The sequence below is a fragment of the Chrysemys picta genome, chromosome 8 (genome assembly GCF_011386835.1).
Source record: "Chrysemys picta bellii isolate R12L10 chromosome 8, ASM1138683v2, whole genome shotgun sequence".
Taxonomy (NCBI): domain Eukaryota; kingdom Metazoa; phylum Chordata; order Testudines; family Emydidae; genus Chrysemys; species Chrysemys picta.
This window is the reverse complement of record NC_088798.1, coordinates 76,904,431-76,976,326: the sequence shown is the minus strand read 5'-3', so window position 1 is coordinate 76,976,326 and position 71,896 is coordinate 76,904,431. Positions and strand designations below refer to the sequence as shown.

Here is a 71,896-nt window from a genome sequence, read left to right as displayed (position 1 = left end):
TAATACCTGGAGCTGTTGCCCAAAGCAACACAATTGCAGAAGTAGAAGTAGAACTCAGACATCCAGCGCTCTGGTTAGGATATAGGCCTGACCATATTGCTACAGATAGGAGTTTGTCTCCCCCTGTCTGATGGGTGTGGACCACTGCATTCAGCTATTTGACCATCATTTCCCAGGCTGGTTCATCGTCAGTGTTAATCCCAGCTCCTGCAATGGTTTAATACTATTTTTAAACAGGAGTGAAGCAGTCTCTCTATATGTTAACGAAATGATTATTATACTGCTGCCCCAAGCAGCCCTGGAACAAGACACTGCAGTTTCTCTGCCTCCTGTCCTGGTTTCCTCTCTTGCTCTCCTCTCAGTCTAGCTGCTGGGTAGCCAGTTCTAGCCTGTCAGCCTCAGAGTTTTTTTGTTGCTGTTCTCTTTGCCAGTTATGGGTAGAACTGTCTTTTGGGCTGGGACTGGCTCTCCAGATTATAAATACAGTGTATGTATGTAGATTATGGAACATTTACCACAGTATAAATGTATCATCCTTGTCATCACAATACGTTTGCAGAGGGGCTTGTTTTTCACAACGAGTGCTCGGGGGTAGGCATTCTCTGCTCCCAGACCTAGCAGCTGAAGCCACCTCACCGGGATCGAGGAATGAAATGGAGACAAACGTGGACACCTGCGATATCTTGTGGTACGTGTGATGGGTTGGATCACAGAAACCCTCTTGGGAGATGCCACCCGATGTGCCCAGACTACTTCTACCCCTGCTTTCCCTGCCAGCTCAGGACTCCAGCATCCTGTCTTGCTGAGCCAGACACTCCCGTCTGCTCCAGCACAGACCCAGGGTCTGAATTACTTGCCCCAAAGCTGCAGGTTTACCTGAAAGCAGCTAACCGAAGTGTTCCTGTCTTTAACACTCAGATGCCCAACTCCCAATAGGGTCTAACCTCAAATAAATCCGTTTTATTCTGTATAAAGCTTATGCAGGGTAAACTCATAAATTGTTCGCCCTCTATAACACTGATAGAGAGATATGCACAGTTGTTTGTTCCCCCAGGTATTAATATATACTCTGAGTTAATTAATAAGTAAAAAGAGATTTTATTAAATCCAGAAAGTAGGATTTAAGTGGTTCCAAGTAGTAACAGAACAAAGTAAGTCACCAAGCAAAATAAAATAAAATGCACAAATCTATGTCTAATCAAACTGAATACAGATAAGATCCTCACCAGTTCCAGAATGTTCCCTTTTACAGACTAATCTCCTTTTAGCCTGGGTCCAGCAATCACTCACACCTCTTGCACACTGTCCTTTGTTCCAGTTTATTTCAAGTATCCTGGGGGGTGGAGAGGCTCCCTCTTTAGCCTTTAAAATGGAGGGGTTTAAATAAACTTTCTCTTGTGGGTGGAGACCCCCTCCTCACTCCTATGCAAAGTCCAGCTCCAGGATGGAGTTTAGGAGTCACCTGGGCAAGTCACATGTCCATGCATGACTCTCAGTTTTTACAGGTAGCATCCATTGTTTACATGCTACCTTGTCCTCAAGTAGACTTATGTGGATTGGAGCATTCCAAGATCCATTGTCCTTTAAGTGTTTCTTGATTAGGTACTTAACTTCAACATTCCTTTCTCCAGGAACTGACCAAATGCTCTACTAAGGTTATTTAGAAATCAAGCCAGTACACAGTCAACATTCATAAGATTCATAACTTCAAATACAAAAATGATACATGCATACAAATAGGATTAATACATTCAGTAGATCATAACCTTTGAGATACACCTCTACCTCGATATAACGCTGTCCTCGGGAGCCAAAAACTCTTTCCGCGTTATAGGTGAAACCATGTTATATTGAACTTGCTTTGATCCACCGGAGTGCGCAGCCCCGCCCTCCCCGGAGCACTGCTTTACCGCGTTATATCTGAATTCATGTTATATCGGGTCGCATTATATGGAGGTAGCGGTGTATGTTACATGGCATATGTAGCATAAAACACATTCTAAGCATATTTCCATAAAGCCTTATGGGAGCTACCGTCACACTACAGACCCGATTAACGGTGTAAGCAGAAGAATTTTCTCTAATATGCCCAGTGTTAAGATGATCACGATGTTCAGGAGGAATTTCTCTTCAGGGCTAGGGGTACTTCCCTCCCTCCGGAGCTGTGTTGGTATTATTGAGCAATGCCAATTAGATTGTGTCCAAAATTCTCATTATTCTTTGCAAAAAATTAACAAAAAAATGTTTTTATTTTTCACAGAGCAAGTCCTGGGAAATTCTCCTGGTGCGAGGAAGAGGGAAGGGCAGATTTCAGAGACATGCACCAAGAAGTGTAAGTATGGGAGAGAAGGAGTTTGCAGCATCAGCTCTATTCCTGAGACCATGAATGTGTGTAACCCATCGGTCAGTGTGTGTTATAGGCCACCCTCTGAGCCTGATCCAAAAAGCTCATGAGCCAGCCCCATCTGGAGAGCCTGACTCTTTAGCCCAAGCTGTAGCAGCGCATGCTTTTAGCGCTGGAGGTCCTTGACTGAATGCCAGGTGGTTGGCCAAAGTGACAGCAGTCACAAGTGAATGACATTGCTGATGGGGGTAGGAGAAGAGGAAGGGCACAAGAGAAAGACGCGGAGCTCCAGTTCTACCATGTAGACTGTCAGCAGGCAGTGGGACCTCCAGGATGGGAGGAGAGGAAGAGATGTGAGGCGGAGAGGAGTGATTGTGTGGTGGGTGCTCTGCTCTTGCAGGGGTGGATAGTGGCAGGCTCTAGTCCTGCCCAGCTCCTCTCCCTTTGGGATGGTGCTTCAGTGATGCTGTATCTCAAGGATTTGTTAATTGGCACTTAGCCACGACTTGTAACATTAGCACTGAGGGAATCTGACAGGCAGAAAAATATCTCCATCTGTTGGCCAGCTCTCTCTGTCCATGGGAGCCAGCAAATGTGGCATGTTCTAAGTTCAGGGGGGTAGCAAAGCTGCCAGGGTAGCTTTAGGAGCTGGCAGTGCCACACTGGCCTGCTGGGGCAAAGAGGGACACTCTCAGCTTCTTTTGTTTTCATGTATCAGCATTTAGACTTTGCAAACACAACCCAGCTCTCTGTGTGTGGAGCACCACAGAACACAAAGCATGCTGAGGCTCTCTTCTCTTGGGCTGAATCCACGGCCATGGGCTCCATCACATCTGATAGCCTGCCTGGGGCTGCGGCTACCGCAGCCGTCCCTCAGAGGCATCTTGGTGAAGAAAACTGGGTCAGCATGCAATGCTGTGCATTATGGGAAATTCCATCCTGACCCCCACTGTGATGACCATGTGAATAAGAGCCTGATCCCACATGTGCTTACTCATGTGAGTAGGGTTTTGCAGGCTCAGGCCTTAAAAGACTCGACTGGGCAAAAAAGCTATGAAACACTGTTTGGAGGGAGTGTTTATGTATTGCAATGTCCTCTATGAGGGGGGCAAATTCATCACAAGGGCAAATCCATTGACCATATTGTTCACCGTTAAACAGCTGCTATGTTCCATCCCAGAGGTGGCAGCCGTTCAGTGGCAGTTTGTTTCCTGTATAAATTTAGGCCCTGGGCTATATGTAAGGGGACTGTTGCCCCCTTACTAACATTCAGTGGGGGTGTTTTGGTTGGCTAGCTCCCAGCACTAAAAGGGGAAGGGTCGATGGGAAATCAGGAGCCTGAGACTGACAGTCCCCAGGAACAATTGGGAGAGGCCAATGCTCCAGATCAGCCTGATTGACAGGGCGGGCAGGCTAAGCAGAGAGTCAGGAGGCCAGAAGGGTCCAGTCCTCCGTGTGAACTGGAATGACCTGAGTCAGACAGAGTGGGACCGAGCTAAGGAGAGAGCAGGGGCCTGAGCTAAGCTGCTGGGAGCAGAGCTGCAGCCCCAAAGCCAGAGCACAGCCCAGAGAGAGCAGACCTGCCCTGGGAGGAGAGCTGCAGCAACCAGAGCCAGAGGGGCCAGACAAGCAGCCAGGAAGCAGGTCAGAGTTGGGAGCAGAGTCACAGAAGCAGCCTGCAGAGCAGACCTGTCCTGGGGGCAGAGCTGTAGCAACCAGAGCCAGAGGGGCCAGAGACGCAGCCCAGGGAGAGCAGATCCTGTGCTGGGAGCAGAGCTGCAGCCACAGAGCCAGGTGTGGTGAGCAAGTGGGGCCAGCGAACGGGGGACTCTGGGCAAAGGGCCCAGCACAGAAGGACACCCCTAGCCAAGGGTCCTTGCAGGCCAGACCGGGAGGGGGACCGTAACCTGATGGGGGGCTGACACTGGGAAGAAGGGTCCCACCACTCAAAGCCCGGAGGTGTGTGGCCACCACCATTGCAAGTGTCCAACCTGTAGCATACCTGCAGCACAGCTAGGGCCTGAGAAGGAAATCTGGGACCTACAAGGAACAGACTGTGAAGTGCCCTGATGTCCAGATACACTGTTTGTGATGTTCCCTGCCACAGAGTGGGGTGATGGGTTTTCCTTTAACCTTTCCCATTTTTCCTTGTTCTTTTCTTTAGATTAATTGTTAATTAAACAACTTGTATTTGCTTTAAATTGAATGGAATAATCAGTGGGTCAGGGACGTCCCCAGTGCAGAGAGGGTACCCCGGAGTGGGGGCACCCTAGCCCCTGTCCTGGGTGACCACAGCAGGGTTGGGGGTTGAGCCCCCCAGGAATCCTGGGTCCAGCCTTGTTGGGGTTACGAGGACTCTGCCAGACAGGAGAGTGGAAAGGGAAGCCCTCAAGGGCAGGGAGGCCTCTGGGTAAAGGGAGTGGGAGCGAGGACTCAGATCCTTTCGCTAGCCCATTTCACCGGGGTAGTGCAGAAGCCAGGAAAGTTCCCCACAATAGCAGGACCATTCCCCGGCTTACATATACTCTGTGCAGGACCTGAGGGGTTGTGGAGGCGGGCAAAGGTGGCTGTATGCTATTTGGGGCTCCTCTCACAGATGCTAGCTGGTCACAGCCCCCAAAGGGCCATTTTGCCAACTGGGGTTTGTCAGAGCACAGCAGCACGCCGGCCACCCCCTTCTCCTCCCAGCACAGCCCATGGCAGGGCGAGACTGAGGAGCGATGTAGAGTTAGCTGTGTGATCTCTACACCTAGCAGCGCTTCTTCTGTGCCTGGAAATCCTCAGCCCATTGTGCTACAGGACCAGGGCAAGGAGCCTAGGGCAGGCTGAGCGCTGGCATGTAGGTTGTAAGGCCCTCTGGGATGGAAGGTGGCAGAGCAATGTAAAATATTCTCATTCACAGACTGCCTGGAGGATAGGAAGGGGCTGGAGAATGGAAGGCCAAAGGCATGACAATAAATGTGTGGCACATGCAGGAGCGGCGCCAGGGTTTTTGCCGCCCTAGGCGGCAGCGCTCCTCTGAGCATTCGGCGGCGGGGGTCCTTCCGCTCTGTGTCTTCGGGGCACTTCAGAGGCGGGTCCCGGAGCAAGTGAAGGAGCCGCCACCAAAGACCTGGAGCGGAAGGACCCCCTGCTGCCGAATTTCCACCGAGGGCGGCAAAATGCCACCCCCCAAATCCTGCTGCCCTAGGCAACTGCCTAGGGTCGCCTAGTGGAAGCGCCGGCCTTGGGCACATGCAAAACAGAGCAGAGGCAAGCGGGGGCTAGAGGGAGGACACGCCATGTCAACGAATGGCTACGCAGGTGGTGTCGGAGAGAAGGCTTTGGATTCTTCGACCATGGGATGGTGTTCCAAGAAGAAGGAGTGCTAGGCAGAGACGGGCTCCACCTAACGAAGAGAGGGAAGAGCATCTTCGCCAGCAGGCTGGCTAACCTAGTGAGGAGGGCTTTAAACTAGGTTCACCGGGGGAAGGAGACCAAAGCCCTGAGGTAAGTGGGGAAATGGGATCCTGGGAGGAAGCACAAGCAGGAGAGCGCAAGAGGGGAGGACTCCTGTCTCATGCTGAGAAAGAGGGACGATCATTGAGTTATCTTAAGTGCCTATACACAAATGCAAGAAGCCTGGGAAACAAGCAGGGAGAACTGGAAGTCCTGGCACAGTCAGGGAACTATGATGTGATTGGAATAACAGAGACTTGGTGGGATAACTCACATGACTGGAGTACTGTCATGGATGGATATAAACTGTTCAGGAAGGACAGGCAGGGCAGAAAAGGTGGGGGAGTTGCGTTGTATGTAAGAGAGGAGTATGACTGCTCAGAGCTCCGGTATGATACTGCAGAAAAACCTGAGAGTCTCTGGATAAAGTTGAGAAATGGGAGCAACAAGGGTGATGTCGTGGTTGGAGTCTGCTATAGACCACCAGACCAGGGGGATGAGGTGGACGAGGCTTTCTTCTGGCAACTAGCAGAAGTTGCTAGATCGCAGGCCCTGGTTCTCATGGGAGACTTTAATCACCCTGATATCTGCTGGGAGAGCAATACAGCGGTGCACAGGCAATCCAGGAAATTTTTGGAAAGCGTAGGGGACAATTTCCTGGTGCAAGTGCTGGAGGAACCAACTAGGGGCAAAGCTTTTCTTGACCTGCTGCTCACAAACAGGGAAGAACTAGTAGGGGAAGCAAAAGTGGATGGGAACCTGGGAGGCAGTGACCATGAGATGGTCGAGTTCAGGATCCTGACACAAGGAAGAAAGGAGAGCAGCAGAATATGGACCCTGGACTTCAGAAAAGCAGACTTTGACTCCCTCAGGGAACAGATGGGCAGGATCCCCTGGGAGAATAACATGAAGGGCAAAGGGGTCCAGGAGAGCTGGCTGTATTTTAAAGAATCCTTATTGAGGTTGCAGGAACAAACCATCCCGATGTGTAGAAAGAATAGTAAATATGGCAGGCGACCAGCTTGGCTAAACAGTGAAATCCTTGCTGATCTTAAACGCAAAAAAGAGGCTTATAAGAAGTGGAAGATTGGACAAATGACCAGGGAGGAGTATAAAAATATTGCTCAGGCGTGCAGGAGTGAAATCAGGAAGGCCAAATCACACTTGGAGTTGCAGTTAGCAAGAGATGTTAAGAGTAACAAGAAGGGTTTCTTCAGGTATGTTAGCAACAAGAAGAAAATCAAGGAAAGTGTGGGCCCCTTACTGAATGAGGGAGGCAACCTAGTGACCGAGGATGTGGAAAAAACTAATGTACTCAATGATTTTTTTGCCTTTGTCTTCACGCACAAGGTCAGCTCCCAGATTGCTGCACTGGGCAGTACAGCATGGGGAGAAGGTGACCAGCCCTCTGTGGAGAAAGAAGTGGTTCGGGACTATTTAGAAAAACTGGACGTGCACAAGTCCATGGGGCCGGATGCGCTGCATCCGAGGGTGCTAAAGGAGTTGGCGGGTGAGATTGCAGAGCCATTAGCCATTATTTTTGAAAACTCATGGCGATCGGGGGAGGTCCCAGATGACTGGAAAAAGGCTAATGTAGTGCCCATCTTTAAAAAAGGGAAGAAGGAGGATCCGGGGAACTACAGGCCAGTTAGCCTCACCTCAGTCCCTGGAAAAATTATGGAGCAGGTCCTCAAGGAATCAATTATGAAACATTTAGAGGAAAGGAAAGTGATCAGGAACAGTCAGCATGGATTCACAAAGGGGAAGTCGTGCTTGACTAACCTAATTGCCTTCTATGATGAGATAACTGGCTCTGTGGATGAGGGGAAAGCAGTGGATGTGTTATTTCTTGACTTTAGCAAAGCTTTTGATACTGTCTCCCACAGTATTCTTGTCACCAAATTAAAGAAGTATGGGCTGGATGAATGGACTGTAAGGTGGATAGAAAGCTGGCTAGATCGTCGGGCTCAACGGGTAGTGATCAATGGCTCCATGTCTAGTTGGCAGCCGGTTTCAAGTGGAGTGCCCCAAGGGTCGGTCCTGGGGCCGGTTTTGTTTAATATCTTTATTAATGATCTGGAGGATGGTGTGGACTGCACTCTCAGCAAGTTTGCAGATGACACTAAACTAGGAGGCGTGGTAGATACACTAGAGGGTAGGGATCGGATACAGAGGGACCTAGACAAATTAGAGGATTGGGCAGAAAAAAACCTGATGAGGTTCAACAAGGACAAGTGCAGAGTCCTGCACTTAGGACGGAAGAATCCCATGCACTGCTACAGACTAGGGACCGAATGGCTAGGTAGCAGTTCTGCTGAAAAGGACCTAGGGGTCACAGTGGACGAGAAGCTGGATATGAGTCAACAGTGTGCTCTTGTTGCCAAGAAGGCTAACGGCATTTTGGGCTGTATAAGTAGGGGCATTGCCAGCAGATCGAGGAACGTGATCGTTCCCCTTTATTCGACATTGGTGAGGCCTCATCTGGAGTACTGTGTCCAGTTTTGGGCCCCACACTACAAGAAGGATGTGGAAAAATTGGAAAGAGTCCAGCGGAGGGCAACAAAAATGATTAGGGGTCTGGAGCATATGACTTATGAGGAGAGGCTGAGAGAACTGGGATTGTTTAGTCTCCAGAAGAGAAGAATGAGGGGGGATTTGATAGCAGCCTTCAACTACCTGAAGGGGGGTTCCAAAGAGGATGGAGCTCGGCTGTTCTCAGTGGTGGCAGATGACAGAACAAGGAGCAATGGTCTCAAGTTGCGGTGGGGGAGGTCCAGGTTGGATATCAGGAAAAACTATTTCACTAGGAGGGTGGTGAAACACTGGAATGCGTTACCTAGGGAGGTGGTGGAGTCTCCTTCCTTGGAGGTTTTTAAGGCCCGGCTTGACAAAGCCCTGGCTGGGATGATTTAGCTGGGAATTGGTCCTGCTTTGAGCAGGGGGTTGGACTAGATGACCTCTTGAGGTCCCTTCCAACTCTGATATTCTATGATTCTATGATTCTATGTGCTAGAGGCAAGTACCTTCATGCACAAGGCGCTGCAGAAAAAGAGTGTGCAGAGTGCTGCCCTATGAAAGACTTTCTCCAGTTGCGATGCCAAGGTCACTGAAAACGCTGTTAGATTGAAGCCTGCTGTCCAGGGGTTGCTGCCTGTGTCTCCTCAATGCCCGCATGCTAGAGATTAGACGGCCAGGATTCTTTGGTTCCCTGCTGCTAGTTCCGCCCAGTTTCTTGCCTACACCCTAAGCCACAGAGCGGCAGAGTTTTCCCTTGAGTGGCAACCCCTCTGAGGAGCATATGTGAGGATTTATGTGCAATTTACAAGAGGAAAGCACTAACTGTAGGCAGTTTTCATCTCGCTGATTAAATGATGTAAATCAAGTACAAACAGGAGGCCAAGGTTCTGCTCTCAGTTACAGCAGTGTAAATCCAGCCAGATTCCACTGGAGTTACTCCCCATTTACTTGAGTGAACTAAGGGCAGACTCTGGAGTGGCGTCTGGAATGATGAAGGAGGTTCTGGTCCAACAATTCCCTCTCACTGAGCTATCCTTTGTGTAGCTGAAGCTAATGGCAGCACGCTGCTCTCTGCTAAGCCTGGAATACCATGCAGGCCCAGCCCCTCGGCTGGTATAGGTCATCATAGCTCTGGCGATGTCCAACTCACGCCAGCTGAGGGAGCTGGGTCTGCCAGGTCGTTGGAGGCAGTGTGTGTTCAGATGAGAAGCAGGATGAAGTGATGTCAATGAGGTCAAGCAGGTAGAATCCTGGCTTAGGCAAGCCTGTCCCCTGTAGCATGCCAGTCACAGGGTGCATTATCAAAGACTGGGCTAAAGAGAGCTGGCACAGCGTGGCTTTGCGTGACAGCTGGAGCCCCCGCATGGTATTTTGGTGAGGCCAGTGCTGGTGAAGTGTGCCAGGCGGGGAGCCTGGAATGCGCTGTCTGGCCAGTGAATAAGTACAGCTGCATTGCCAGCTTCCTCCCATAGGCTGCCCCCCACCCTGACCTAGCAGGACCATTGCAAGAACTGAGAGAGGAGTTGAGTCATGATGATCCATTCACTTCTTGGCAACTCTACGGAGACTAGCAAGGTGCCAAGAAGCGATGGCAGTTTTTGTGGTGTAGACACCTTTATTCAAGGAGACATGAAGTGACACAACCACTGCACATCATTTGGTGTATCTATCATCTATTTATTGATCACTTATACGATCCTCATCACCACAGAGTGTGAGCAGCTGAGCAATGTGGTCACCTGAACAGAACTCAGACCATAGTAACCGCTGGTCACTGGCAAGGTGGGCTGGATTTGGAATGGTGACTTATGGGTGGAAGGCTACATTATTCAGTGTCAGCCCTAGATCCACCAGTTCCTGCTCCAGATGATGATTGTGAGGCGCAGCTCAGTAGAGTTGCCCACTATGACTACAAGAGATGAGACATGAAGCAATTCCTTACTTCTCTGATGTGCACACAAGCCTACCATCAACATGAGCAAACCTCACGGGCTCAGTGCCTCAGCTGGTGTGAATCCACGTAGTTTCCCCAAAGTTAATGGAGCTATGTCAGTTGGCACCAGCTGAGGTTTTGTCCCTCTATGTCTTGATCATTTCTGAGTGTGGAGATGTCAGTGTGAGCGGGTTGAGTAATGCGGCTTCACTCAAGCACCTGCCTATATCTAAAGTGCTGCTTCAGCCTTGGGGAAGAGGGAGTAAAAATTTTCAGCCTTCTAAGCATTTTGATTCTCCCCTCCGCCCCCCCCTCCCCCCCCCAAAAAAACAGCCTGTGGTTACATATGGCCTGTCATAATCCTCCCTCTGAACAGTAGGAAGGTGGATTACACACAGCTTTACAGTAATCGTCCAATAAGAAGTCAGTTTATGCATGAGATAACAATAACAGAATACCATTTATTTAAATATTTTTGGATGTTTTACATTTTCAAATATATTGATTTCAATTACAACATAGAATACAAAGTGTACTTTATATTTATTTTTGATTACAAGTATTTGCACTGCCATGAAAGTTGAAGTTACAAATGTATAATTATGTACAAAAAAAAACTGCATTCAAAAGTAAAACATAACATTTTAAAGCCTGCAAGTCCACTCAGTCCTACTTCCTGCTCAGCCAATCGCTCAGACAAACAAAAATGTTTACATTTTCAGGAGCAGGGCTGCCCAGAGGGGGGGGGCAAGTGGGGCAATTTGCCCCAGGCCCCACAGGGGCCCCCACGACTATGTCGGAGGCTCCCCCCGCCTCCGTCTTCCCCCATCCCCCAGAGTCTCAGCTGGTAAGGAGGTGGGGCTGCGAGCTGTGGCCGAGCGGCGGGAGCTGAGGGCCCACTGGAAACACCAAGCCGCTGCAGCGCTGGACGCGGCGTGCTGAGGCTCCGGGAGATGGAGTAAATGGCATGGTAAGGGGCCGGGGCCGGGCACCCCCCAACCCCATCCCCCGCACAGCCCAGACCCCCAGCTCCGAGCCCAGCCCCTCTGAGCCGGGCACCCTCCTGACCCCATCCCCCCACAGCCCTGACCCCCAGCTCCGAGCCCAGCCCCTCTGAGCTGGGCAACCCCCAACCCCATCTTCCCCACAGCCCTGACCCCCAGCTCTGAGCCCAGCCCCTCTGAGCCGGGCACCCCCCGACCCCATCCCCCCCACAGCCCTGAGTCCAGCCCCTGTGAGCCGGGCACCCCCCAATCCAGAGCCCAGCTCCCCACCCGGCCCTGGGCCACAGCAGCGCCACCCCCAGGCAGCGACAGCCCATTGGCACCAACCATCACCATCACCCAGCAACAGCCCATTATGTAATTGCAAATGTATACATACCATTAAAGCATTTAATGTTTTTAAATAATGTATTTAATGTATTTTCAAATTATTACAAATTAATTTTTGAATGTATTTCACTAGTTATTTTTTACATTTCCAAATACATGTTACTATAGCATTGCAACTTTTTTTATGGAAGGGGCCCCCAAAATTGCTTTGCCCCAGGCCCCCTGAATCCTCTGGGCGGCCCTGTTCAGGAGATAATGCTGCCCGCTTCTTGTTTACAATATCACCTGAAAGTAAGAACAGGCGTTCTCGTGGCACTGTTGTAGCCAGCGTCCCAAGATATTTATGTGCCAGATGCGCTAAAGATTCATATGTCCCTTCATGCTTCAGCTGCCATTCCAGAGGACATGCGTCCATGCTGATGACGGGCTCTGCTCGATAACAATCCAAAGCAGTGCGGACCGACGCATGTTCATTTTCATTATCTGAGTCAGGTGTCATCAGCAGGTTGATTTTCTTTTTTGGTGGTTTGGGTTCCGTAGTTTCCGCATCGAAGTGTTGCTCTTTTTAGACTTCTGAAAGCATGCTCTACACCTTGTCCCTCTCAGATTTTGGAAGGCGCTTCAGATTCTTAAACCTTGGGTCGAGTGCTGTACCTATCTTTAAAAATCTCAGATTGGTACCTTCTTTGCATTTTGCCAAATCTGCAGTGAAAGTATTCTTAAAATGGACAACGTGCTGGGTCATCATCTGAGACTGCTATAACAGGAAATAGATGGCAGAATGCGGGTAAAACAGAGCAGGGGACATACAATTCTCCCCCAGGGAGTTCAGTCACAAATTTAATTAACACATTACTTTTTTTAACGAGTGTCATCAGCATGGAAGCAGGTCCTCTGGAATGGGGGCCAAAGCATGAAGGGGCATACAAATGTTTAGCATATCTGGCACGTAAATACCTTGCAATACCGTCTACAAAAGTGCCATGCAAATGCCTGTTCTCACTTTCAGATGACATTGTAAATAAGAAGAGGGCAGCATTATCTCCTGTAAGTGTACACAAACTTGTTTGTCTTAGCTATTGGCTGAACAAGAAGTAGGAATGAATGGACTTGTAAGATCTGAAGTTTTACATTGTTTTGTTTTTGAGTGCAGTTATGTAACAAAAACAAATCTACATTTATAAGTTGCACTTTCATGACAAAGAGATTGCACTACAGTACTTATATGAGGTGAATTAAAAAATACTGTTTATCATTTTTACAGTGCAAATATTTGTAATAAAAAATAATATACACTTTGATTTCAATTACAAGACAGAAACCAATATATATGAAAATGTAGAAAAACATCCACAATGTTTAATAAATTTCAATTGGAATTCTATTGTTTAACAGTGCAATTAAAACTGCGATTAATTGCGATTAATTTTTTTGAGTTAATTGCGTGAGTTAACTGCGATTAATTGAGAGCCCTAGTGGGGATAGATAAATAGATAGATAACTGGACACCTTCAATTTTCTCTGGTAGTTCAGTCACATCCCTCCATCTTAGGTTAGTACTTCAAGGAATGGTTCTACTCTGAAGAGTGAATGTGCAAAAATATCATCATGGATTTCCATGTTCATCTTTCCATCACTCCAGATCAGATCTTCTCAGTTTACAATATAAAAGTAGATAGTTTGTTTCTAACTACTAGCCATAAAAAAATGACCCTGGGATCTGAGAGTCAAGCTGGGCTTTTTCTTAACTCATGCATCACAACCATCAATAAGGCCACTGCACTCAGAGCCAAATTAACAACTCGCTGATGATGCAAGAGCCAGATTACAATCCATCTCATTTTCTCAGAGTTATGTTGGGACACAGCCCCCCGGGAGAAGAGCTGTTGAATTAAAAGGCATCCTTTCACACTAGGTCATGTTTCAGCGTAGAAATGCACTTTACAAAAGGACACAGCCGTGTAACATGGATGTGCTTGCACCGCTGGAAAAAGTGGAGAGAGAGTCCCATTCCTCTCAGTTATAGTTGTAAAATATTGCTGCAGAATGTTACAAAACTGCATTTCAGCCAAGGATAGTTACAGCAGCTGTGCACACATGAATCAACCTTGAACTATGTTGGTCAATGTGCTTGCACTGCCGAAGGCAAATGAAACAATTGCTAGAAATGGGTCCAAGACAGAGAGATTTAGCTCCAGATTTTGAAGCTCCCGAAGTACAAGCACCTTTGGATCTGAGGTTTGGCTCACCCCTGTAGCCAGAGAAGGGCCAGCTGCAGAACTGACTCAGATTGGGATTCTGAGTCTTCCAGTAGCTGAGGGTTATGTGGACCTGGGGTATTGGCTCACGCCTGTCTTTAATATTTAATGAACAAAGTTGTTCGGTATCCAGAGCATTTTATTGAATGAAACCATTCCTTTCATTGCCTGTTGGTAGCTTTTTCTGCATTTTCCCTCCTTTGGTTCAAATGGCACATTCCTCGAGTTTATGATTTGAAATGTAGGAATTGCCAGACTCCATCAGCTCCCTGGTCAGTCTGGTGCAGTGTCCTTTCTACACCAGCACTCATTCTCCAGAGTAAGGTGCAAGAACCTGATAGCAGGCAGATGTGGGCTAATCTGCCCCTCACAATAGGTCTCTTTCTAAAATCTAATCATTAGAGATTGGCTTAAGCCTGGAAGCAAGTGTTTTAATAGCCCAAATCTTGTTAGCGTTATCGATTACTTAAAACAACCTGATTTTCCAAGGTTCTCTCACAGAATCTTCAGCTTCTAGTGACGTGTTTAATTTAGCTTCATGTTTTCAGTCCCTAGACTTTACATCATATGTATCACCCAGCCCTAAGCTCCGGGTGAGGAATTCTTTCATGCACCCAAATGAACGCACATGGCACAGATGTTGCCCAGTAAACTCCCCCACTGCAGTTGTGCAAAAGGTGCTGAATTATTATGCAGGGATCAGCACATATTATTCAAAAACCTTAGCATTGCACAGGACATAGGCTTTGCAAGATGAATACCAGCTTATATTAAGAATGACAGAACACAATGAATCTAAAATACCCCCTCTACTGACAGATGTCTTCACAGGAGCATGTTGCTAAAGCAGGTACTCTCTAGGACAGGAACCACTCCTTTTATGAGCGACAATAGTCATTTGTCTAGCTGCAATGCTGTATCTCTTGCCAGCTCAGCAGTTTTTTGCAGCAGGGAGCTGTTCTCACCATGAAAGAGAAATCTCCTGCTTCCACCCCTTTTTGGCTCTTTTAATAATTTAGTTTTCCAAAGAAAAGGCAGAGCTAATGATAAGCATTAAAAATAGTATCTTTCCATGCAATAGACATAAGCAGCTGGGAACCCAAGCAGTAAAAGAAAAGATTCATTCATAAGTAAAGGTCAGCTGTGATCAATAAGTAAAATCCCTGGAGGCAGTTTAGGAGCAGTCTTCTTCAGACAATGCTTTTGTCCTGATGGTCTGAGAACTGCAGACTAGATCCAAAAGCAAGAGATTGGCATTTAGGACTCCAGGATTCTGTTCCTGGCTCTGCCACTGAGACAGTGTGTAATACTGTGCATACTCCTTGCCTGTGGGTTAAGGCAGAAAGTAGCCAAAACCATCAGAGATTCTATTTAGACAATTTCCGGGAACCACCCAAAACACCCCTTAGCCAAGGAAAGTCTCTCCCTCCTCTTTTGACTTATGAGGAGAGGCTGAGGGAACTGGGATTGTCTAGTCTGCAGAAGAGAAGAACAAAGGGGGATTTGATAGCTGCTTTCAAGTACCCGAAAGAAGGTTCCAAAGAGGATGGATCTAGACTGTTCTCAGTGGTAGCAGATGACAGAACAAGGCGTAACGGTCTCAGATTGCAGTGGGGGAGGTTTAGGTTGGATATTAGGAAAAACTTTTTCACTAGGAGGGTGGTGAAGCACTGGAATGGGTTACCTAGGGAGGTGGTGGAATCTCCTTCCTTAGAGGTTTTTAGGGTCAGGCTTGACAAAGCCTGTCCTGCTTTGAGCAGGGGGTTGGACTAGATGACCTCCTGAGGTCCCTTCCAACCCTCATATTCTATGATTCTTTTCCAGACAATCAGTAACTTCAGTTGGAGTATCCCTTTTGATGAGGCCAACAAATTGTGGGGAAAACCAACTAGGTGGTCACATTGGTATGCAATCTAGGTTTGTAAAGGAGATTGTTCTCATCAGGAGATACAGTATTAAGCAGTGCCTACCATAAACAGATCTTGCATACAGGACCATGATCTAGTACCACATTGTGGAAATGTTAAGCATACAGCTGGATGTGCGAAATGCATGCACACCTGCATGTCTAAATTGCATATGCAATTACAGCAAGTGCCACTCCAAAGTGGACAATTTTGTGCACACGTTTCCACAGCCAGACATTTGCCCATGGAGTTGTGTGCTGAGTGTCTGAGAAAGTCCAACCCTTTCTTACCCACAGTCCTTTTTACACCAGGTGATTACTGATTCTAGAAGGAAACCTGGAAAAGTTGCAGCACAATAGCCCTTGAAGATCAGTCAAGGCAGATTGTGTCAAAAAGCTTATAGCCTCTGGGTTTATAAAATCCAAACCTAGCCCGTGACATGAGTTGGGGGTTTCAGTCTAGCTCTTAAGCAGAGAAGTGTCCACATTACAGAAATTTCTATCGCTGTTCGGACCGTTGGTATTGCCAATGTCTGACTGGGCCATGGAGACCAAACCTCCCCATCCCTGTGGGCTGCTTTGCCGAAGTAAAGCCTATAAGTTACAGTCCCTGAGACCCTTAAACAGAAAGGTCCTTAAGTCTCCAGTAGACTGATTACCCTCATCCCAGGATAGAAACAAATACCCAACTGAAGCCACCAGAAAAATCAGACACAAGGAGTATCACAGCAGCAACTTTCACTGCCACAAAATTCATTCAGATGAAAGAGCAGCCAGTTTGCAAGAGACACCCCTTTTGCATCACTACCAGCAGGGGTGGCTCTAGCTTTTTTGCCATCCCAAGCACAGCAGGCAGGCTGCCTTCGGTGTCGCGCCTGTGGGGTCCACCCGTCCTGCGGATTCGGTGTACCCACCACCGAATTGCCACCGAATCCGCAGGACCTCCCGCAGGCGCGCCGCTGAAAGCAGCCTGCCTGCTGCCCCCACAATGACTGGCAGGGCGCCCCTGTGGCTTGCCGCCCCAGGCACGCGCTTGGAGCCGCCGCTGCTATCAGCTACATTCCTCCACCTGTGATCACTCCCCTGCCCCATGACAATCCTGAGTCTGCTCTGGAAATTCCTGGCTCAAAGCTGTGATGCCAACTACTGTACCTCTCTTTCTGCAGTGACGCATTTCTGGCCTCTCCCCATTAACTATGTGGTTTGATTAGCTTTCTCCCAGGGCTCTCAACTTACATTTTTCCAAGTTCAAACTCATTTCATTCTTTGATGCCCATCTTTTTCCCCTCGAGGCCTCTCTCTGCCCTCCCTGGAATTTGCATCCCCTTTGATACTTCTAGAGCCCTGTTTAGCCCAACCCCCCAACACTTTTGGATCACTGATGAAGCTGTTCAACACCAGATCAACCTCTGATCAAAGGGGCACCACTGTATACCTTGATACAACATCATGTTAGCCTCTGTACCGGCCTTGTGCCAAGGGCTCCTAATCAAACCATTTATTTTCCAAGCACACTTTTGAAACAGCACAGCAAGTGCAAATTTATTTCCTTTTCACTAATTAGAACGGGGCCTTTAATATGTTCCAGCCCAGGGTGTTCAGCTCAAACATCATTAGACTATTTCAGGCAAGAGGTAGAACCTGTAGATCAGATCTATTTGGTGGGGGCTATTAATGACCCAAGAGTTTTACAAAACCCCTCTTTGAATAGATTTAACAGGAGTAGGCATGTTCTCAATTCCGCTCAAGAGGAATCTTCTAAAACCTGTATAGGCTTTTACATGAGCCCACTTGGAGATGAAAGTAAGTGGCTGACCTGACTGCTCACATTGACTCACCCAATAGTGCCAAAGCTCCCTGCTGGAAACTGGCAGCACGTGGACTTGGGAAGATAGGAGCAGCAGCTCAGAAGTGGAGTAGCTGAGTGAGCAGGCTTTGCTGTTAGTAGAGGAAAAACAATCTTGGTTTGTGGGGCAGAAGGGGGGCTAGCAGCAAGGGATGGAGGATACTTTAATCTGAAATCTACAGCTGAGAGAGCAGGAAGTTTAAGGAGTGAAAACTCAGGCTCAAATGCAGAGCAGAGAGCAATTTTAGGGGAAGATCATCAAGACAAGATGCTTGTTGGGGTCAGTATTGACAGATGTTGGAGGCAGCAGGGAATGGGAGGGTTTTGCAATTGGGATGAGAGTAGGGTTTAGATTTACCACAGAAGTGAAATCACTGCTGGGTGCTTGGAAAAGGGAAGGAAGACATTTGGGAGTGGAGAGATTGGGATGGTAATCCTTACTTTGGGTGAGTTAAAGTATTAATTTGCACAGACTGTAATAGTCAGGAGGCAGTCAATACACTGTCTTGCCTGTTCATACTTAGTGCAAAGTGAGGTAATGGAGAAGCCTTTATCTACTGACACTTGGTCAAAAGTCCAGTTTCTATGAAGTGTCCTCCATTCTTTGTACAATTCCCAGAACTGCATCTAGCCCAGACGAGGAGACATTTATATGGACAACCGGTCACATTTAATTAAGTTTGTGTTAGAAGCGTAGTAATGATGGGTATAAACCCTCATTCTTCATAGCAGTGGCCAACGGACTGCCTGGAAGAAACTTCTGTAAGTGCAAAAAGCCCCATAATGCACAATTTCTTCGGGAGCCAGTGATGCCTGGCTCCAAGCAGGACAATTCCTATGTTCCAAGAAGAGCATGCAAGCACTAAGTAAGAGAAAAGCAGGAAGAACCTTTCTGAATGTAACTAGGACTAAAGCATTAATGAAGCTAGTTTACTTCAAAAACATATGGCATTCAGGTTTCCAATTTGCTCATATTCTTTGTGCCAGAAGTGGGTCTACCAACAAATGCCACCTCACCAGGCTGCAACTAGCCAAAAACTCAAGAAAAATTGGATGCTTTTCCATTTTTATTTAAAAAAAATCCAGAATAGATCCAAGAAGAACAATTTTATTATCAGGGAAGTTGTTTTACCATACGCAGAGAACAGACATGGTATCGAGCAGAAAGCTTAGACAAGCAATGCATGTAACTTCAATGTGGCCTTATTTAAAAGGAATCAAGTTACAGCCAAATTAAAGTAACCCATTCTCCTTCAGTCCAAGAATACTAAGCTAGCTGCAGATTTAACGGTCTCTAGCAATGTAGCTGGCCCTGCAACTGCTGAACCCAGGACCTGTTACAAATCAGTTCACAGGCACTTGGCTCCACAAAGAGGATACATCAGGACTCCCATTCCCACCCCAGAATTTGTGACATGGTTTCGAACCTTTAAACAAATGTAGTATACCACTTCGTCAAATGTTAGGAGTAAATGAGGAGTGAATCCCCTGGGCGCTCAGTTGAAAATACCAAAGGGCTGAATATTTAGAACTTTGTCTAGCATGAATTAACTTTCATGAAATGATGATTCATCTAGTGGACACAACACTAAATTTATACATTAAAGAAATTATATATAGAATACTGCAAAAACACAGTAAGACTGAATTCTGCCCATTTCTGCTCAGGAAGGTCCCTTCGCTCCCAAGCTTCAGAGTTGTCACCCTCTTCCTGCTGCAGTCTCTGCGCAAGAGTGACATTCTACTGTTTCTCTTCCTTCTGGTCCCCAGAGCTTCCACCAGACCCCTCTCTCTCCGACGCCATCTGTGAAAGACACCATCTGTTAGTTACAGTACGCTACTCCCACAGAGATATCCTGATAGCTTGGAAGCAGCTGCCCAGGTTTCTTCTAGACTGATCACAAGACTCTTCTGACATTGAAAGACAAAGCCTAAAGGCCAGATTATTGAAGGTATTTAGGCGCCTAGTGGGAATTTCAAAAGCACCTAGGCGCCTAACACCCACTGAAACCAATGGGAGTTAGGCACCTCAGTGCATCCGAAAATCTCATTAGGGCCCAAATACCGTTAACAATCTGGCCCTAGCTGACCATTTTAGACAGAGCAGTCAGGAAGTCCATGATGAGTCTCTAGTAGCCAGTGATTATGCACAGAAGTTTAAACAACATTTACCATCATTTTAATTATCAGAGAGGTAGCCATGTTAGTCTGGATCTGTAAAAAGAGACAAAGAGTCCTGTGGCACCTTATAGACTAACAGACGTATTGGAGCTTAAGCTTTCGTGGGTGAATACCCACTTAGTCAGATGCATGTGGCCATCATTTTAATGGTTTTTAATAACTGCATTTGAACATCTGGACACGGTACCCTTTCTACGCTCACTGAAAGATCTACATTCATACTTCTGCTAGGAGGTTTGCCTGATGCACATTTATCTTGATGTATAAAAACAGTCTCAAGTATTGCTTGTCACCAATCAAGAACTTTGTAATGACTGTTTCTACAAGGTATTAAAAAAAGTGATATGTAATCGATGGGACACATCAGCAGCACAAACAAAATGCTGCATAATATTGAGGATCAGACTTCAGAACTTTCATGATTGGCTGGACAGCCCAAGACGTTGTGCCAGAGAAGATGTCACTAGTGCAACAGCTGCTATTTAGGGGAGTTGACCTGTGGCTTCAAGCTACCCAGGCATGGACAATCCTCTAAGGCTTCATTCAGACCAGCTCCCTCTCCCTGTACAAGCACCAGTGTAATCCACAAGCCCTGCACACCCACCTTTTTGTATGCCATTTCAAAGAGTTTGAGGGACGCCTGCTGTAGGCTGGATGCTGCCTGTCTGATGTTTTCTCCTGTTTCTGCATCTTTACGAGCCAGCAGCTCTCTCATTTTAGCAATCTCTTCCCTCAGTTTGTTGCACTGTAAACAAGTTACAAACAATAGTTACATTGCACTTAGTTCATTAAAACTGAGCCCTGCCCTTCACTTCTACAGCCCCCTCTCAGCTCTTGCCAAAAGGAGTGGACTTCAGTCTCAAATTAAACATCTGCAGTGCCTAATAGCTTGTCCAGTTCCCAATGGGTATGTATCCACATCACTGAATACACCACAGCTGGCACTAACTGGTCACCTTGTTTGCAGTCTCAGCAGAGAAGCCAAGGACTTAAAAGGGCCAGAGACCGAACTGCCCCCTTTGGCTGAGAGCTGGCCTCACTGATACCTCTAGTGACCTACTGCCACCACAGAATCAACGGGAGCAGAAAAAGCTGCTCCTCATCTACCCGTCTTTAAAACTCCACCAGAAAGAGCCACAAAGCAGAGTGTTCAACGCACGAAGCCCCAAAGAGTTTCCTCCCTTTGTTGTGTGGGGGAGGAGTGGGGATGCAAACAAAAGCAATATGGTCTCATCCCAGTCCCTGCTGCCATCTGTCAAACCCTCCACACAATCTGGCACTTCTCTGTCAGACTGGGAGTGCGCTCAAGAGGGCAGGATTGGCGATATGAGGTTACTGTGGGACAGCTGCACTGACAGAGCTGCGAGGGCGTGGGACACTCACTCAGCCAGGTCTAGAGGCAGAACGTGGGCAAGCACTGCCAGTCCTTTACTTTTAGGCCCACAGGTTGGAAGGAATACTATGTTCTTGAAGCCTTGTATAACAGATTTCCCTGCTCCAAGCAGGCCACACTTCTTCCAGGGCCCATTAACACTGCCCCTCTGGTCTCCCACAAAGCAATGATGGGGTTAGACATATTTCCCATACAACTTCCCTTCAGAGGCTAAGTATGTAGTCTCTTGTCTTCCCAGCCCCTGCTAGGCCAGAGAACAAGTTCTACCCTCTCACTGGGCTACACGAGGACCTGGTGTGCCAACACCCATGGTTTTTTTTTTTTTTAAAAAAAAGCCCAACAGTGATCTGGGTAAAGCCGCTGAATCTTTATCTAAGCTAATCTAAGGGTACTTGCCAAGAATCTCCAGCCTTGGCCCTTCCTAAACCCCAAATTACTTGTTTGAAGTGGATGCTTTAATACTTTTGCAGCTTGTGAACTGAGTTTTAAACATAGCTTTTGAAATGAAGAATAATGCAGAGATGAAGCAGTCACTGAACGGTATTAAAACCCCTCTAACACTAAGCATCTGACTCACTCCAGGTAAAGGAAGGAAACTATGTTAAAACCATTTAAGCTGCTCCCAAGTTCCTGGGTATTGTACTTGCAAATTCACCCACTGTTCTGAGATACTCAGGACAGAATGGAAGCCTTCACTTAATCTTATTAACTTACAGACAAAGAAAACTGGTTTCATACATTCAGTGTCTTTGAAGAAAAAAATTCCCTCTGAAATCAGCCATTGCAAATGTTTCTATGGAGTTAAATCAAGGGTACGGTTAACTGAAAAACCTTTCACATTAAACATCTTCATAGGCAACCTACACCTTACTAAGACTTGCGACTCAGGTTTTGAAATAAATTCTCTGCTACAATAAAATGTCCTCCCACATAGCCAATCACTTCCACCATCCAAATGGGACAAAAAGCAACCAAGGACTGTGCCTGCCTTCCACTGTTAAGAATTCTTCATGTATTCTGGAAGTTGGCTTCTCTAGCAAGTTTCAGCCACATGCTATTTTAAACAATTAAGAATCCCTGAGAGGTTACGTGCTAACCAATGCTTCACCCGAGAGGCGTAGGGAACTCTGGCTCCTTTAACAAAGGCATCAGAAAATACCCACCTCATCTGCTGGCAGCTGATCCTTAAACTCCTCCATCTTGGATTCTGTATCATGGATAATCCCTTCTGCCATGTTCACAGCTTCGACACGTTCCTGGGCAAATTGACAACTGGGTAAGGGTCTATGCAATATAACATTCAGATCTACACAACTCAGTTACAGTGTAAACAGATGTGAGTGGCACAGAACTGGATGGCTTAGCGGAATGGCAATGGAGAGAACTCAGACAAGACTTAACCAACTTCCTCCCCACACTGTAAGGAAACAAACAAGTCACTTACAGGTGAATCTGTGTTTGGAAATCCAAGTGAGCCATCTCAACCCTCATACCCCTGGGAAATTCCCAGGTGCGTTCCCAGATGGCAAGGCCAAGCACATGGCATTTACTGCACATGGATGGTGTTACTGGCACATGGGACAAACAAGGAAGGAAATATAGTTTTTGTTTCAGTATTTTGGGCAAGACACCTGGAGTCTCAGCTTTCAGACCCCGACTACGGAGTTTCTCAGCTGACAGGGTACTAGGAGCAGTGTGGAACATCGTGCATTCTGTGAATTTGGGGGTCCTTCAGATTTTTGGTATCTCCCATGCTTTCTGCAATATTTAAATTATTTTTGCAAAGAAATGCAAATCCCTAGCAGCTTTCCTGGTTGCAAAGATAACCAGCATGGGGCCTCCTGCAGTACTGCCTTACTACAGGCAGATGAACCATGTGGCCCATTGCTCAAGTGCGTTAATCCATGTGGTACCATGAACTATCGCACTGATGGCAGTCTCAAACAGAGCAGGGCTGGATGTTCCAGCCATTTGGAAGAATGCCCCACAAGAATAATGTGATCCTCAGAAGGGTGAGGTGCAGTCGAGTTGTTGGCAAAAAAACAACCCTCCTTTATTTTCTACTGATCCTTGTCAGTGGTTCAAACTTCACAGCACCTAATCTGAAACCACCACCACCCCAGGCACCTGAGCTAGTACACCCTGCAGAGGCCAAGAGTTAAAAATGGGAACCGGGGAATGAACTACCCTCATCCATGAGTGAGTCACTCCAGATCACTGTATAAGCATGTAGCAGTCAGCACAGGAAAACTTGTACTGCTGTCTGTCATGCACCCAATCTGTGGAGGGGTGTATCTCCCCCATTTCACGATGGTCATCTGGGCACTTGAAACCACCAACACTGGTTCAATGGGTTAGGAACACAAACAGTGACAAGACAAAGATGGGGTGGGAATGTTCAGAACACTCTACAAAAGACCTATATATCTACAAAGTCTGCCCAACAGACAATACATGAAAACAGACAGTTATGCAAGTAGCTAGCACCTCAAGTGTGTATTTTGCACATGTAACTTCCAAACGCCAAGGGGTCAAGAATCTCAGGGTTTCAACAGAGGTATTAAGCAGAGAAGAAAAAGCTACAACTCCTCTTAAGAAAACTCAGCTCCTTTCACAGAAAGCTACTCCAATATTCTACCCTTTGGTCTATACCAGAACTTCACCCTTCTGAGGATCAGAGATTTAAAAGTGTTGTCAAAACAAGATCACTAGTTCTGTAGAGATGAGAGCAGTGTAAAGCATCTACAGTGTCAATTTCTGCAGTCTGTAAGCATATGCTAGTGCCATATCCTACAGTAACATCTGCTTAAATCAATGTTCTATATTTAGTAGTGCAATTCATTATAGTTTACTCTCATTAAATCATTAGTCCCAACCATTAACCTTATGAATATTATAGATTGGATCACTTGAGTGCAGAAAGCATCACTCCTTTTTGACTAAGTCGATGTGGACTCTGGCCAGATATTCCCTGAGGGAATGGTGCTCTCATGCGCATGGAAGGCATAAATACCAAGACTCAGATGAGACCTGACACCCAAGATGCTGGAGACCAGGCTTTTAACATGCGCACTGCAATTGCCCATTGAAGGGGAGTGTGTCATGGGAGTTAGGACCAACATTTTGGTTTTGTAAAATTTACAAAAAACTTATTTCAATGAGTTCAGTGAAAACAGTTTAAACAGCTCCCTGCTGTATTTGCACCTAATGACACAGCATTGCACTGCTCCATGAGAAACTGGAAGTGAAAGTGGTAGGTCTAGCTTCAATATCCAAGATGAATTAAATGTAAACATTCAACAGCATCCATGGTGAAAAGTAGATTCAACCAGATTTTAAAAGTTCCATTCACATATTAGTAACAGGTAGGGAAATTTGTCTATTTATAACACAACCATGTCCCTTTAATTCTTTAGAAAAGAATTTTAAAATACTTGGTTTATAAATGTAAGGTCAGCTATTGAATAGAGGTTAACGAGCTGGGTATTTATATGCCTATATTTTCTTGCAGTTAAAGCCAACTGCATGTAGAAATCTGGTAATAGGGGAACAAGTGGTTATCTAGGCATCTAAAAACCCATTTGCACATGCAATTGCAGTCATTGCACATGCAAACATTGGCTTGAGTACAATGACCTATGATCTCTTAATCTGGCCCTTGTATGTCAAGCCAGAAGTCCTCTGAGTAGAGTGCAGTTTCAGAAAATGGAATGGAGATTTTCTGACTGGTAAACTAGTAACCCATTAGATGAGACCACAACGACCACCATCAAGTTACCTTTCTTCGCCTATCTTCCTCTGCATATTTCTCTGCATTCTTCACCATGTTCTCAATGTCATCTTTGCTGAGGCCACCAGAAGACTGGATCACGACTGTGTTAGAAAATAAAGTACAGTATTAAAAAAATCTGCTTTGCATTTTAATCTCTTCCCCTACAGCAGCGATCGAAATAATCATGCCCTTTCAAAGAGAACGCTCCTACATTAATGCTCCAGCCACACCAACTAGTTTATGTTGCCAGGGATCGTTTCCTTGTACTAATGAGCCGCTAGCACAAGGCATGTATTTGAGCCAGTGCAACAGTGACACCATAGAGCAGTGGTTTTCAAAAAAAATTTCTGGTGACCCAGTTGAAGAAAATTGTTGATGCCTGTGAGCCAAAGGAGCTGGGGGATGAGGGGTTTGGGAGGGGGCTCTGGGCTGGGGCAGGGGTGAGGGAGGGAATTAGGGCTCTGGGTGCAAACTCTGGGGCGGGACTGGGGGTAAGGGGTTTGGAGTGCAGGAGGAGGCTCTGAGTTTGGGAGGGCTCAGGGCCAGGGTAGGAGGTTGGGGTGCAGGAAGGGATCAGGGCACTGTGCTGGGGATGCAGGCTCTGGGGTGGGGCGGGGGATGAGGAGTTTGGAGTGCAGGAAGGGGCTCTGGGTTTGGGGGGGCTGAGGAAGGGGTTGGGGCGTGGCTCAAACAAGGCAGACTTTCCGCCTGTCCTGGCACCATGGACCATGCTATGCCCCGGAAGTGACCAGCAGCATGTCTTGCTCCTAGGCGGAGGCATGCGCAAGTGGCTCTTGCTCACAGCACCCCCCACCAGCTCCCATTGGCCGGTTGCTGGCCAATGGGAGAGCGGAGCCAGCGCTAGGGGCGGGGGCAGTGCTCGGAGCCCCGTGGCCCCCCTGCCTAGGAGCTAGACCTGCTGCTGGCACTTCTGGGGCACAGTGCGGTGTCGGAACAGCCTGCCTCAGCCGGGCAGCACTGCTGACAGGACTTAACAGCCCAGTCGGCGGGGCTGACCAGAACCATCGTGACCCAGTCCCTTCCATTCTGCGACGCAGTTCTGGGTTGCAACACAGTTTGAAAACCACTGCCTTAGAGAGTGCTTAGTATAAACTAAGATCTGATAAGAGAAGAGTGCCAATCCCCAATGACATTCATTCCTAGTGCCGCATTTACCACTTCTCTGCTCTCATGCGAGCATTCAACTCTTGGGCTCAGAGAACAACCCTTGTACATCTTCAAAGTAACAATGCTGAACGGCTGCAGTTTCTCACAAAGTTGCTAGTAGCCGGTCTTATTCTAGTTAGTGTACCTATCTAAGGAGACCTACTAGAAAGTACAAGTACAAGGACAGAACTGCACTTGGAGAGGCTTGGTAGAATGGCAACTCAGATAAAGGCTCTGTTCCCAGCTGTGCTAGATACTTCCTTTGTAACCATCTGCAAGTCACTTCACACTGTTCTTCAGTTACTCCACATGGAAAGTGAGCCTGTGTATAAGGCCCTCAGGCCAAGGAGGCATTTTGGCTCAGAATGCAGGAGGAGCCTTTTTATCAGGTCATGGAGTTTCCTTTCACTTTTGGAGAGCAGCCCAGAGCAATTCAGAACCTGGCTTCAAGTTTGTTTCCAGCCATGCTCTCCCTCCATTTCCTTCAGTGATAGAGCTGTAACTAGCTTTCAAATAAAGGCAACTTATTTTTTCCTATGCTGCCCTGTGAAAACTGCCTTGTTTGAGCCAATATCGCAATCTACATTTCAAGTGGGGTAGCGTAATGCAATTTCATTGGAAAGCAAGGGACAGATGTCATTGGACATCTTACAATACTTCAGGAAGGGAACCAATTTTAGGTCATCTCAGTAAGCACTTAATTTTTCACAGAGTATTCTAGGTGACAGTGAGCCTAAACCCTAAAAACCTAATAGCACGAGTCTATTTCAAACTTAGACAGGGGATAAACAAGCCAGAGGTTTACAATGGGATCATGGTTGCAACCTTTGTTATTCGCTACAGATCACTAAGGGCTGGGACGAGAACCGTGGTCCCCCATATCCAAGGGGAGGTATCTATACTAATCTAAGGTTTCAGAGTAGCAGCCGTGTTAGTCTGTATCCGCAAAAAGAAGAACAGGAGGACTTGTGGCACCTTAGAGACTAACAAATTTATTAGAGCATAAGCTTTCGTGGACTACAGCCCACTTCTTCGGATGCATATAGAATGGAACATATATTGAGGAGATATATATACACACACATACAGAGAGCATAAACAGGTGGGAGTTGTCTTACCACCTGAGAGGCCAATTAATTAAGAGAAAAAAAAACTTTTGAAGTGATAATCAAGCTAGCCTAGTACAGACAGACAGTTATCTAACTGTCTGTCTGTACTAGGCTAGCTTGATTATCACTTCAAAAGTTTTTTTCCTCTTAATTAATTGGCCTCTCAGAGGTGGTAAGACAACTCCCACCTGTTTATGCTCTCTGTATGTGTGTGTATATATATCTCCTCAATATATGTTCCATTCTATATGCATCCGAAGAAGTGGGCTGTAGTCCACGAAAGCTTATGCTCTAATAAATTTGTTAGTCTCTAAGGTGCCACAAGTCCTCCTGTTCTTCTTTTTGCCTATACTAATCTAGAAGAATATCTGTTGAACACCTGCAACCAGCTAATACAAGGCGACAAACAGTGCATGCTTCTGCTCCAAATTAATTTGGTGTTGATAAGGTGTTTTTTGTGTCGTCAACAGCAGCAACAGGACTGAACCCAAAAATATTCACCAAGATCATTAAACCAAGTTTCTAATTATGTTTTCTTCAGCTATAACCCACCATTTTTGAATGAAGCAGAAAAAAATTGGAAGTCAACAAATTATCATGATAGGAAAATAAGTGTCAAATAATGACAATTTTTCTTCAAGCTTTGTAGAAATCCAGCAATCCAGGCTAAAGAAGAAGTTTTCCAAGCCAAAGTTATAGGGCTCTAAACAGTGCTTCATGGTTACAACAGTAATTGTGGAGGCAATATTGCCTCTAATATTTGATTGTGTTATTAAGTAAACATAGTGACAACAACTTCAGCTCCCCAAACTCCCTGCAGTTAAAAGATGATGTTTCTAGGCTACCAGAATCAGCTGGTTATCAGGGGAATCTGCCTTAAGCACCTGGGTTTTAAAATTCTCGTGGCAGAGTAGCTAGGAATAAAGTACATTCTTAGTACTGTGCTTGTCTGATCAGATGCACTCTTCATGCCAGGGTGCTTGGTATTGGCCAGGTGTCTTGCTAATTAACCTCCTCCCCCTAATAGGGCTTGGCACACCGATGCTGTCCCATGACTAGACAATAAGCTGCTAGGACTATTGGCATATGACACTAGTTTCTCAGATGGACAGTGTGCCAAGGAGCACAGCACAGCAGACAAGTGAAAATGAGCTCCTACCTAGTCCAGGGTTCCCAGTCACCTACCTCCCTGCTCAGCCCCCTCCCTTCTCCCCAACCAAAGGAAGAACAGAACAGTCGCTGCCCCAAGTGCCACTGTGGGTAGGTAGCTCTGCTTCTTGGAGGTACATGGGGGCATGACCTACAGCTGCTCATTTATCACTATGAGGGGACTTCTCTTCTGCCTACATCACTGCATTTCACAGAGTGAAAGACAGTCAGGCTGCTTTCAATGCAACTTCATCTGCTGAAGTGAGGATTTAAAAGCTGGTCCTATTTCCCACCAGCGATGAGTCTCAACAAGGGCTGCTCATGTACAGGGCTCATTTTAAATGTAAGCTGGGCAACTGTAAGGTAGTAGCTGAGGGTCACAACAGCCACTAAAACCCTTTGGTGGTCCATGCAGAAATAAAAGTTAATGAACGAGCCAGGTTACTGAAGGGTGCAGTTTTTTACTGAAGCCACCACCGCTGCTTCATACTGCTCCGCTCCCCAATCACAACATGCTCCGACTGTGCCCAATGCCACCCAGTTCATTACTGCCTCCCACTGGCTGGCTGTTTGAGAGTTGAGAGCCAACAGCAGCAGGGGCAGGGCACACCTCTGCCAGTACGGAAAACGCAACCAGAGCTGGAGACCAGAGCTGGAGACCAGAGCCTGGCACATGGGTGGAGTCTGTGTCCCTGGGGGAGGCAGAGTCTGGGGGGAGAACCAGTCCAGGTCCCAATGCCCCTCACAGCAGCCGGGAAGGGCTCTACCATTACAACCCCAGCTCTAGATATGCCTCCCCACTGGTGGTAAGGGGTGGAGCCCCACCCCTGCTTCTGTGATGGAGAGGTGCTTGGGCCATTAGGTGGCACTGCAACCTGGTGTGTGGGCTCCTGTTCCCAGTCCTGGGCTCCGTTTACCCTGTATCCCGTGACTCCCCTTACTTTAAGCACAGTGCCTGGTGCTCAGATCTGAGTGGGCTGGGGGCCAGCTGGGTTGACTGTGGCTCACCTGTAGCTACATCTCTGCTGCCTACTGGCAGGCCAAATAAAACGATCTGGTGGCTGGATATGGCCATCAACAGCCCATCCCTGGTGCTCAAGGTTTAACACACTGGAGCTGATACCACGCCTCCTGGATAACTTTTCAAATACAACTTGTCCTACCTCTCCCCTTCCCTTCATTTGTCTGCCTATCACCTTCACCTGCTGTGCCATGTCTGACTCTAGACTGTAAGCTTTTTGGAGGGCAGGAATCACATCTAGTTTGAGACATCTAGCACGTTACTGGGGTTCATACACTCAGAGGTTCATACAGAGTAGCCAAGCATAATTCCATACATTTCCTTCCCTTCACTATAAGGGATCCAATGATAGCTGCACTTACTTTGCTGTTCACGTCCCGTCCCTTTATCCTTTGCTGAAACGTGAACAATTCCATTAGCATCAATGTCGAATGTGACCTCAATCTGGGGCACGCCCCGTGGAGCTGGAGGAATTCCAACCTGGAAACCAGAAGTGCTTAGCCATTAGTTCCCCAACAGATGTGGGCTTGGTGTACAAGCCTTCAATGTTATGCATATTATCTTGGTGAACTGCCAATTCAACTAAAACAATCTCAAAGCAGATCCCAGGATATGCTTGTCAGAATTTGTGGCAAATTAGTGGTATCTGACAGACTTAATGGGACAGACCTAATTTAATGCAGCAGCAGACTTCTACCCAGAAGCTAGGGAAGCTGCCTTAAATGTCACGAGAAGAGCAAAAGCTGTTTTACAACTTAATGCCAGTAAGTCACTTTCCCCCTCCCATGCATGGCAGCAAGTTCAATTTCCTTTAGTTAATTACTTGAGTCTATTCTGGGGAGAGCCAGGCCCTGCTTGAGGCTACCCTATTTAAATAGTGACATATTCACCATGCTTCAGGAAAGGCAAAGTCCTGCCTTACTGGAGGGCTCCTTCCAGCAACTGAATAGAGTTGTCAAGCAGGAAGAGGCCTCTTAAGAACCCGTATAAGCTTGAGGCAGCCCCGAAACAGTACATCCCTATACAACATGACCACTTTTGAAATTAAATCACAAGTGTCCATACCGATCAGGAGGACAAATACCTGTACAGGCTGATTACTTATGAAGAGAGTCAACTAATCAGCCACTCTGAACTGCAGCAGCTACGTCCTATACACAATCACCCCTTGAGCATGGTAACTGCTGTCTAACACAATCTAGGCTGCTCCAAAGGGACTTGAAGGGATGGGGTGATCGGCCAGCTACTGGCTGCCTCAGGGACAACTGAGGAGCAACATGGGATCTAAGTAGTGGGTTATATTTGGCAACAGGCTCCAACATCCTAGTTCCATGGGTACAAAAAAAAAAAAAAAAAAAAAAAAAAAAATATATCAATCCCTCTAAGATCGTATGGCTACTGAAGGCAGGCTGACAGTAAGGCCTACTGATTTACAAGCCTGGATCACTTTGTGCTTTACATTTGTGGGGCAGGTAAAATCAAATGGCTTCTGTGAAAGTCCCCACTTTCAAGAGAATGGGGGGGGAGGGGGTCAAACAAAATGGGAGGAGGCTTGGAACTTAGTGAGTTAAGGTAGTTTAAGGTCATGAATATTTAGTGCAAACATACCAAAGTGAACTGGCCAAGAAGCTTGTTGTCAGAAGCCATCTCTCTCTCACCCTGGCATACTTTAATCTCCACTTGAGTCTGTCCATCAGCTGCTGTAGAAAACACCTGTAGAAGGGGGAGAAAGAATATTTGACAGCTTACAACCCCTGAATTGAGCTACTTACTACACAAAGACAGGGAACAGCATGAAAACTAGGAAGTCAGGCTGAAGGGATAAAGAACTACTTTAAATGTGTATTAAGCCTCCATGCCTCACAAGCCTTTTAATACAGTAAAGATTTTAAGGCAAAAAGATAAAGATTGGCAGGCACCAGGGCAAGATTTCAACAAAGGCAGTCAAAATGTTTGTCTGGGAGTCAGAGGGGAACAAGGAAACTAGCGCTGGAGCCCAATCTTTTCAGTATCCCTGCAAGATAGGGGGAAGAGCATTCTCTATGACTCCAGACCACCAAAGGCAGTTTTGGCCGTGCATCGTGCTCAGTTATGTTAAGTCTCCGCACCAGTTCTCTTCAGAATGATGTGTTGATAGTAACATCATAGCACAGACACAGCCCAGTTCTGTCCCAAGACAAAAGCTCAAGGGATTTCTCACCACATGCTTCTAAAGAGGGGGGAGGGAAGTTGAGTTTATTGGGTTGAAATCTACCTCCGCCCCGACAAAGAAAAGTTACTCACTAATCTGCCTCATTTTGTGTTGGATTTCAGCCTCTCCTTCCACTTGGAATTCTATCTAGGTTTTTGGGGATGAAAAGGAGAAGACACTCTTCTGGGATCCCCTGCTCTCCTCCCCAATGGCTGCCCACTGCAGGGACCCTCATTAGCCAGCTGAAGAAGCCCTCAGCCTTGGATGGTTGCTAGAGAGCAACACAAGGCATATCCTCTCTCTCTCTCGGGCAGAGGCCTGCCTTAACAGGGTTCCCAGCCCTTGCTGCAGTGAGAACTCTTCTTAGGCCTGAGCCCAAAAATGCTACCATATGACCACTATTAAGCAAGCTGGATCTTCACTGTGTGTTCAATTCCAAATGCCCTATACCTATTCCCCATGTTGGGTGTCCCACCTTCTCCCTCCCCAACCCTAGGATCACGCCCACGCTGCTATCTCTGCACACAGTGCTCCTCCAGTCATGCTGCCACAAGCAGCAGAGTGAACTGTCTAGCTGTTCAGTTTCAGTCTGCTGGGCCATGAGGAAAGCACTGAGTGGCATGACTTCGACCCTCCTGGGCAACATGGATGGGGGGAAAAAAAGCACACTTATCATAGTGTCCCCATGGGACTTAAATACAGGGACAGGGCAGAAATAGAACATGGGGCACCCAACGCCTCCAATTGTGCTGTCCCCTAAGACAACAGCCCAGGAACGCCATCAGAAGCAGACACTTACCAAGATGTTTAACCCTCACCTGGCTCTTCTTGGTTGGAATCGTCGTGTTCCTGTTGATGAGCTTAGTGAAGACACCTCCCAGCGTCTCGATTCCCAGGGACAAAGGAGTCACGTCCAGCAGCAGCACATCGGTGACATCACCAGCTAACACACCACCTTGAATAGCGGCACCAATAGCAACAGCTTCATCTGGATTAACTGCTTTGCTAGGAGAACGGCCAAACAGATCCTGCACAGTCTGCTGCACCTGAATGAGTACAGAACACAGCCCATGTGTAGGGAACTCCTGCTATCACAGCCTGGCTGCCACAGTCCATCCCATGGTATAGTGAAAATATATATGAGAAAGGAACCCCTCATTATCTGTCCTCCAACCAGTTGTCACTTTTGCCGTTCCCTTCCCCACACCCCTACTACTTCTGCCATCCAGTGGCAGATAAGATTAAGCTTCAGGCCCATGACTGGTTCCTACTCCCCCCACCCCCCATCCCTCAATTTGCTCCTCATAGCACCCAGTTGAGTGGATTCAGGTGTACTCATATTTGCCCTACACCTACATCATCTAGGAGGCCAAAAGACAGCCAGTCCCCTCCTCTGGAGTACTGTTTCCAACCCAGTGAGCCAGCAGTGAGTCACCCAAGGAAGGGGATGAAGAACTCTAGCTCCCCAGAGTTCAACACTCCCACCTACACTGACCCCTAGCTCACCACACTCAGCAATAACGCAGCAACATTCTGCTCAAGCAGAACGGAGATCACTTATCCCAGCTGGGCACAAGTCAGCACATTCCAGGCTTGTTCTCCCCAGAGCTGGGCCCAGCTCTAGGGACTGAAATGCAATAGTAAGCACAGAACCGTGGGACAGGTTAGAAAATCCACAGAAAGGAGGGGGCACACCTCATCTCATTTAATATATTAAAGAATAAATGAAGCCATATGAAAGGCAACAATATCTCCAGACCCTTATTTACTGTGGTGTTTCAGTAGATACTTTGCTCTCCACCTTTTCAGAACAATATGCTGATGAAGATCCATGGCTGAAGTATCAGGATAGGAACTCAGCTGGGTGTTTGAAATACTCTACACGGCTTTCAATTCCACTCCAAGGGGCCCACTTCCACCACTGAGATTTTAGCTGATGCTCACAACTCCTCTGCAGCCCAAGCTGCATTAGTGGAGCAGCCATGTTCTGCACAGGTGAACACTGTGCTCCTGGGGAGCTGTGAGCACTGCTCCAGTTCATCTGCCCGTGAACACTCCCTTGTACATACAGGAAGACCACATAATTAACTGGAAATCTTCCCCCTAGGGGGCATGTTTTACAGTGCAAGGGGAAGCATTAGTTCTGATCACAGACCTGACATTTCCCGGAGCATTGTCTGTGTGAGAGCAGTTCCAAGTAATGTCAAATTTCACCCCAGCAGTGGTGTGAAGGGGAGCTGGGCAAGATGCAGTACAAGAGGGAGAAAGCTACATTACTGTGTGCAATACACAGGTGCAGTTTTCGGTATGCCTGTGCTCAACTCAGCCTGCAGTTAAAGCTCTGAGTGAGAGTAGTCAGGGAAGCGTTATGTAACCTTGCAAGGCCACATGGTGCTAGAAAGGTATAAATAGGATACTGATATTTAAGTAGTGTCTTCCACCCCCAAAGGATTCTCAGTACTTCAGGAAGGGCTTCCCCCACCATGGAAATGAAGCCACAGTGTGTAACACTACATAAGACTCAGACAGAAGGCAAGAAAAATATTGTACCCAGTTTAAACTGCAGGGACCTTAGCAAGGGGGGGGGGGGAAATGTAATCACTGGATTTTGGCCAGGACAGCAGCTTTTAGCGACTTCTGTCCTGCAAACGTCACAGTATGTCTACACAGCATTTGAGCACCTGAAGGAGCAGCCTCCCAGCCCTCGTCAACAGACTTGGGTTAGTGGGGCTCCTGCTAGTGCTCTGAAAGCAGCTGTGTAGACAGCGCTTTGAAGTAATCACTCCCAGGCAGACCCTCCTCAGCAGTGTACTCTGGATCCTGGATGGCTGTCAGTCACAGTAAGATAATGATAACATCTGAAGAGTACCACAGCACCTACTGAGTAAAGCAGTCTTTACTGTTCTCCACAGACTGGGAGAGAATAACTGAGGAAAACAAACCCATGGCAGTGAGTCTTAGAGCAAAGGTGAACTGACTTGGGCTGGTGCTGCAGGGCTAAAAATAGCAGTGTAGACATTTGGCCTTGGGTTGGAGCCTGGTCTCTGAGATCTCCCCGCCATCCACTGGGTTTCAGAGCCTGGGCTCTAGACTGAATCTCTACACTGCTATTTTTAGCCCTGCAGCACAAGCCCATGTCAGTTGGTCTGGGCTCTGATACTCACTGCCATGGGTCTTTTTTTTCCCCTCCCCTGTGTAGATGCACCCTAAGAGACCTCCAAGTAGCAGCATAGTCCACGTTCTTAAGGACACCCTTGCACAAGCATGTTCCCCACTGACTTCAGGGAAGCTGAACAGTTCTTTTTGGAGCCTGGAATCTGAGAACACTAAATCAACAGCAGGCAGATCCTAATGTTCAAGACTTTGCATGTCTGCAAAGCAAGTCTAAGTCACCTGCTGGTGCTTATCACCATAGGTATATCTAGGTAGCCTGTGCTAAGAGAATAAGGCCAGTGAAACCTGCTCACGCCAGGGAGCAAACACGTACCCAATTATGCATTAGCGGCAGGTGACAGAATGGCTTTGCCGATAGCCGGAACAGTGAACCTACAAGATCCCTAGATGGCAAAGCTAAGTTGACAAGAGGGGGTGAATTCCACGTAGGTCACAAGTCTGGCAACAGCATACTGACCCACAAGCTGCTCTCCCAGGCTAGAGAGAAAAAGTCTTAAATTCTTAAATCTCAACAGCACTGCTTACGTTCAGTCCACATTAGGCAGCAGGAGCCAGGAACAGAAATTTGTAATACCTGCCAACTCTCACTGGTCTTGGAAAGGGTAATCCCGTCAACAGTATCCTCCAGGCAGGCCCCTGGATCAAACACCAACCCAAGCAGGAGTGGCAATTGTTCTACTCACATGAGCAGGCATGCCTGATCCTGTCCCCCCCTCCCTACTCATCCTGCTGACTATATAGACAGCCTTTCACCTACAGCATCTCCAAAGTTTCTGGAATTAGGTCCCCTTTAAAATGCTTTTGTGAAACACAAATAAAAGTGACTCAATCCTTGGACAAAGGCGTTAAGTGGTATGTGTCACAGGGGAACATGCCATACCTTAGGCATTCTGCTCATGCCACCAACCAGGATGACTTCACCAATGTCACTTTTGCTGACTTCAGCATCCTGCATGGCTTTTTGGCAAGGTGCTACTGTCCTCCTGATCAGATCTGCTACTATCCCCTCAAACTGGGAACGACTAAGCTTCATGTTCAAGTGCTTTGGTCCAGAAGCATCCATAGTAAGGTAGGGCAAGTTAATGTCAGTCTGAAAAACAAGAATTTACTGGTTATCAGAAGCAGGAAATCAAGACAAGCAACTATATGTGGCTTTCAGTGTTATGTATTGAATTGTGACAACTGATCACCTACAGATGAAGCCAACAGGTTTCTGTAAGAATTCCTTTAAGAATCTTTTGAAAAAAAAAAAGTTCACATATATTTTAAGATTTCTGTATATCTTTACCCCATCCCCTATAGCCTCAGTTTAAGGAGGCTGGTCACATTTTATATTAAGGTTCCAGTTATAAATAGCTTATAAAGGATAAATTATTAATATTATAAGCAGGTTACAGACATGATCTGCTTATGTTAGATGTTTATAACCATGGCTATAAGCAATCCATTGACCCAATAGACTTTAAAAATCTAACAACTGATTAACCATTTATTAAAATATCAATCATTAACTCATTATAAACTACATCTAAACAGAAACTTAACATTAAGTGCAACCACAGATCCTCCATGGTTAAGACAAATCCCATGTATTCTTCCCAATTTCTTCAGTGGTGCAACTTTTCTGTACATTTACCCTATTTTAATTTTATAAAGCTGAGTCAGGCCCTGTTCTCAGTAACTTTGCAGAGTTGTGAATTGTTTGCTGTAACCAACATGTGTAAACACACAGGAATGGCAGTCTAGAAACCACTAGCCCCTTATTACAGCCAATGTTTTTCATCTTCACATCAGAGGTTAAAAAAAAATCCAAGTAGAAGAAAGTGACAACACCCCAGAGACAGAGCACATGCGTATTTGCGGTTAAGAGAGTATAGAAAAATTCACCAAATACCCTCTCTTTTTTGTTTAAAAAAAAAAAAAAAAAAAAAAAAAAAAAAAAAAAAAACCACAAGACAGCCTACTTCACCGGGGTTAAACATATTCAGCAATAACAAACTGTTTTCTCAAAAAAACAAAGAAAATCTCTATTTTATAATATTTATGCTTGAGAGCAAAGCCAATTGAATATTTTAAACAATGATTTCCATTTAAAATTAAGCACCAGGTATTACAATTTAGAATGCTCATTTTCTCCAACTATTTATGCAAGAGGTTTAAAATCCAGTGTCCCTGCTTATAAGTCCACTGCACTAATTTGAAGGCACAACAAAATAATGGCAAAAGTGCTGAGTCATAATGACACCACAAATCACTGCAAAACATTAATGCCTCAACACACACTCGCTCACGCACACACTCACACTCACTCGATGGAGTAAGTTTGCAAAATCAGAACAGGTCCCTTGTTATAGGCCAGGGCTGCGGCACCAAGCTGATTTTCAATGGCACTCACATTGCCTGGGTCCTGGCCACTGGTCCAGGGGGCTCTGCATTTTAATTTAATTTAAATGAAGCTTCTTCAACATTTTAAAAACCTTATTTATTTTACATACAACAATAGTTTAGTTATATATTACAGACTTATAGAACGAGACCTTCTAAAAATGTTAAAACGTATAACTGGCACGTGAAACCTTAAATTAGGGTGATTAAATGAAGACTCGGCACACCACTTCTGAAAGGTTGCCGACCCCTGTTATAGACTAAAGCCACGCTCTCTCCTTTTAAATAGAAAAGAGACACTAAAGTCATATCAAAGACTTTCCTGAAGGCTCTTGCTTATTTAACTCTTACTGGTGCAGTACAGAAGAATTTCCTGGCAGAATGGAGTGTATTTTCTAACAGTGTATGTTCTCTCTCCGGTGAGCTAGCAAACCAGAATCTGTTAGGCCCTTGTCAGAACTATTTATCCATTGTGACTGGCCTAAAGACCACGCTTCCTGTGATCTCCCCACTTTGCCAAAGAAAACTCCCACCCAGAAATAACAGTTCTTAACACTAGTCAAATCCTGGAAATTGGAAACAGAACAAAGAAACTCAGACACTGTCTAGTTGACTTCAACAACATCTAAGTGAGACTGCTCCCTTCGATGAAAAATGGTTCAACATTAGCAGCGGATAAAGAGGGGGGGTCTGGAAGCATCTGATGTGTGAAGCAGAGGGTGGGAGATATGATCCTTGGAATCTGCTCTCAGTGTCTAGTGACTAACCCCCTTGTGTGCCGCTTTTAAAAGTAGTTTTTTTTTTAAACAGATTATTTTCTTGTCATTATACAAATAAGTAGTTCAGTCAGTGGTTACATTTAAAACGATAAGATTTTGAATTGCTAGAAGTAAAGCCACAATGTACCAGAAGCAGGATTATCAGCAATTCAATTCCTTGATGCCCTCTAGAGTACTGGAATAAGTAGCATGCAGACTTAAGAACAAGGTCAGATATTCCTACAGGAGAGAGAGGGGACATCTTTTGGGGTCAAAGCTAACAGGATTAATATTCCTATCCAGGAGGTAGAAACCGCCACTGTTGTTCTAAGCCTCAAGCAATTACCTTGCATCACCTAACAGATGTTCAATTTTCTCAGATTGTTAATACCAATACTAGCTTGTCAAAGCATTTCCCCACAGAATGATGTCCTTTGCACATACTCAAGTTTGATTTATCAACCGAAATTGCTGTCTTCACATTTGGCTGTGTGCAAAGTAAAATGTGCAAAGTGACATATCAAAGTGGCTTACTAATGCACTTTATTATCCAGTCATCTCACCTGCACAGATGAAGAGAGCTCACACTTGGCTTTTTCCGATGCTTCTCTCACTCTCTGAAGAGCCATGTTGTCTTTAGTCAGGTCAATGCCCGTCTAACCAATAAGAAATGTGTGTTAACAAAAAACCTGCCAATCTCCAAACACCCATTAGCCTGCAGCTGTCATTTGCTGTAGGCCACCCCCGTCCCACAAAGACATCTGCAAAAATTAGAATTTGGGTCCTAGTCCTTTGTCTGCTTATCCCCCACACTTGTAACCATAACAATAAATACAAGTATTTAGTATTTTACATACATTAGCCCTAACCACCATGTGAAGTGGTTTTGTAGTGATATATCCATTAACAATTAGAAGAATTGGGGCAGACGCTGTGCCTTGCTGAAGGTAACACTGGATCAAATGACTGAGTTATGATTAGATTGCACAATTTCCCAGCTGCCACCCTTGTGCGCCATCTACTAGGCAGTAGCATCATGCAGCACTAGTGGATTTATGTGGCCAATTTCCCTTGTAATATGAAAGGGGGTGAATTATCTGTAGGACAACCCCATAGAGACAGTGTCAAAGGAACAGAAGAGCAGAAGTCTTGCTATTCTGTTTGACCTAGACTCCTGTGAGATGTCCGCTCTTTAATTTGTATTTGTTTTTAGCCAAATATGAGGCAGATTACTAAAGAGCAGCTCAAGTCATTTTAATAACCTAAATGCTAAAAGTGTAGGGCAATGGTCAACTAAAACTCAAAAAACATATCAATACAGAAGAGGATCCTCATCCTTCTAAGGTAATTTGAGAGTCCCTAGCTTCGAGAACTGGTTTTCAAAGCATTCTTAGTAACACTATCAAAATTACACATGGCATGTTAACTGTGCAAACAGATCTCATTTACCTCTCTCTTGAATTCCTTGACAATATGCTGCAGCAAGGCCTGGTCAAAATCTTCACCACCCAAGAAAGTGTCACCATTGGTAGATTTCACCTCAAAGACTCCCTTCTGAATTTCCAAAATAGAAATATCAAAAGTGCCACCACCTAAGTCATAGACTGCAATACTAAGACAGAAAACAGAGAGAATACACCCTTTAAAGACAAAGTCTTTTGGCTTGAACACTTTCAAACTCATGAGACAGGGGTGCAGATAGTCATGTGAACCTTTACATTGCATGCATAGGCTATTGTCTACAAAGGTGAAGGCTGATAGTGGGCCTGATCCTGCATTCCTTACACACCAAAAGTCCCCATTTGAAGACATCTGACTCCTATTTAAAGTGAGAGTTTGTGGTACACAAGGAATGCAGGATCACGCCATTACGTAATTTCAGCACCTGGTTTACTGCACTATTCAATTCTTTCATCTCCTGGAGAACTGCTGAATACTAAGTTTTCCCCTGAAAAAGCCTTCTCTAAAAAGAGAAAGAGTTACCAAGCTGACATAATAGGCCCATTCCATGCACATCTGGAATTCCTGACTTCAAATGAAAGTTCTGGGTGCATATGGACTGCACTATTGTGCCATTACATAACTTTGGTCATTGCTATTACATGCCTTACTAGGGAAGGCTTCTCCAGGAGAACATCATACTCACCAATGCTCTGTGCCAACCACTGACCAAAGAAGAAAGATTGGAACTGGATATTGCAGTTAAACCAGCTGTAACATTTTTATTAAAAGGAGAGTGCATTTGTGGTTTGCCCCCCATAAAGTCATAAGCAAATTAAGGTATGGAGCTAAAGCCCAGGCATTTCACAGTTATGAGACAGGTTTTGGGAAAGGCCAGGGGAAGCAGAGAGCGCTTACACAGCACTGTAAACTATGAACAATTCTCTTCAATAACATGAATTTACAGTTTGTAAGCTCTATCACAGCAAAACTGTTATGGTAATACTGACATGCAGAGGATAATAAAACTAATGTCTTAACAGGTACATTGGGAAACAAATGCTTTCCAGTAAACCAGAACCTGGATAGAGATTTTTACGCCAATTTAATCTTAAATATAAGGAACCTGTCAACTCAATCATCTTGAAGAACCATGCTAAGAAGTTATTACTAACCACAGTTGAGTGTTCTTAAATTAGTGGTGTGCAGTTGTGCTGCTGTGGAGCTACTGCTAACTAATTTAAGATGCAGTTTTGGAATGAACATCTAAGATTCAGGGTTTTTTTTTTTATTACTGTGGAATTAGTTTAGCAATAGGGTATGAACTAGTATCTTAAGCAGCACAAAGTCTTAAATTATTTACAAAACAGAACCCTAAAGTGCTCTGGCTAAGAGGGATGGGGATTACTAGCAGATATTTACACTTTGTCTTCAGCCTTGTCTAGACCGTAAGCCAGGGCAGCAGCAGTTGGTTCATTAATCACCCTCAGAACATTGAGTCCAGAAATCTGCCCAGCATCTTTGGTAGCCTGAAAAAGAGAAGAAAGTTGACCAGTGAGAGAAGTTAAAATCTCTGCTTACCGACACAGGAAATCCAGGAGCTTGTGACCCTACCTGCCTCTGAGAATCATTGAAGTAAGCAGGGACAGTGATGACAGCATTCTTCGCTGAGTGTCCCAGGTAGTTTTCTGGAAAAGAAAAACCAGCAAGTTATTGTAATTAATAAAAACTTAAGACCCACTCTAAAATGTTAGTACTTTGTTTCTACTCCCTCAGCTATAAACAGAATAGGGGTCCTCAATCTGGGCTTTGTGACTTCCCTCCCTTTATGGAGAGATGGGAGAGGGTCCCAAAGCTTTTTTCATTTTTAACATGGGGGCCACAGTATGGAAGAGCTTGTGACCCCTTAGAATCGCGGTCACCTCAAGACATTTCTAGGCTTTCCACTAGTGATCAGACAAAACTGGTTAGTGTGAATTCACCTATAACATTTGCAGAATTCTGTGCTTTTATAGGCGGTAGAAAACAATTCTGAGGCTATGTCTTTACTTTGGAATGTCTTATATTTGGTGAACAGACTGTCCACCCGTTTACTATCATTTGTTTGTCCAGTATAAATATTTTCCAAACAGGTTGATATACCGCAGATTAATGGGGACAAATAAAAATGTAATTTATGGTTAATCAGAAAAGCTCCTAGTTTTCTGGCACATCCTTATTCAGTATCATAACTTGCTGTTCTCTTTCAATTAATATTGAAAGTAGAAAGGCATCATTAAATGCAAACAAACTTGTGCAAGTATTTGGATGCATGCTACCCTCCCAGAGACTTCACAGTGCTTTATTTTGTTTGTTTTAATATCCTTACAGTATTTTATCCAATTTAATTTACAGCCTTTGTGGTGACTGGGCTATCTGGGATATGGGTTGGCCTGCTGCACAACACTAAAGACCGCCATTTCCAAAAACTGGAGGCAATCTCTAACCTCTCGCACACTGTAACTCAGTCATCTAGGCCTCTCCTTCCATCCCTGCTAGCCATGTATAGTCAACACCCACTTGCAGTCTTACTTGTTGATCACTTGATATTGGGGTGCACAGGTGCTCGCCAACCCACACAGCAGCTGAGGAGTAGTGAGGGTTCCAAAACTAAATGTCAAACTACCCCACCACACTGTAGTTGGGGGATTTCCTTGAGATCACAGTAGGGATGGAAGGGGAAAGAATCGTCAGCTCTGTGGGCCATCACCCTGGCAGAGCTCCACAGCCACCACTAGCTAGGGAGAAGTACTTCACAACATGAGATCCCTTTAACATTTCTTCTCTTGCTGATGGATATCAACTAGCCATGTAAGAACCAACCCACTCCCATCAATCTGCTTACCACATAATGCAACTGGGCAGAGCTTAACTCCACATGTAGAAAAGCAGCAGATTTAAGAAGCTGACATGTTACAGCTAGCTAGGCAGAGGACCTAACCCAGTCTGAACAGGAAGTCAAATAGCTGCTGTAGAGACCAAAGGCTAGCAGTTATTTGTGGCAGCAATCACTATGCTAAAGGAGGCAAGTATTAGGAGTCTGTAAATGGCAAGTTTTACAATATGCATGGTTATCTGGAAGAGATGAAGACAAGTGTGCACTCCTTCACAGCCAGCAGACAGGACTGACATTTTGTTTTAAACACTCATGTATTTCAAGACTCTGCAAATTGAGACTTCGAATAAGAGCAACCAGGATAATGCTTTGCCTGAAGCTCTAACTCTGTCAAATACCCTAAATTGGTCAGTACAAAATTAAGGGTCCTTCACTCTCCCGGAGGGTAAAAGATAACTTACTACCTTATCCCTACACAATCTGATGTAATTCAGGCCATGGTTTAGAAGGGTTCTAGAAGAAGGAAGTTTTTATTATGGCTGTAGTACGCCCAATATATTTATCAGATACCTAGTACCAATACCAAGGTTAAACTTGTGCTCAAAGTCAAACAAGGTAAACACCTTGCTGTACCAACCTGCAGTCTCCTTCATCTTCATTAATACAAAGGCACCAATTTGGCTTGGAGAATACAGCTTCCCATGCGCCTCTACCCAGGCATCACCGTTAGAGGCACGGACAATTTTAAAAGGAACATTTTTACTGAAACACAAGAATTTCACATTGAGTAAAGTTTGTCTAGAGAACACTGAATGCACCACACAAGACTTTAAATCATGATTTGAGGACTTCAGTAATTCAGCCAGAGGTTATGGGGTCTATTACACGAGTGGGTGGCTGAGGTTCTGTAGCCTACAATGTGCAGGAGGTCTGCCTAGATGATCATGATGGTCCCTTCTGGCCTTTTAGTCTGAGTCTAAACCCTACTGTGAATACATAGCTAGTATTGCTGGTTAACCTGAAATTGGCAAAACTTAGTGATACCTTGGTTTTAAAGGGAGAGATCCTCTAGTAAACCTTCCCCTAACAGCTTCAGATGTAAGGGAGGCACCTGAAAATACCGTTTGCAAAGATCCCAGATGGAAACCACTGCATTTCTTGGAAAAGGTCAATACCAATCAGTTTGAGTCAGCTTTGATGTATCCTGGTATATCAGTTACAGCCAAGGACCCTGAGTAACCTCCGTGTTGTCCCGTCTGCTCCCTCCCAAAGGGACCTATACAGGCGGTCAGACTCCTGACACCACTCTTCACTCAACTCTGAAATATGGACTCTGGAGCCCTCATTTGCTGCATTGCAGTTGGTGGTTGCTCCCCTTTCCCTCCACCCTTCTACCATTGCAACCGTTCAGCTTCCCAGCCCAATCTTACTGCCCATTAAGTTCCTTGCTGCTGTCCTCCCCACTTTTCCTTTACAGCCACCCTTCCCCCATTACTCTCCTCTCCAGTGAGGACCTACCAGAACACCCAGTTTTTCTCATGCACACAAGAGCTAAAATATGCTGTTGCTACAGAAGTCACAATTAGAACCCAATGTGTGCACACATTACTCTAATCCAGCAACAGTCTTATTGTAACGTGTCCTTTCACATCCCCCAGCTCCTCTGTTCTTTTTATATCCATTTGTTATGTCAACTCTTTATTTACAGTAGACTTGTAAGCTCTCTGGGGGTAAATACAGTGTTTTCTGAGTGCTGTAAAATAACCATCATAGCCTCTTGCTTGCTTAAGTCCAAAATAACGTAAGGCCTATACCATTAAAAAGCCAGAAGAATGTTTAAAAGCTTTCACACTAATCTGTGTTGGACAGAGTAATTTTGCATAAAATACCTGCATAAGATTGTTTTCTAGACTCAGGTACACAACTTTCTGCAATATTTTGCAGAAAGTGCTGGAATTAAGGATATACATTAAGTTGTAAATACACAAGAATTTCTGGGCATACAATAAAACCAGTGCGCACTTAAACTGAACAGTTTTATTTAAGAATCCCAGTGTAAACTTTGCCATAACTGCTTTTATGCAAACTTTAATTCATGTTAAACAAGATCAAACCAGTGGTCCACCTAGTCCAGAAGACATCCTCTGACGGTGGCTAGTACCAGCTGATTCAGAGGTAGATGCAAGAAACCCAGTTGTGGACAATTAAGTCACATATGGAAAAGATTTTCCTAAGGCCCCCCCCCCCGTCAGCTAGTGGTTGGCTTATATTTCTCATCCACTTAACTATCTAACCATATTTTGAACCCCTAAACTCCTGGCCTCTGATATCCTGTGACAAATTCCACAGGATACTTTCTATCTAGTGCATAAAGTATTTCCTTTAGTAAATTGTAAGCATGCTGCTTTCCTTTTCATTAAATGTTTTTGTATTATGAGAGTTTCCTAAAGTGAGGAAAATAGCTTTGGAGTAGGATAAGCCACTAGAACTGAATTGCAATCCCAGGGAGAAGTGGCCATTAAATTACTGTTCCTCTCCCTCCCATGAAAAATAATGGCTATTCAGTATCCCAATCACAAGGCATCTGCTCACAACTTTTATATGATAGACATTATGCAGAAAGTATAACCTTCCTTGTAATTCAGTGAACATTATGTGTGCAGTGTTCTATAGCACGAGGATTCAATCAGAAAGTGAGATGCAGGAAACCCTCAGGGCAGGGGCGCTCAGGGTTCTGAACAGTACAAAGTACAGTCAGCACTTTGTCATTTGATCCATTCTTCTTGCCAATGCAGACCGCACCAGCTATATTGCATTGTCAAGAACCAATTACACTTATGAGTCCACCCCTGAAAGCTTAAAAAGCATCATTAATAAATGCAGTGAAACACAGGCTAAACTTTTGAGGAATATGAGCAATCAACATGTGGGACACTACGCACTGAGTACCACGTCTCACCACGTGCAAACAGCACTTTGTTTTAGGCCATGCATGGGCGCACTGCACTCTACAAATTCTCTTCCCAGAACAGGGGAATAACTTTAATTAGTTCTACTTACATATCTTTCTGTACTTCAGAATCATCATAGCGCCGTCCAATGAGACGTTTGGTAGCATAGAATGTATTCTGTGGGTTAGTTACAGCCTGTCGTTTAGCTGGCATCCCAACCAATCGTTCACCATCAGCTGTAAATGCTACAACAGATGGGGTAGTTCTGGCACCTTCGGCGTTTTCCAGCACCTACATAAAAACGTTAAGAGGCTATAACCCAGGAAAACTACCTGTGAAAGTGGCAGCACTAATTCCCTCCCTTAGATACAGATTGTTATACACTAGTAGTCATCAGTTAGTTACTCACCTTTGCCTGTTTTCCTTCCATAACTGCCACACAGGAGTTAGTTGTGCCCAAATCAATACCAATAACAGCACCTTTGACTGCTTCTGAGCTGTAAAATATATTTAAAACTAATGTTAGGGTTACTGCAACCGGTGAAACAACTAGAAAGCTTTCTCTCCTCCCCTCCCCGCATCATCTTGCCAGGAATTACCTTTCAACCAGATTCTACCTGCAGCTGGGGAAGCAAATCCATTTTCCACTCTAGAGTAAGAGGAAATTGGAGAACAACCCAGCTTATGTTGGAAATCAACTTGGTATCATCAAATTGTGGTTCTGTATTAGATTTGGTCATCCCAGGCGTTTGTTGTGTCTAAATTCTTACTTGTTTTCTACGTTCCACTGTGAAATCCCCTGGACTTTTTATTGGCTAGCATCACACTTTACATACTTAAGAGTCTGTACGTTATCTGTGAATGCGGTCCTTCAAAGACTGATGTCAAGTCAGTTCTAAACATCAAATCTTTCATATGAAAGGCCTTATTCCCTCTCAAGTAGAATTAAGCTAAAATAAGTAGGGCTGTCAAGCGATTAAAAAATTAATCGCACTGTTAAACAATAATAGAATACCATTTATTTAAATATTTTTGGATTTTTTTACATTTTCAAATATATTGATTGTACAGTGCTCACTTTATATTTTTTATTAAAAGTATTTGCATGTAAACAAAAGAAATAGTATTTTTTCAATTCACCTAATACAAGTACTGTAATGCAATCTCTATCATGAAATTTGAATTTACAAATATAGAACGTACAAAAAACCTGCATTCAAAAATAAAACGTAAAATTTTAGAGCCTGCAAGTCCATTCAGTCCTACTTCTTGTTCAGCCAATTGCTCAAACAAGTATGTTTACATTTGTAGGAGATAATGCTGACCACTTGTTTACAATGTCATCTGAAAGCAAGAACTGGAGTTCTCATGGCACTATTGTAGCCAGTGTCCCAAGATATTTACGTGCCAGCTGCGCTAAAGATTCTTATGTCATCCCTTCATGCTTCAACCACCATTCCAGAAGACATGCGCCCATGCTGATGACGGGTTCTACTTAATAACAATTCAAAGCAGTGCAGACCGACGCAAGTTCATTTTCATTATCTGAGTCAGGTGCCACCAGCAGAAGGTTGATTTTCTTTTTTGGTGGTTCAGGTTCTCTGGTTTCCGCATCGGAGCATTGATCTTTTAAGACTTCTGAAAGCTAGCTCCACACCTCATCCCTCTCAGATTTTGGAAGGCACTTCAGATTCTTAAACCCTGGGCTGGTCTACACTGGGGGGCAGCGAGGGGAAAGGGGGGGAAGAGGGCTCGATCTAAGATACGCAACTTAGTTCGACTTGACTTGCCGCCGTGAGGATGTCTAGGTAACTGCCGCGGCTCTCCCGTCGACTCCGCTTACTCCTCCTGCTGAGGTGGAGTATGGGCATCAATTCGGGGATCGATTTATTGCATCTAGACGAGACGCGATAAATCGATCCCCGATAGATCAATTACTACCCACTGATCCGGCGGGTAGTGTAGAAGTGGCTCTTGAGTCAAGTGCTGTAGCTATCTTTAGAAATCTCACATTGGTGCCTTCTTTGCGTTTTGCCAAATCTGAGTGAAAGTGTTCATAAAATGAACGTGTTGGGTCATCATCAGAGACTGCTATAACAGGAAATATATGGCAGAATGCGGGTAAAACAGAACAGGGGACAAACAATTCTGCCCCAAGGAGTTCAGTCAGAAATTTAATTAACACTTATTTTTTTAAACGAGTGTCATCAGCATGGAAGCATGTCCTCTGGAATGGGGGCCGAAGCATGAAGGGGCATACAAATGTTTAGCATATCCGGCACGTAAATACTTTGCAATACCGTCTACAAAAGTACCATGCAAATTCCTGTTCTCACTTTCAGGTGACATTGTAAATAAGAAGAGGACAGCATTATCTCCTGCAAATGTAAACAAACTTGTTTGTCTTAGCGATTGGCTGAACAAGAAGTAGGACTGAGTGGACTTGTAGGTGCTGAAGTTTTACTTTGGGGGGGGGGGGGGGGAGTGCAGTCACCTAACGAAAAAAGAAATCTACATTTGTAAGTTGCACTTTCAGGATAAAGATTGCACTAAAGTACTGATATGAGGTGAATTGAAAAATACTATTTTTCATCATTTTTACAGTGCAAATATTTGTAAGCAAAAATAATATACCACTTTGATTTCAATTATAACACAGAATACAATATATATGAAAATGTAGAAAACCATCCAAAATGTTTAATACATTTCAATTGGTATTCTATTATTTAACAGTGCAATTAAAATGGCAATTAATTGCCATTCATTTTTTTAAATTGCGATTAACTCAAAGTTAATCGAGTGAGTTAACTGATTAATCAACAGCCCTAAAAATAATTGAAGTGATCAGAATTACTAGCTGTAGCTTTTTATTTCACCTTTACAATAATTCCCCCTATACACAGTTTTGATTACAAATTCCCACGTAAAAGCCTATTTCCTGCAATCTAACCTGGAAAATTCATAACAGATTTATTCATTCATATAGCAAGCATAAAAACTGTAGTACATTTATGAAGAGTTAATACAGAAATACAGGTTTTTTTGTAGTCAGAGCCCCTCATTTGTATCTAATAGTTCAGATGTTAGTAGTCACACCTGCTTGAAAGCAGCTGCCTGGAGGAAAAAGACTATGAAAAGTGCTCAGATCAGTTTATTAGGCAATTCTCAGTATGGAAAAGTACACATCTATAGATAAAAGGGATGAACTAAGGCCCTGTTGAGGTCCTCTGAGCCTGGGGTGTTTAGAGCTACAGCTAGCTTTCTTTTTGAAATAAGACATGCTGACATTTTTAAGCCTTGACTGTGGGGATAACATGATGGGTGGTATTTCCAAATGAAACGATTTACAGGGAGGTGCTGCTTTTGGGGGAGGTTGAATATCCTCTTTCCTTAGTTTACTTGAGAAGTCTTGTCTTCAGTGGCAATTATACCAATTTATTAGGACATGCAGTGAGCAGAGATAGGGAGGTAGCCCCAGGTATGAGCTTTTCCTCCAAGGTCTCACCCCATTCACCCCACCACCCAACCCTCCCACCCCCTCTCCCCGAGCTACCTTACCTCCATGACTTAGTTTATTTGTCTCCAGTGCTAAGGACTTACATCAATTATATTGTTTTCATCAAGTTATACAACAGACCAGAATCCCTGAGGTTTATTTTTACCTTGGATTAACAAATTAAGAAAAACTGCAGAATATATTGTGAGGGAGCAGAAACCACTTCAAAGAAAAAAAAAGAATGTAAACTGATCCGCAGAGCTGTGGAACCTTCTCCAACACAATAATAGAAGATAATGTTGATGATGCATCAGGATTAGTAGATAGTAATTTATCACACCCATTTAATGTTCTGATTTCACAAGAAAGGGGGATTCCTAAACAGAATAACCTTTTTCAGGGATACAGAGTTTTAAGTGTTTCCTGAAAAAGTGAGGGAAACAAATTAGGAGACAGAGTCAGTCTTGAGAAATCGCCAAGTTTTGCAAATTCTAATATACACACAATTTTCCTCCATTACTTTATATTGGACAGCAGAAGATTGGTATATTGATTATGCTCACAAAAATGTTAAGTTTCATTGGCGTCTATGGAACAAACTGATGGATTAAATTGAAGTTAAAGAGGTTTTATTAAGTTTCTTCTTTGTGTTGAAATAAATAGGTTTGTTTGGAATTTTATTAGGTCTCAGAACTTTACCTATAGCAGGAAATTTTTTGCATACTTAGTATCTGATTATTTATGAAATGCTGTGCCAGTAGAGGCCATTTTGTTTCTCCTTAATTAACCATACACACATCTGACCAAGGATTTCAAATTATGAAGCTAGAGTCAATTTAGGTATCAAGACTATTACAGTTTTTTGTTTTTCTTGCAGTTCAATCTTTTCCTCAAAAAAAAAGGGGGGGGGGACGGAAGGAGAGAAGAGAGATACTTACGCATACTTCCTACTTGATACTGTTCTGATAACATCTTGACTGAGAGTATTCCAGACTGCCTATAAAATAAAAATCAGGATATTACAGCAATGAGAGGTTTCTTGCATCTTATTTCGGGTAAGATTACCTCACATCCAGTATTTTAAAAGGATCTGTAGCTATGCTACCTTCAAATAATAAAAAGTGATACACCCCCACTACCACATTAGCTTTGTGTTTAATCTTCAAAATTCCTTTTACTTAACTGAAGACTAACCGAGGACTCAAGAAAATATTTCAATATATTATACAGCCACAGAACATTTACCTTAAGTTTTATTATTTGTTGTTTATATGAAATGTGAACATTTTAAGACCCATATTATTCGAGCTGAGCAAGTTGCTAGTATAGAAGATTCTTGCTATGAACATGCACAAGTTAAAGTTGCTGCAATTGCTGCAACGCGTAAAGCTGAACCTTTAGCACGACACAGGCAGCAGCAGATAAACATTAAACAAGTTTCTTGAAATTTCCTCAAGGGGTAGACTTGATGACAGTGCTTCAGAGTTTCATTCTTTCAACTAGGTTTAAGAGATGCTGGATGAAACACATCAGTGTTTTTGAGTTTGTAACCTCATAACACATCTTAGGACAAATAAAATCCCATCATGAGAAGAAAATACTGCTTTGTTAATACGTCAGAGACTACAAACCCCTCCTGCTTAGCATACACTTTGACCTGGGGATGAGTGAGAAGAGGAAAGCATGAGACAGAAAGGAGAGAGTAATGGCTGAAGCCTGGTCTACACTTAAAAATTAGATCAACCTAGCTACATTATGTAACTAATGTCACACCCTGCACACTGCAGTTAGGGTGACCTAATGCCCGGTGTAGATATGGCTAGGTCAATGGAAGGATTTTTCTGTTGACCTAGTGATCCTCTTGGAGAGGAGGATTAACTACATTGATGAAAGTGGTTTTTCTGTCAGTGAGGGAAGCACCATAGCTATGCCACTGTAAAGCATCCTGAGACCGTGACAGGGTCTCTCTCTGTACACAGACCAGGGAGTTCAGAAACTAGGTTACTGTTCAGCATTGAAAGGGTCTTGCAATACGATCTCCATTATCCTTGAACTACTTAACCATTTGCCTCATCTGTAAAATGGGCATAATATTTATTTACCACAGGGAAGTAGAAATGCTTAGCCAATTTAAGATTCTCATTACAGGGCCAGATACAACTCCCTTTAAAACCAAGGGGAGTCTTTCCATTTCAAATCCCCCAAATTACCTTTAAAAATCTCTTTCTTGTCTGTCAGCAATACCAACTAACAAATGCTCCTTAACTAAAGATTCTCTACTAATTTTTGCGGTTTTTGAGGGAGCAAACAAAGAAGACACAAAGCTGTTTACTTTTAAAAACAGTTCCTAGAACAGGTACTTAGATTAGCTGAAAGCCACACAGTAGTATAGCTGAACTCTGGCACTAAACTCTGTCAACACATGCTGACAATGAAGGTCAAAGGAAGAGCCCCCGCCCCTAAGTACCAATGACTCTGTGTTGAGCCACCTTTATTAGATATTCCCATTCACCAGTCTGGGTGTTAAAATCAGAAATCTCTTGCTCTTACAGTTAAATCCATTTTAAACGCCCAGATTCCAAAAGCGCCCTCCCCATTTCCAGCTGCCCCAGTTCTCTGGTGCTCCCTCATCATTAACCTCTCAGCACCTAACGGACCCATGAACTCATCCGCCAGCAGTACAGGCCGGCCGGGATGGACAGGGAACGAGACCGAGGTTAAAAGACTTGCGCCAAGTGGCCTCGGGGCAGCCACCGATCCAAGCTGGAGAGTTACACAACCCCGCACGATGCTGGCCCTGGACTCGTCCCGGAGCTCAGCAAAGGGCTGCCAGCACCAGGGCCTCCGCCAGCCATCGGCCCCCGGCCTAGGCACCCCCTCCCTCCGTCTCGGGGTCCCACCGCGCAACTCGCCGGCAGAGCCCGGCCGTGACCCCCGGGGGGGGCGCCTTATACGGGTACCCCCCGCCAGCACCAGGGGAGGCCGGCTCCTGCACCCCTCCACCACCCGCGGCCTCCCTACACCCCGCACCACGAGGGTGCCGCCCCCCACGCCTGCCCCCTCGCTTCCCACCTCCCCCAAATAACGCGCGGGGGGGGGCGCCGCACCAGCCCCCCACGGACCCGGCTCCGCACCTGAGCGAGGCCGGGGCTGGGAGCGGTGCCCCGGCGGGGCAACAGGTGGAGGCGGGCGGCGGTGCGGCTGGCGCTCAGCATGGTCCGGGTGTGGCGGGCTGGAGACTCTCACGCGGAGAGGAGAATGGGGACTGCGCAGCAGCTCTTCTGGAAACCTCCACCCACGTGGGCCGGGTCAGCTCACCCCGACGGGGCTGGCTGCTGCAAAAGCCTGACCCCGCACCAACGCCTCAGCGCCCCGCGCCGCAGCGGAGACTATGTGGCGGCTCCGCGCGGCACCTCCCCGCGCGCGCTACCCGATCCCGCGCTGCGGCCGACAAGCCTCCTGTGAAGCGCTGGCACCCCGGGGGAGTTCCACACAGGCACTGTGATGGGCAGCTGGGGTCCTGACGGGCACTGCGTACTCAAGGTCGGACAGGATGAAGAACTGGGAAATTGCAGCGGCCTTGCGTCAGGGCGACTGCACACTACGCTTGCGCCGGTTAGAGGCAAGAGCGCATGCGTTGTCTGCTTAGGGAAGTCTGTATGGCTCATGCGCAGATGAGCCGAAGGGAGGTGGCTGTTTCCGAGGCCTTACTGATCATGCGCAGTCGGAAGGCTGCCGAGGGACCACGTGTGCCCTGCTCCCAGCGGCGGCTGGCAGGTTTGTGCCACTGAGCCGCTAGGGGTGTGGGAAACCTTGGGGGAAAAGCCCGGCGGGTGTAGCTCCGCAGGCACAGCTTCCCCGCGCAGGAATAGGCGGCTCGGCTCCCCACTCGCTGCTGGCAGTACAGGGCTGTGACACAGGGTCACGCCTGCGCACAGCTGGGCGGGTCCCTCCTGCCGTGACCCCCTTGTCCTGTTTGTTCCATGCAGGACATTGGCCTTATGAGTGCCTGGCCCAGCGTGGCACGCCCATGGGCAGCGCTGGCTATAGAGCCCCTAAAGCCAGGAGGCTGCTCCCTGGGTGCGGGGGACACACTCCCCTGAAGAGAGGTCTCTCCGTGTGCTGCAGCAGGCATGCTGATCCTGTTAACCTGCCCTGCCATGCCGCCACACATGGGTGCAGCATGCTCTGTGTTTCACATCAGCATTTTCAAAAATGACCCCTGCCCAACCTCAGCCACTTGGGGCCTGCTTTTCTGAGTTGCTGAGCCCAGATGCAGTCAATGGAGATTCTAGTTGCTCAGTATTCTGAAAATTGGGCCCAAGATGTCTCAGACTGGGCACCCAAAAGTGAGGCACACAAAATCTCCGGCTACTTTTCAAAAATTTGGCCCATGTGATTGCCCTGGGTCAAGTAGTTAGTCAGTGTTGGAACCTAGCATGGGACCCAGAGGTTCCAACTCCCAGTCCTGCTCTTAACCATTTATTTCCCAACTCTGCCACTTGTGCATTTTGTTACCCCCAATTTCCACATATCTTTGCACAGGCTTTCCCATTAGTACATAGTAGATATGAACAAGTGCAGTTCACACTACTCTAAAAGCTTTTGTTTCAGTCTCTGTAAGACAACAAACACTACCTTAGGTCACGTTCGGAAGCTGATCGTCACTGCCAGAAAGGCAGGGAACAATTTTCAGCTATTGAAACCCTGCATTCTGTAGGATCTGAATCTATTGGAGGGAGAGGGGGCTGTGTTCAGATAAATAGATAAATGAGTTGGAAGTACAAACAATATACCCATGTAAGCGTGTCTGTGGGTGCTGCTCTGTCACATTACCAGACGGGGGCAGCAGAGTGCCATGCTAAAGTTGCATCTCTTTCAGACTGTTCTTGTGAATTATGAGCAGTATGAGAAAGAGAACTTAATTCAAATTACTGACAAATAACTTGCAAGTATTGGCAAGGCTGCAATTAAAGCAAAAGTGCTCTCAGAGGGAGCTGTCCTGAACAATTGTCTGCAACAATCCCCCTTGTTTTCTTTTCATTTACAGAGTCAACGATAGAAAGAACGTCTATCCAATCCTGCCGAAAATGAGCCTCTAATTCTTGGCTCAGTTGCACTAACTGTACAGGCCGCTATCAACAAAGCAGCGGCCAATTCAATTCAGTACTCCACAAGGATGTTGTAAGAACAAATGAAAAAAGCAGCTCTCTTGAGTAGCTGAACTCAGCGCCTAAACATTTCCTCCATGTCACTGCAGGGGTAAGAGGCTGAAGTTTCCTGCAGCAGCTCTGGGTACAGTGCCCTTGGAATGTTGGTGGCTTAATATTTCAGAATCTAGTTGATTTTAGCTAGGGAGCATACTCCTGAAAAGTCAGTGCCCCCATTTACAATTTCCAGATGTGGCCTGGGATGCAGCTGGACTCAAGGCTCAGTGGATGATCTAAAGAACCATTGCTGAAATGTCACACATCCATCTTTCACCACACTAAGTGCAAGATCTTTTGTGTTAATTCAATATGCCCTGAATTAACTTACTGGATTCTCTTTTCCCCTGCCTCTTTACACTCCCTTTTGCACCACTGATGCTATTCTACTGACTCTTTTCTTTCCTTGCCCTGTTCTCATCTCCAACCCTTCTTCCATGCAGTTCCTACTCAGACCTGGTCCATTCTCCTGCCGAATCTTTGTCTATGTGATTCCCTCCCTGACCTTGTCTGCCATGGATCCTATCCATCTCTCCTCCTCCAAGTACCTGAATGAAACAGACACTTCCTGACAGACAATGTGACCTTCCCCTCACCACTCAGTCACTCTGAACCTGAATCCTGCAAGATGCCGAGCAACTCTTGAAAGATGCCCAGTGCTCTCAACTCCCATTGAGTTCTCAGGGTTTGGAGGATGCTCAGTGCCTTGCAGGATTGGGCCCTATATTTGCAGTTTCCTGGATCTGAGCCTTTCTAGGGAAGGGCGCTGGTGTGAGGAGGGGCCATGAGGAAGAGAAGAGGGCTGGTAGGGTGTGTTTCATCATCATATACAATGGTGTGATTCCCTGAGGATTCTGCAACATTGACTCAGTCTCCCAGAATACCTTTCTGGACCCACATTAGGTTCTCTCACAAACCCCTCTTTAAGGAGCTATGCGGGGACCTGTGGGATGGGTACCCACAATGCAGTGCCATTGAAATGGTAAGAGGGAGTCGTGTGTGCAGATACAATTAACCAGTTTTATGCTAGTTGGTATGGTTAGTGAAGACACTTCGCAACATTTCAGGACCAAATTATTCCAGAGCCACTCAGCGTTCTAGCCTTGAAATGGTCTAGTCAGCTAGTGCAAAGATGAGGGAGAGACAACACAAAAATATCCTGCCATAGGGTTGTGTCCTGCTCCCATTGAAGTTAATAGCAAAACTTTCATTGACTTCAGTGGGGACAGCATTGGGTCCTAACTGATTTTTGATACGGTTTAAGTCAGTTTCAATTTGTTTGGGGAAACGTCTTGTTAGTTCAAGCTGCAGTTGTCTTAAGCAGATTCCTCCGTAACTGGCAGCGTGCAAAAAAGGTTACATGCAATCTTCAGTGAAATGAGTATGTTATAAAACATCTGTCATTGCCAAGGCAACTTAAATCCATAGACAAATGTGACAAGTTCTGCAGGGAGCTGTGCGTTAGCTTCTCCACAGTAATTAGTTCCTGTCTGCAGTGACTCTAAGGCAGCTGCTGCTCTCCGGCTCCTAGGTGTATTTTGTACATGCATTGCTGATATGTCCTACTACGAAAGGGTCTGGAAGAGCAGCCTTTGGAGTCAGCTATTCCCCAGTCGCTTTCCTACACACAGAAATTAGGTCCAATAGAAAAGGCACTGGCTGATCAAACATAACATGGAGTCAAGCTATATCTAGGATTCAAGAGCCCAAATGGAGAATATTAGGAGCCAAATTCTGCTCTGTGTTATTGTTACAGTGTACAGGCCCATAATAAGCAACAGATATTCAAGTCAATGGGAATATTCATGTGCTTAAAGTTAAGAATGTGTGGGGGGGCGGCTGCACTTGTACCTTGGTAATTGTCAATGAGGATCCCAGCTGTGCACAGGCAGAAAAAGGGTTAAAACAGCCTTGGGGAGGCTGTGCAGAACCCAACCAATTGGAAGAGGGCTTATTGAGCCAGCCAATAGGGAGAAGACTTAGTGGAGCAGCCAATCAGGGCCAGGCTGGCCCATATAAGAAGGGCTGCTGAGCAGCTCAGAGGTAGTCTCTTCTGGGGGGGGTAAAGGATGAGGTGCTGCCCTGTAGGAGGGTTGAAAGGGACAGCAGCATGGACAAAGCAGTGCTAGGCAGGGTCAGGGGGAGCAAGAGGGAGTTCTAGCCTGACAGCTGTCAGCCTGAGGTCCTGATACAAGGGAGGAGAAAGTACTAGGGCTGTGGGGAAGTGGCCCAGGGAAACAGGTGGTGGAGTAGGAGAAGGGGCAGTATGTGCCTGCTGGCTATAGGGTCCCTGGGCCGGGACCTGGAGTAGCGGACAGGCCTGGGTCTCTCCCTCCCCCCCGCCACTTTTCACTGAGGTGAATGGCCAATGCATGGACTACAGTTTGCCACTGAGGTGAGTGGCTAGACCAAAGACTGCAGTTTGCCACTGTGACATTCCCCTGGTGTTATCTGGACTGGTGATCTGCTAGGTCACTCCAATCCTTGACTCTGGAAGCCAGCCTTACCCTGCTCTGCTGTGAGAACCCCCACTCCTAGGCAGTTTACGCACAGCCTCTAGCATGTAAGCTTCTTGGATTGTGCAACCGAATGACACTAGCCAATATCTCTGGTCCCAGACAATCCTAGGAACCTCTGTCTTTCAGTGTCCAGTTATGCCCGCTGGATGCTGCAAGCTTATATGAGTTTGTCAATTTAACAAAGAAATTGATATGCACCAGGCTTGTTATCCCAAGGGGAGTCTCTGACATGCTTCAAACCAAACACACTGCTCCAGGTAGAATAAACAAACAGATTTATTAACTACAAAAGATAGATTTTAAGTGATTATAAGTCAAAACACAATAAGTTGGATTTGGTCAAATGAAATCAAAATGCATTCTAAGCTGATCTTAACACTTTCAGTGCCCTTACAAACTTAGATGCTTCTCACCATAGGCTGGCTGGTTGCCCTTCAGCCAGGCTCTCCTCTTTGATCAGCGCTTCAATCGCTTAGTAGTGATGTCTATAGATAGAGGTGGAAGAGAGAGGAAGAGCATGGCAAACGTCTCTTCCTTTTATCATGTTCTTTCTTCTCTCTTGGCTTTGCCCACCCTTCAGGGTCAGGTGAGCATTACCTCATCATAGTCCCTGACTGACTCACTTGAAAGTCCAACAGATCCTTTGTTGCTGCCTACGCCAGTGTCCTTTGTTCCTGTGAGGCTGGGCTGGGTTTGTCCCATACGTGCCCTGATGAGGTGTGAACTGCCCCTCTGTTCCTGGAGAGTTTTGCCTGGGCTTGTTTTAAGCCATGAGGACACATTTTCAATCTCATAACTATATACATGAAATTACAACCTCTAACATTACTATAACAACAATACTCAGTGCATCATGAGCCTTCTGAAGACACCCAACATGACAAACTTTACATTGGATACCACACAATCATATTATCAGGATGAACAGGGTGTTTCTCCGAGATACAGAGTGTCACAGCCACCGAAGCAAGTGGCTGGACTAGGACTGTTGGGTCCCCTGGAATGGGGGAGAGTACTGAGTGGGGCATAGCCAGAGGGTTGAGTCCAGGAGAGGACACTGCAGTCTGGGGAGCAACATGGGTCCTAGAGGGGGAGGCGAGAGTGATGCTGGATGAGACACCACTAGATAAGGGTGCTCTGATGAAATGAGAGCTAATTCCCAGGATGGCCAGCAGGAGGTGCTGCAGTGGTGAGTCATGCCCCGTTACAATGTTCTTGAGTAGTTTGCTGGATCGGGGCCTGAACAGAGACAAGACACAACAGGTGAGCGTAGAAAACAACCAAGAGGTGGCAGGAAGAAGAGTTGGGAAGATCAAGGTGACATATGGGGTTCATAGGTGGTATGTTCATCTTTGTTAAGGGAGTAAGAGAGGTTAAGGAATCACTGACAGGACACTTGCCTAGCCATTATCATTAGGCACTTTACCATGGGCATCACAGGGGATGGGAGTCTTCAGAAGTTATTTGGCGGAGGACAGGAGTGGCTGTATAAATTGATTTGGTATGGGTGTTCAGCACATAGATGGGAGACAATTGTACCATGCTCATCACTTGGGTAACCCCGCTGACTTCAAGAGTTACTCCAAATTTACCTCAGCACAACTGATACTAGAATCTAGTGCAGCTGGGATCCTCATTGACAATTACCAAGGTACATTTTATCAGCTTCGTGGATGTGAATTTTATTACTTGATCATGGCCTAGAGGGAGACTAGAAAGTCATATGGAAACAACAGAACAAGTAGACAAAAATCTTTAGAGCTGCTTTAGAGTCTGTTAGCAGCTCACAAAAAAATCCTTCCTACTGTTTAAGTGTCAGTGACTTGTCACTTGTGCTAAAGATGCAGACCACAGTGGGAAGCAGTAAACCACATTTCACCCTTGCACAATCGCAGTTGTTGTGATAGGTATGTGAGGCACCCCCAGGAACCGGAATAATGAAGGCAATTAGCATGTTACAAATGAGAACCTCCCCTTTATACATTCTGTAGATTGTTTCCCTGCTCTGAAGCTTTTCACAGATAAAAAAAGAAAACCACCGACAGAGGGAGGTTCCAGAAAGCCTAGTTCAGTTCAGTGAAGGTGTGATCTCCATACAAAGAGCCATGTTCCAAGAAGGCTAGCTGTTTACATGTTCAGGTTAAAGAAGACACAGGTAAAGGATGGGGCCAACCTAGCCTGAATCCAACAGTCCACAGGTGGGAGCTCTGACTGGGTAAGATTTACAATTAAGCCACAATCTCTTGTACATTTAAAGTGGAACATGAAGTCCATGCAACAGCACATTTAACTCAAAGTAAATATTTGTGTCTGTTCAAAGCCCACACAAAGCCAAGGCAGAAAGAGGTTAGTGGTCTGTGCTGGAGATGAAGGCCAAATCTTCAGCTGGTCTAAAGCAGCATAGCTCCTTTGACTTCAAGGGAATTACACCGATTTACACTAACTAAGGATCTGGCCCAAGTACCTAAATCCATCATGCAAGGCCTCCTGAAGGGTCAAGTGTGGAAAGAGGACAGTCCAGCTGGAGTTAATAACCAGACAGGACCAGGGCCGGCTCTAGGATTTTTGCCGCCCAAAGCAAAAACAATTTTGGCCGCCCCCCCCTTATTTAATTACCCCACCCCCGGCCCCGCCTCAACTCCGCCCCTTCCCCAAATCACCAGCCCTGCCTCCTCCCCCCAGGCTCTCAAGCCTAGGAGGGAGGGGGAGCAGCGGCGCGTGAAACGGCCGCTCGGGATCTCCCCCTCCCTCCCATGTTTGAGAGCCTGGGAGGGAGGGGGAGACCCCGAGCCGCCGCGGCGCGTGAAACAGCTGATTCATGCGCCGCTGCTCCCCCTCCCTCCCAGGTTTGAAAGCCTGGGAGGGAGGGCGAGTAGCGGCGCGCGAATCATCATCAGCAGCGGAGGTGAGCTAGGGGCACATTTTTAGGGGCGGCATTCTGGCGACGGCCATGCCGCCCCTAAAAACGTGCCGCCCCAAGCACCAGCTTGTTTTGCTGGTGCCTAGAGCCAGCCCTGGACAGTACACACAGGAGAAGTCAGGTATCAGAGATGGTGAGTGGGTCATCCTTATCTAGAAGCAGCTGGTCAAGGGAATACAAGTGCTTGTGAGATGGGTGATTTCCCTGAGGAGAGAGGACAAGGCTCAATCAACAAACCTCCTGAGTGGGAGAGCCTGACTAGGACTCCCTATGCAAAAGACAGACTATACTTAGGTCTGTATTTTCCCCCCAAACCAATCTGTCTATCTGCTCTGAGCCAAAACTCGGCTACCTTTACTCTATTAAAATCAATGGGGTCACCTGAGAAGTATGGCACTGCTCAGTGAATAAAGATGATGGAATCAGACCATCTTGGAGTGGGAGAGACCACCCAGACAGCTCCAGGAAAGGGAAGACCTAGGCTTGGACTAGAAGTGTTCTTCACCCTCCACTAAGGAACTGACCCTGGCAAGGCAAGGGTACATCCATGGAATTGTTTTACCTCTTTTAAGCAACAAAATGACTTCTTCTGGAGACATGTCCTTTTTGACCCAGTAGTGAGCACTTGGGTGAGTTGATATCTACACAGTGGCGAGGTCCAAGATTATTACTGGTCTTACAAAATGCTCAGCAAATATTATCAGGGATTCTGAGAATGAGGAATTTAACTTCAATCGGGAAACACTTACCTGGCATAATAAAGAATCAATAACCTGTGTCATAAACTACTACAACTAAAACTAACACATATAAAATAGTGGGCTACAGTGGAGGTAGAAATAAAATAGAATTATGAGCCCATCTAGATCCTGTAAGGCAGAGGCAAACTATGGCCTGCGGGCCATATCCGGGCTGCGGGACCCTCCTGCCCAGCCCCATAGCTCCTGCCCTGGGAGGCTCGCCCCCGGCCCCTCCCCAACTGTTCCCCCTTCCCCGCAGCCTCAGCTTGCCCCGCCGCAGGCGCAATGCTCTGGGCAGTGGGGCTGCGAGCTCCTGGGGCAGCAAAGCTGCAGAACTGCGGCCTGACCTGGTGCTCCGTGCTGCGCGGTGGCGTGGCTGGCTCCAGCCGGGCAGCATGGCTGCCTGTCCTGCTGCTCTGGGTGGCGCGGCTCTAGCCCCGCCAGCCACTGGTGCTCCAGGCAACGCGGTAAGGGGCTGGGGGCAGGGAGCAGGGGGGATTGGATAGGGCAGAGGAGTTCAGGGTGGTGGTTAGGGGGCGGGGGTGTGGATGGGGTCAGGGCATCAGAGGGCAGGGAACAGGGGGGTTGAATGGGGGAAGGGATCCCCAGGGGGCAGTCAGGAAGGAGTGGGGGTTGGATGGGGCGGCAGGGGGCAGTCAGGGGCAGGGGTTCCGGGGGCGGTCAAGGGACAGGGAGAAGGGGTGGTTGGATGGGACAGGGGCCCCAGGGCGGCAGTCAGGAAGCGGGGGGGGGGATTGGATGGGGAGGCAGGGGGTCCGGGGCTTGTCAGAGGACAGGGAACAGGGTGGGTGTGTGGATGGGGCAGAAGTCCCGGGGGGTGTGTGTGTCAGATAGGGGGCGGGGGCCGGGCCACGCTTGGCTGTTTGGGGAGGCACAGCCTCCCCTAACCGGCCTGCCATACAATTTTGGAAACTCAGGCCAAAAAGTTTGCCTGCCCCTGTTACTAGTATAACTTCAAAAATCCATGTGGCCTATGAGGTCTCCCTCCAATGAGAAGGCACATCAACCCTTTTTCTGAATGATTTGCAATCTTGGGGCTTTAAAAATCAGCAGAGGGATGATGCAGAGGTTGGAGCATTACCCTGGTATATATTAATCTGGGTTAAGTTATCTGCTCTGCCACAAACCTCCTGGGTGACCTCGGGCAAGTCACTTAGCCCCATCTGTGCCTCAGTTCCCCATCTGTAGAATGGGGATACCAGCACTGCCCTGCCTCATGGCGTGGTGTGAGGAGAAGTACATTAGTTTCTGAGCACTTCACAATTTTTACAGTAATGGGGGCCAGATAAATACCCAAAGTGGATAGATTGGTGCTCCTGCATTCCCCAGATCCATGGCTGGATTCCTGCAATGTCCTATGCTTGGCGCATACGTGCAAACTTCAGCCATGAGCCTTTTTAAGGGGGGAGACTGGCATGAGTACATGAGCACAAAACAAAGGTGCTCTTCATTGGCTCAGTCTGCTTCTGGGTGCAATTCAGTTAGCATCCATAAAGCCCTAAATAGCCTGGGACTTGGCTGGCTTCCCGAGAGCACTGTCACTGTTACGGAAACATGAGCTCATGTTTTGAAGCAGATGAGTAAGACAACAGCTCTGAACCCCACTGCACTGTAACCCAGGGGAGCTCTGCCACTGACTTCAGTGGGGGTAGGATTGGGCCCATGTTGCCCCACTGGTGCAAGTATTGCTGGTGGCATTGCTATAGTATAGGCCCACATGGCCATCTCGCTGACACCTCCAGTTTGTGCTGCTCAGGATGAATATACGTTTGTCAGAAGATTTGTGCTACTGTACACGGCATGTTCCGCTGTGTAAAAAGCTGACAGTAGCCAAGGAAGATGATGCTGATAAATCACTATTAAGGCCCCATAAAAACCCTGTGAAATTCATCTACTGCCAGGAAACCAAAGGCTGCACAGTGCTCAGCACCTTGTCAGACAGAGCCCTCACGGAGCAACAATATCTGCTCCCTGCTCTGTAACTTGAGGCCTCTGGGTATGCCAAAATCGCATTAGCTTTTTCAATTGCCATATGCCAGAGATTCTCAAACTGTGGTCCGTGGACCACCAGTGGTCTGCGAGCTCCATTCAGGTGATCCACAGATAGTTCCCTCTAAGGTGAGTGCTTGAGCGGCCGCACACAAGAAAATGAAGGGCCACCCACCTAATTAGTGGAACCGTGCAGGCACTAATTAGGTGCCTGGACGCTGGAGAAGACTCACATGTAAGGTAAGGTGGTGGCCTTGGGGAGAATAAGGGGTAGGTGGGAGGGGGCAGTGGAGTGAGGTGAGGAGGTGGGGGAATTTGGGATGTGCAGAGCTGCGGCGGCCAGAGAAAGAGGCGACTTTCCCCAGCTCCAGGGTTGCAGCTGCCTGGGAGAGATGTCCCTCCTTCCCAGCCTCAGCTCTGTGGCTGCTGTGGTGGGGGAGAGACCCCCCCTCCTTCCCAACCACAGCTCGCCAGGTGGGGGGAGAGAGGGAGAGACCGCCCCCTTCCCAGCCCTGGCGGGGGAGAGAGGGCACATCCATCACATTAGAAAGGTAAGACTACTGATATTAAAATGAGTTGTGTGCTTTTATTTGTAGAACAAAAAAACATTAATTATTATTAAGGTATTTTTATAAAGTGCTTTTATCCAAAGTGCTTTACAATAGTTAGCTAACGGTACAAACAATATTTGGAAAGATCATTAAATGATCCGCCGAGACCGGGGCCGGCTCCAGGCACCAGCTCAGCAAGCAGGTGCTTGGGGAGGCCAAGGGGAAGGGGTGGCAAGTCGGGCTCTTACTCGGCGGCGGGTCCCTCGGTCCCTCTCGGAGGGAAGGACCCACCGCCGAAGAAAAAAGCGGTGCGGTAGAGCTGCCGCCGATCGCGGCATTTTTTTTTTTTCTTCTGCCACTTGGGGCGGCAAAAACCCTGGAGCCGGCCCTGGCCGAGACCCTCAGCAATTTTCAAGTGGGCTGTGAAAAAAAAAGTTTGAGAACTACTGCCATGTGCTATTCCAATCTCAGATCTACTTGCTGTCCTGGATCACCCCTGGCTCTCACTCAGCCTTGCTGCTCTCCACATTTTGCCCTGGGATTAAATATGGTTTGAATGGTTATCTTCCAGATGAACTAGCCTGCATTTCTCTGTGCTCTATCTCATTCTCTTATTTTCTGCCCATACTTCTAACCTGTCTGGCCTTGCTGTTCGCATTAGAGTTTGAAACATGCCCCAGTGTCCCATCATGAACACAGTGGGCTGTTTACTCCTTCTTCCAAATGAGTCCTGACCTAACGCCAATCCCTGCAGTAATCCATGAGGCACTTCCCCTACCCTCTCAATACCCTGCACTCGATCAATACTCTTTGTTTGCACCCTTGGCCAGTTTTATGTCCATATGACAGCACTAGTGCGCCAGTCCCTTTGCCTCCGTGCCTCAGTTACCCCATATGTAAAAGGGGGATAATGATTCTGAGCTCTTTTGTAAAGTGCTTTGAGATCTGCTGCTGAAAAATGCTATATTGCGATTATTATTTATTATTCTGTTCAGGTTCTGACGCTGTGCCCATCACCAGGGTATCCGAACACTTTTACCCCAGCCAATTTGAATTTATACTTCAAACTGGCTAGAATGATCCACTTGAGTCTGTGTGTCAAGCCAGGATGGCTGCTGCCTGGATACACTGAGTGACATTCTGAGTCAGCCTGCGAATGACACACCGAGTCCTGATACTGAACTGCTTGTTTTTGCAATTGATACAAACGATTGTGGCAGTTTATAGTGAGCTCAGCCCTGTGACAGATGCATGTACATTGAAAAGGAAGGTTTAAATTTAGAATGGTGAAAAAAAAACTGGTTTAGGCATAAAAAGAACAAACACTCATTTTCAGCCACCCTGGTGCTGAGAGGATGGGGGAGAAAAAGAGATCAGAATTTCAGATCCACTTCTCTGCAATTTTGTGTCATAGAAAAATCAATAGTGAAGTGTTTTTTCATAAACACCAAACCACCACAATATTCAGACGTGCTACACGGCACCTCCTACCTGCGCAGCAATCGTGCCCAGCTCAGAGCGGTGTTCTCCACTCCTTACTCACACAAAACTCCCACTCAGGCTGGTGGGAATTTGTGGCATGATTCTAGATCACAGATATGAGCCAGTCCTACCAGAGCTGAATGCTTCTTTCAAGTCACTGAGAATCCTCAACTCATTGATTTCAGGGGGAGCTGAGGACACTCACAGCCTGATCTTCTGACATGCTGAATACTTCAGCTCAGCAACTCACAGGATTGGGCCCTACATTTTTGTGTGTGTGTGTGTGTGTGTGTGGGAGGGAGGCTATTAAAGAAGTTAAAAGGGTTTGAAAAATTGCATCTGATCATGCTCCATGGGCACCTGCTCTGGGCTATATGGTGCCCTGTGCCTATGTGGCCAACCGGGCGGGGAGGGAGCAAACAAAGAGATTTCCACGTCTTACATCCCTCCACAGAGCTGACCACAAGCACAGTCTCGCCCAAGTGCCATGGCTGAGGGAGGCGAGTGGTGCTGGTCATCCCAATGCATCAGGAAGGAGGCAGGGTCCACACCCCAGTGTGTGCCAGGAAAGCTAGCTGCCCCTCCGAGGGGAGTGAGTGCTGCACCCCCTGAGAGGGGATGGAAGTAGCTGCAACAACTCAGGGGAGCACAGCAAGTCTCTGGATCTCCCTGAAGAGCTTCCTGGATCTCCCGGTGCAGGGGGGCAGGGCCTAAGGCACAATCAAGCAGCTTGTGGAGTTTAATGAGCCCCATTTGTGACATGATGTAGAGAGGAGGGAGAAAGTCAAACAACCCCCCGCTCCCCGCCAGCAGCCCTGCATGCACAGGGGCTGCTGCTTCACTGAAATCCAAATAGAAAAACTTCCCTGTAAAGGGTAGCATGGCCCAGTGCTAGAGTCACCCCAGGCTCATGCTAATTCTTGCACTGAGATTCAGGGTAACTGCGGCGGAGTGATGCTGGCAGTGGGAGTCCAGACAGCTCATCCAACAGGTGGAAGTGTCAGTGTGGCTCTTAGGATGGTGACAGAGGAGGCACTGGAGGGAAACGCAAAGAGCTGCCAAGCTGCTGTGTAGGTTGTATGACTGCTTTTCAGTTACCAATAAAGCCAGCACCTGGGGAGTAGGTAAGTTGGGACACTAACTCAGAGTCTGTGTGTTCTGCTGAGGATGGGCTAAGAACTCAGCCGGTTCACACTGCCAACTTCCCCCCACCCCCCATTGCCTTCTCTGAGTGCAATTGGACAAAATGGGGCATTATGCAAAAAAAAAAGGCAACATGATTTTAGGGTCTCGCCCCAGTTTTTGCTGCATTCTGCAGCATCCTATACATTCTACTTTTTGTTAAAGGGCCTGTCTCTGAGAGGGAAATTTGTACTAGCGTAGCTACACCTGTGTAAACCCTTAATGCAGACACACTGCACCAGTGCAAAATGAGGCTTGCAGCTTACCCCGGTAACTATTTGGGCATCAGGCCCATTTTGTACCAGTGCAGACTATCTGCATACGAGATTTGCATGGGTGTGGGTGTGTCCATGCAAGTTCCCCTCTTTTCGGTAGGCTCGGAGTAACTGAAATCCCTGGGTGTAGTTAACAAATGCACTACTGGCTTCAGAGGCATTGGAGTCCTGTGCCAAGATTGTGCACTGTACTGCGTCTCAGATCAAATCACTTAAATCAAGAGGAGAATGGCTCCAGCAAGGAGAAAAGGGAGGGGAAGGACTTTGCATTCTTCCCCTCAGCTCCTTCTGTCATTAACACCTTGCTGCTGTTTCTGAGTCAGACACCTCAAGCATCCAGAATTGTCACCTCCAATGTAGGCAAGACCAACTGCGCCTGAGGTACAGAAAATATAGACACAGTGTGGACAGAGGTGGCAGCTGTTCAAGTGCATCTGCCTCTGGTTGTGTGGCCATCTAACTTGGGGCAAGGCAGAAGAACCTCTCTCCTTCCAATAGTTTTCCTTCACCTCATGCGGTGCTGCAGTCCGTCTAACCCCCCCGGCCTGCTTTAGACCAATGGACACTAGCCTAGAGGCAAACATGGGAGTTGCCAGACCTGAACACCCCATTTGTTCATCTAGTCAGCTGTTCTGCTTTGGGCAGTGGCCTATAGCAGGTGCTTCAGAGGGAGGTGAAAATCCATCTACACTTGGACACTTGTGCAACTAGGAGGAAGTTAAGTATCAGGGGTAGCCGGGTTAGTCTGTATCTACAAAAACAAGAAAGAGTCTGGTGGCACCTTAAAGACTAACAGATTTATTTGGGCATAAGCTTTCGTGAGTAAAAACCTCACTTCTTCAGATGCATAGAGTGAAAGTTACAGAAAGTTACTGTAACTTTCACTCTATGCATCTGAAGAAGTGAGGTTTTTACCCACGAAAGCTTATGCCCAAATAAATCTGTTAGTCTTTAAGGTGCCACCAGACTCCTTCTTGTTTTTTTAGGAGGAAGTTGATAGATTTATTCTTGAGTCCAGCCAGCAATCAACTTACACCCAGAGAATTCTTAAATAGCAATTCTTAGCTAAGGGGTTAGTAGCATTATCTCCATCTTTACAGATGAGGAAACCAAGGCAAAAGACTCTGACTCATCAAGGGTCTCCCAGCAAATCAGTGGCATAAAATGCATTGTCCTGACTTCTACTCCAGGGCTCTCCCCACTGGGCCTTACTGCCTCCTTGGTAACCCTTTGAATTTTCAACCTCGTTAACGTCACTACTCTAGTCTTGCTCAAGATGAGCAAAATCCATTTTTAAAGCAAGTTGGAGTTATTTGCTTCAACAACCACCTGTGGAAGTGAGTTCCATGGATTAATTACATGCTGCTTTAAGTACAATGTTTTCTTTTATAGCCACTTTGAATTAGTGCCATGAAAGGTTCCCTGCATGCAGTCTTCTTCTCAGAAGATCATGTCACCAAGTCTGGAATCCGGCTGAGTTTGCTGATGAAAAATAGCACAAGGCACACAAAAGTGGGCAGAAAATAAAGAGAATTAGACTGACAAAGCTCTTGTTATTTCCAGGGAGTCATTTAGGAAGCTGTCTATTACTGTGCCTTTCAAAATGTGGCCATAGTTTAGTACAGTGATTCAAGTGACCTTAGCCATTAACCTTTGCAGTTTCCCCCATCCTCTGAGATACTGTACAATTTTAGCCATTAAAACTACATATTTCAACCCAAAATGATTAAAGATATTCTTTTGAGAACTAGTGATTTTTGTCTGGTTTTTTCCTCCCAAACTTCAGCAGCAAGAATGCATAAATTGTGTGACATAGCTGCCTTTTCATCTGTCCGGGGAGTTATAGACTGCGCACATAAGACAATTCATGTACCTCCGCATAATGAGGTGAGTTTTATAAATCATAAATCTTCACTTAATATGCAGGCAGTGTTTGCTGCCAGGTTTAGGAAATCTGATGTAGTTGCCAAGTTCATGAATGTCATAAATCATTCATGCTAAGGTAGCTGGCAATTGCTTAGTCCTTTGAGGCAGGCCAATTTCAAGGTGGTTGTTTAACACACAAACGTGATCCTCGTTGATTGTTGATACAAATATCTATTTTCATTATTTTTTAAATATACTTCAATTTTTTCCTCTTTAGGAGAAAGCAGTTGTGCCCTGAAGAATCCATGGCTAATGACATTGTTCTTTTTAGTCTCAAAATTCCATCAGAAATACATTATCCAACACATAAAAATCTATAGATTTGTGATAGTCTCTCAGTGCTCCAGTAATTCAACTCGGATGTCTCAATAAATCTTGATGCATGTGATTAAAAGAAGAAGAGATCCTCATCTCTTAGCAGGGTGTTTTTGGATACACTGTATTTTCCATGAAATTGACATTAATTAAAGGTGCACTGATCCCCACAGGCTTTTGATCTCTGCTTGAACTTCAGCCGCTGTATGCAGAGAAACAGGTAAAGCAGCTGTAGGGCACAATGGACATAGCACTGAACGTTTGGTTTGCATAAGCATCCACGTGCTTGTTTGGGGTTATCAGGCTCTCTTGGATTTGCAAAATGCAGGGGGAAATGTCATGGGGAACTGGCCTGATGGTGATTACAGGACATAGGACTGGAAGAGCCCTCATGGGTCATCTTGTCCAGCCCGCTGCTAGCGCAGGCAACCCCATCATATCAGCCCAGTCATAAACATATCAGGCTCCATCTTAGAACCAGTTAGGCTGTTCGTCTCCACTTCTTCCATTCAGAAGTTGTCCCAGAGCCACAGTCCTCTGATTATCAGAATCCTTCTTATAATTTCCACCCTACATTTATTCATCGCCAGTTTCTCCCTATTTGTTCTTGTGCCAATGCTTTCCTTTAGCTTTAGTAGCTCTTCTGACTCTCTGGTGTTCACCCCGGATGTATTTACAGACGATCAAATCCCCTCTGCCTGCATTTTACTAGGCTAAACAGCCGAGCTCTTCCTTTCATAAGACAGGCTCCCTATTCCCTTGATCATCCTAGTAGCTCTTCTCTGAGCCTGTGCCAGTTTGAATTCATCTTTCCTGAATATGGTAACCAGAATTGTACACAGTATTCCAGATGGGATTTTACCAGTGCCTTGTCCAATGGCATTAATACTTCCCTAGCTCTACTGGAAATACCTCTCCCAATATATCCTAGGATCTTGTTTGCCTTTTTCCACGGCTGCATCGCACTGTGGCTATCATCCTATGACCAACTAATACTCCCAGGTCTTTCTCCTTTTCTGTTCTTTCCAACCCATGAGCCCCCAACTTACAGTAGAAATTCTTATTAGTCCCTAAGTGCATGACCTTCCACTTCATATTATTACATTTCATCCCATTTCTATCACTCCAGTCCTCAAGGCTTCCGGTATCACATTCTGGTCTTCCTCTGCACAAGGGCGGCTCTAGCTTTTTTGCCACCCCAAGCACGGCAGGCAGGCAGCCTTCGGCAGCATGCCTGCTGGAGGTCCCCGGTCCCATGGATTCGGCGGCATGCCTGCGGGAGATCCGTCAGTCCTGCGGCTTCGGCGTACTCGCCACCAAATTGCCGCCGAATCTGCGGGACCGGCGGACCTCCCGCAGGCATGCCGCTGAAGGCTGCCTGACTGCCGCCCTTGCAGGGACTGGCAGGGCGCCCCCCGCGGCTTGCCGCTCCAGGCACGCGCTTGCTGCACTGATGCCTGGAGCCACCACTGACTCTGCATTGATGATTCCTCCCACCTTTGTGTCATGAGCAAATTAGTGCACACCTACATTTTGTGCCAAGGGCATTAATGAAAATATTAAACAAGATGGGTCCCAAGATAGATCCTTGAGGAATGCCACTAGTAACCTCCCTCCAATGTGATCATTCTCCTTCTGGCACAGGCAATTGCTGCCTCCCTTTTAGCCAGTTCAATACTTACAATTCCTGTACTAGTTTCCGGGCAACAGTACACTTAAAACGCTGCATTGGCCCAGCTGCACCGATGCAGCTGAGCTGTGCTACTGTAGAGCTTTAATGAAGACGCTCTAAGGCGACAGGAGAGAGCTCTCCCATTTTCTTAGTTAATCCACCTTTCTAATAGGTGGTAGCTCTGTCAGTGGGAGAAGCTCTCCTGCTGGCATAGTGCTGTTTACATGGGGGGTTAGGTTGGTATAACTATGTCGCTCTGGTGTGTGGATTTTACATCTCTGAGCAACGTAGTTATACCGATATAGGTCTGTAGACCAGACCCCCATCTTCTCCAGTTTCACGAACCATTTCCCATGTGGTACCGTATCAAATACTTCACTAAAGTCCAAATGGAGTAGATATGTGGTTTGTGGTTGGGCTGGATGTTAGAGCTGTGTGAATCCAGCTAGGAATCCACAATTCAGTGTGTGAGGGGCTGGAATGAAAAACCCCCTTCCATCTCACTAGGACAGTGGTTCTCAAAGGTGGTCCGCCGCTTGTTCAGGGAAAGCCCCTGGCGGGCCTGGCTGGTTTGTTTACCTGCCGTGTCCACAGGTTCGGCCAATCGTGGCTCCCACTGGCCGCAGTTTGCCACTCCAGGCCAATGTTCCAAATCCCACTAATTTTGAAATTATCTAAACCAAAACTGAATTAGGTGTCTGAGGGGGGACAAGATGAAAGTTCCAACTGCTGATTTTAAATGTTCATAACTTCCCACATAATTATTTCAGCAAAGGATGAGCCAACTAACTCATAGGGAGCAACCTATTCAGTGAATTCTTTTTTTCTCTGTGAATTGCCCACAAGTACTGAAGTTTCTCAAATTTCTTTCTTTTCCAGAATTATTACCTGAATAATTTCCACTAATAATTCTTGAGCTGTAGATGTTCACCGCGAATAGTCAGTGTCCCAAATTGGAAATTTGAGCTGTGCTTGTTAATTTGGATTGGACACAGAGGTCTGATGATACCAATTCTCTTCCCCTGTTTGGATGCGCATCACGCTTAGAATCTGGTACCCACTGCAAAGACCTTTGAGTTCAAATCTGACTTTCCATAAATATTCTCTGATATTCACTTGGTTCTCAATCTATCTTTGGAGCCACGATTTCAATGGGGTTCTGCATGGACTCCCATTGAAATCATGGTTCTCTGTACTGGATCGGGGCCTTAAGCTATATCTGTGAATCCCCTTCAAACCCTGGAAAACCTGACTAGTAATCCCGCCTGGTGAATTATATAGCAAACAGTCCACCAGGGTATTTTCAATAAATGTATTAATATTGTTTCTTCCATATGTTTCAGGTACAATGCAGTATAGCAGCAGGTGGATGGAGGCCCCAGGGCCAGCCTTTTACACTGCTTGCTTTCTTCCTTGGCTTTTCCAGCTGATGAGCTAATCACCTCCATAGTTTATCTGGCTCCCTACAGGTGTAACTGATCCCTTCTGCCCTTCCAAACCCAATCAAGCCACCCAACTCCCTCCTATGCTAACCACAGCTGGTTTTCTACATGATCTAAGTGACCAGTGTGATGGCCTCCAAAGGGCTCTTTGTAGCTGCTAACAGCATCCTGTCAGTGTCATTTCTATTAATATTCCTGCCAGCAAACTCATTCCATGGAAAATGAACACAACGTCACAAACGCAGCCAAAGCAAATGCAATCTTTTGTTTGAGCAAATATTCACAACACACTTAAGATGTTCCCCTCCTACTCTGGGGCATCCATCAGAGAGACACCTTGCTAATAAAAATAGCATGCACTTAATAGTAACTCAAAGTTAAGGTTAAACATAAATTAATCCTAAGCATTTTAAGATATGGACATGTACAGGTAAGGCACCCAACCAACCTTAACTCTGTTCTATAGCTACATTGGGCAATAACCATATAATTATAGATGAATGTATTTTAATGTTTATGGTCCCTGATTTGATTAAACTGATTTTTAAAGACACATTGGCCCTTTAAAAAAAACCAAACACACATTTTCCCACATGTTGTCGCTGGAGTTCATGCTGCTTTTGTGCTTGATTTGTATGAATGAGTTTATAGCAAATAAGTATAGAGCCAGGACTATATATCAGGGGCCTCATCCACAGCCATTGAAGTTAATGGAACAGGAGTACTTGTGGCACTCCTGTTCTTTTTGCGGATACAGACTAACACGGCTGCTACTCTGAAACCTGAAGTTAATGGGAATCTTTCCATTGCCTTCAGTGGCTTTGGATCAAGGTCCAAAGAAGAAAAATGTTCTAGTCTATACTGGAAGAATATCCACAAAAAGTGAATTTGGAATTTGTAGTCACAGGTATTAGCACAGAAAACCTCTTCCCAGGAACAGAAATATCTCATCTGATTTGTGTCCAATCTAATCAGCTTGATTGTCAATAGTGACGCTACGCTCCCTGCAATGAA

The 71,896-nt window shown here is 46.1% G+C and overlaps 1 protein-coding gene and 1 non-coding gene across 2 annotated transcripts; both read right to left on the bottom strand.

Annotated features, from left to right (window-relative positions):
- Window positions 1-18,630: 18,630 nt before the first annotated feature.
- On the bottom strand, window positions 18,631-52,259 carry HSPA9 (heat shock protein family A (Hsp70) member 9). The gene is made up of 17 exons (XM_005312391.4): window positions 51,776-52,259; window positions 49,580-49,638; window positions 45,552-45,639; window positions 45,252-45,433; window positions 42,829-42,953; window positions 40,931-41,004; window positions 40,739-40,845; window positions 39,326-39,488; window positions 38,440-38,532; window positions 35,614-35,823; window positions 32,378-32,605; window positions 30,977-31,081; window positions 29,731-29,848; window positions 24,929-25,023; window positions 22,314-22,406; window positions 20,362-20,502; window positions 18,631-19,380 (listed from the first exon to the last, which is right to left on the bottom strand). The coding sequence occupies exons 1-17, from the start codon at window positions 51,854-51,856 to the stop codon at window positions 19,318-19,320; spliced, it is 2,025 nt and encodes a 674-aa protein (XP_005312448.1). The 5' UTR covers window positions 51,857-52,259; the 3' UTR covers window positions 18,631-19,317.
- LOC112058783 (small nucleolar RNA SNORD63) lies at window positions 31,449-31,519 on the bottom strand. Its single transcript, XR_002887960.2, has one exon. It is a non-coding gene; the product is annotated as a small nucleolar RNA SNORD63 (small nucleolar RNA).
- Window positions 52,260-71,896: the final 19,637 nt, after the last annotated feature.

What these genes read in the sequence shown, in the direction of transcription:
- HSPA9 (XM_005312391.4), bottom strand. Translation starts at nt 51,856, where the DNA reads ATGCTGAGCGCCAGCCGCACCGCCGCCCGCCTCCACCTGTTGCCCCGC. An exon ending in GAAGATGAAGGAGACTGCAG is followed by an intron (nt 41,005 to 42,828) that starts GTTGGTACAGCA and finishes TTTCTTTTCCAG; the next exon opens with AAAACTACCTGGGACACTCA. An exon ending in GCATGAGCAGAATGCCTAAG is followed by an intron (nt 32,606 to 35,613) that starts GTATGGCATGTT and finishes GTACTCATTCAG; the next exon opens with GTGCAGCAGACTGTGCAGGA.